Raw genomic sequence first — 64,006 nt, 5'->3', positions numbered from 1 at the left:
CTGCCAACAAACCCGACGAGTTTGATCCCTGTCTCTTATACACATCTAGATGTGTATAAGAGACAGGTTCTACAACAGGCTTTAAATAATAGCTCATTTTCATGTGTCACACTTTACAATTTTTAACCTATTAGATATGCATAATTTTTTTATCTTTCTATTGTGTTACATAGCCTCAGTATTAGGCCTTTAATGCCCATTGACAAAATTTTTCTATGTCAAATAGTTTTTGAGTTTTGGGGGTTTTTGTTAAAAAAACTAAAAGTGGTCTAAGTTACCCCAGGAGTCTTAGTTACCCCCTTTTATGGTATCATATATTTTCAGTAGGTATGAAATCTCACGGCTCTGATGTCATGTATTTTTGTTTGATTAAAAAATTTGCCGTTTTCAGTCCACAAACATGTTTCATAAAATTTTCAACTTCTGCAATCTGCAATACTTTGACGATCCTGCCAAAATATCCTGCACAACCTAATAACAAGTCAATCTAAAACGTTTCCGTAAAGATGGCGTAGTTGTGGTCACATCAGAGAAGTCAGACTGCAGTATCATGTTGTTGTTGTTAATTGCCCAGGACCACTGCTTGGCGGCGCCCCCAACAAGGCAGCGGCTCAAGGGGAGGAGGTGGGCGCGGAGGTTCCGCCCCAAGGATGTTGGCGAAGGATGGGAGCTATAAGAGGAAAGCGGCAGTTGGTCCAGGGTTAGACCAGATTGCGCCGCACTCAGGATAGAGAGGGCTATTGGCTGCACCAATGCGGGCAAGGTATGAATTGAGCTGCGATGAGTAGCCAGAGCGGAGCTAAGAAAGGGCACTTCTGGCCGCCCTGGGAAGGGATAGCTCGCTGGATGAGACAGCAGGGGGCAGGGGTCAGCAGCACCTTGTTGGGAGCTGCTGAGGCCAGGTAGGTGGAGGCAGTGGAGTAGGTGTCGGGGGGGAGGGATCCCTCCTCTAGCAGGTGAGAGACCAAAGGGAGGAATTGGGACTGGAGCATGTGCTTCATGGGATGGGGCCCTGATGTCTGGGTGACAATAGGGTAGCTGGGATGGTGTTGAAGGGCACTGGCAAGGAACTGTGAGCAGAGTAGAGAGAGGTGTTCAGCCATGGGTAAGATCTCAGCTTCGCTGTGCGGGTGGGATGCGGAGGCCATTTGAAGAGATCCCGTGGCAATGCGAAGGGCAGAGTTTTGAATGGTTTGCCATTTGGAGATTGCCAAGGGAGAGGCGTTAGGTAACCACACTGGAGCAGCATAGGTGATTAGAGACTTTATAAGAACCTTAAAAGTCACCAAGAGGGTTTCCTTCTGTTGTCCCCAGCTGGTTCTGGCAAGGGATTTGAGGATGTTGAGGCACGGGTGGGCTTTCTGGCATATTGCATTATCACGTGATCAGTTGCCACTTAAGTGAAGACAAATGTTAGTGTTGACAGTTTTTAGGATAAAATTAGAGATTAGGCTTAACACATGCAAGGGACTTAGTAAAAAGTTTGTGGCTGTTGGCTTGTTAATGGCACTTAATGGCCAAGGTATGTAGTTCTTGGCTTGAAGAAATTAAATCATGGCTCAAAGAAATGGATTCATGGCTGGCAAATCCATAAAACCATGACTCAAAATATTCAGTTGCGGCTCTCCAAGTAGATATATTCCATGCCTGACTTGTGGGAGAGTCTAAAAAAGTCTCTGCTTTGTCAGTCATCACTATATACTACAGTTACAGTACCATCAAACTGGGTAAAAAAGGACGGTTTTGAGCATTTTTTGTTAATAACTTCTTACCATGAAACATTTCAGAAACAAGTTTAGGCTCATTTTAAAGCTCTTTGCGAGGGCTATCGAATGGCATCTTCAAAAAAATTCCATATGCTATGTGTGAGGCGCTAGACGCAATGTAAAAGGCTCCTGAATTAATCTTGAAATGGGGTAAAAATGGACACTTGAAATAAAACTTAATTTCAAACATTTGAAGCAAGCAGAGTGTACTCATCTATTACTAACAGTACTCTGAAGTCCTCTTCTTTCATTGTAGATGATGTAGATGAATTTAACATGTTTTTCCTTTATTGATATGATATTACCATATTCATTAAATACAGTATTATTAATGTGATATTACTGTATCCATGGACATGCCATTGAGCATTAACAAGAACTTTGTCCACTGCAAGCTACATATCAGCAGCCATGTAGCATTTCTTCTGTATCTGTAAGCTTACAGGAGGTTTGTAATTTCGCAATTTTAATCGAGTCTAGTGATTTCACTATAACAAAAAAGATCGTGAAAAACATACCGTACCTGAAACAGAAAATAATGTTTTCGTGACAACCATCATAAGTTTTGAAGAAATAAATCATAGTTTAGGTCAATTACTTTTCATTCTATGATGCCCGGTGCACAATTCTATACCTATATAGCATTCTATGTACAATTTTGTGACAACTGATAATGCACTAATTTTTTGATAAGTGAATTTTTTTTGCTGAGCAAGGTAAATGTAATCAAAATTCTTTGTTGTTAATCAATTTTTTTTTTTGTTAACTGGAGCCTTTGCTAACTGAGGTTCTACTGTAAATGCATTTTTAAGGGTGTCCCTAATTACCCCAGGTAGGTGTCCCTTTTTACCCCATCATGCGGAAATGGCTGCCATTTCTGGCAGCCATTCTGGCAATTATGTTTTCAAGCCCACACCTGGGTGCAACTTTTATGTAAGTAAAATTTTTCAATGCGGCAAATATTTTTTTTTTGCTCCAGACCTTAGCAGAGGTACTTTTCTCCAAAATCACACTTTTTTTTCAGCGATTTTTTTAGTAAATGTTTGATTTCCTGATTAGCTTTATATATACCATAAAATGGGGTAACTTAGACCACTTTCTTTTTTATAAATGATGCCATTTTTTTACTAGCTAAATTAAACTTGAATTGAAACATGCAAAATACAGGTCTATACTCTAGCTTCACTCACCATAGATTGCTGGCTCCTGCCTCTCATAGTCTTTATGTAATCTCAAAAAAAGTGATGGTCTTTGTTACCCCAGCTCCTGGAGTAACTTAGACCGGGTGGTAAAATCAATTATATTTTTGGGTAAAATAACTCCAGGTTTTGGTGCATTGTAGTAGAACTCTTCTAGTTACACATGCAAATGACAAACTTGAGGAAAGTGTCATAGTTTGCAAATGGGGGGCGCCGCCCCATATAACTTATCATGTAATTTTTACAATATTTTATCAGAAATTTGTCTCCATGAATCTTAGCATTTCAGAGCATCATGCTCCGTGCATATTGCTGTTGTTGACAACCTTCTGTAAGTAACAAAACTTGTGTATGTAAAAGCAGCATGTCTCATCATGATGTCTCTTTTTTCCAACAGATGTAGACCACTAAACCTTATTCTCTCTTGTCAGTATACGTGCGCTCAGTGTAACCTTGTGATTTACTATCATAGTTTTGCCATTTGATTATATGTATGGGTACACTCTCGAATTTATCAGTTGGTGATATGTAAAGGCATTGACACAAAGCCTACAAATAAAAAAAGCTACACTGAAAAAAGATCCTCTTTGCTGGATAACCTGCCTATTTTCTGTTGACCTTTTTTTAATGAGATAGAGTGAATAATTTTCCTTGTGTGCCTTGCATAAATGTTTTGTATAAAATTTTTTTTGTTGCTGCAGAAACATGATGTGAAGGCCTCAGCCAAGCAGCAGCTTGCATTGATCACTCGAGGGCTAGATGAAGTCATGGGAGAAGAGCGGATGCTTGGATTGTTGGAGAAGCGACCCATAAAAATTTACTGGGGCACAGCCACAACTGGCAAGCCTCATGTGGCCTATTTTGTACCCATGACAAAAATTGCAGATTTTTTGTTAGCAGGTTGTGAGGTTGGTATGGTTACATTTTTTGTTAGCAGATTATAGTTGTGTGTTAACATGTTGATTATAGAACAACAAATTGAGCATAATTTGGTTCAAAAATGAATATCCTAAAATTTTGCCAACATTTGATGATGATTTCATTGCATGGTACATTTAAAGAGCTAACATACAGTTTGGGTATTGCAAGAAAACTCACATGTGAGTTATGCCCAGAGTTTAACTTTGCCACTGTTTGTAGGTGGTTGTGTTGCTTGCTGATCTTCATGCATATTTAGACAATATGAAAGCACCATGGGAGCTCATCCAGCATCGCACTCGCTACTACGAGGCTATTATCCGAGCTATGATGAGAGCCATTGGTGTTCCACAGGAAAAGCTACGCTTTGTTCAAGGTGGGAAAGAGATTTGATATCAATTCTTGTTTTCAGTTTGTAATTGGGTAAACCCATCTACTATCATGAGTTGTTCTATCTTATTTACATCTATATTTATTACCGTATACATAAAATTAGGTGTTCATACAATACACAACTCACCGTTAGTTGCAGATTAGCATAACTGCACATACATGTACCGTATTAATAATACCTTATCAATTTTATCTCATTTTATCTTTAATGGGGCTAGAGTAGACGAACATATAGAACAGTATGGTTACATACATGTTCAAGTATTGGACTAGCATTACCTTGTTTTCCAGGTACATCATTTGAACTGTCAGCTACCTACACAACTGACGTTTACCGCTTGTCAGCCATGGTCACGGAACACGACGCCAAAAAAGCTGGAGCTGAGGTTGTGAAGCAAGTGTCTTCCCCTATGCAATCAGGTCTCCTCTATCCCGGTCTCCAGGCTTTAGACGAGCAGTACCTGGGAGTGGATGCTCAGTTCGGCGGTGTTGACCAGCGCAAAATTTTCACATATGCTGAGAAATACTTGCCCAAATTAGGGTATGCTAAAAGGTCTCACCTCATGAATCCAATGGTTCCAGGTCTCACGGGAGGGAAGATGTCAAGCTCTGAAGCTGACTCTAAAATTGACCTGCTAGATTCAAAAGAAGCTGTCGAAAGAAAACTAATGAGCTCGGTTTGTTTACCTTCTGAACCAGATAATGGAGTTATGGCGTTCGTGAATTATGTTGTCTTCCCTATTCTTGATAATCAGAAAAAGCAGCTTGAACTCGGTGATGGGTCCAAGTTCTCATCGTTTGGTGATTTGAAACAGCAGTTTGTTTCTGGAAAGGTTTCTGGAGAAGAGCTGAAGAAAAGTGTAGTTCTATTCCTGAACAATCTTCTGGAATCCATTCGGGCTGAATTTAAACAACCTCATCTGAAAGATTTGACAGACCTTGCTTATCCAGCATCAATCGATCATCCTAAGAACGCCTCACAGTTGCCAGGAGCAACTTCCAAGACTCCAAGCTCTTCTTCTATGAGCAAAGAAACCAAACTAAAAACCGTTTCTCAACAATTATCTGAAATGCCTAGTTTGGATCTCGCTGATCTTTTGGATAAGAAATGCCACGTTCTTTGGGAACTAGATGTCACTGACCGGCCAAGTATCAGCATTCTGGGACACCTAGCAAAAATCCGAGACTTCTTGAGTGTAGGTTGGACCGTGACGATTGCCGTGCATGATATTCAGTCCCACATGGACGGAGGTACTTTACCTTGGGATATTGCTGTGCACCGAGCTAATTTATATATTGAGCTTATCAAGTCTGCGTGTCGAAGCCACGGCATTCCCACTGATGATATCACATTTGTAAGAGGCAGTGATTACCAGCTTGATGAGTCGTATGTTCTCGACCTATACAAGATGTCTGCTATGATCACGTGTCAGGACTCCAATGACGCCACAGCTGATGTGTTGAGAGACCCTTCACTACTGTCTGGTCTCATTTACCCGGATATGGTTACTCTCAATGAAAAGCACCTGAAGGCTGACGTTCATTACATGCCAATAAAATACAAACCGCTCGGCGTTTTTGCGGAGAGACACCTTCACGTCGCAGAAGATGTTAGTAAGATTCACCTTTATGGGCATTCCATGCCGTCTCTCATCTGCAGGGCACCGCTCAATCCCGAAGAGGAATTCATTGAACTTCTGGAACAAGAAGCCGTATTGAAAAAGAAGATTAAATCCGCTTTCTGTGAAGAAGGTAATGTAGAATTGAACCCACTTTTGTCACTGGTTCAGCACATCATAATGCCTATCCTGGGTGAAGGCAGTTTCACAATTTCAAGATCGCTGGAGCATGGAGGAAACTTGAATTTTTCATCCATGGATGAGCTTAAAGAAGCGTTTGCATCCAAGAGCTTGCATCCTGGTGATTTAAAATCGGCGGTGCAAGAATACGTGAAACGGATCACCGATCCAATCAAGAAACAAGCTGAGTCTCCTGCATTCAAGAAACTTCTTAATCTGGCTTACCCCCCTCCTCAAAAGAAAAATAAAGCCCCGGATGGGAAATCTGCCAACAAACCCGACGAGTTTGATCCTTCCCAATTCAACATGCTAGTGGGCAAAATAGTCGACGTGTCCCGACATTCTGATGCAGATTCTCTCTACGTGGAACAAATCGACGTTGGTGAAGAGCAGCCTAGAACAATAGTTAGCGGCCTTGTTAAATATGTCCCCATCGAGGACATGCGCGACAGAATGGTCGTGGTTCTCGCCAACTTAAAACCCCAAGCCATGAGAGGTGTGAAGAGCAGCGGCATGGTTCTGTGCGCTTCAACTAGCGATCCTGCCGCTGTTGAGCCTCTGCTACCTCCGGCAGAAAGTAAGGTCGGGGAAAGAGTCATTGTAGAAGACCACGAAGGAGACGCCTCCCCTGTTCTTAACACCAAGAAAAGTGATGCGCTCGCTAAAATGCTTGAAGGATTCAAGACCAATGCGAGTTTACAAGCCACGTGGAATGACTGTCTTTTTAGAACGTCGGCCGGACCCGTTACTGTCGCGACTCTTAGAAACGCCCCCATCAAATGAGTATTATTGACATATACAGGTATTCGTGAATCATTTAGTGCTGTTTTAATTAAGCAAATTCTTTAAAATATTTGCTAATTTTTAAACTTTGGGCAATTGTTCTTAACCCATTAATCATACATTAAAGAATTATCCGATAGAAGACATCATTACAAATTTCTTTTCATTTATTGTATTCTTTTCAAGATTTTCAGCAGTTCTTGAAATGTTATTTCAAGTGCATGTTTGGTTTGATATTTATGTGTAGTGAGGTTTGCTTTTTGTTTGAGATATGATTTTTCCCCGATTAGTTTCTATTTATTCGATGTGTTAATTCGTGGTTTTGCAAGTGGACTGTTCTTAATTTTATTTGTTAACTTATTTTCATAGTAGTAGATATTGCCATGATACTTGGCACATTCTATTGATTTAAGCGAATTCTCTCCATCAATTTCTTTGCGGCTTGTTTGTCATCTTTCATTTCTTCATGAAACTTTCCTGAGTTAATCCTAACTAGCTGCAACCCAGATCTTTTACTACTCCGGGTTCGAGGGTGTCCGTTTTTTTTATACGAAGTTGTGGTTTATGGCGTTTTGGAATAAACTTTTCTACAGCCTTGTTTTTTTATTCGATTATGATCCCAAATAAATTTTGGAACTTGCAATAAGATATCGTTTGAAGTGAGGTTCACCAGTCCTGAGTTTTCGGTGGTGGAAAAAGTCTGAACCAGCTTCAGTCTTGTATTATAATTACTACTGTTCCAAATTATTATCAGGTAGAAATTTGCAAGCAAAAACGATATCCACTCGCCTAATTATGTGAAATAATCACAGTGTTTACGTATAGCTGTGGAATTGAATCACTCGTATTCCCAGGTTTCAGCTTATTACTCTCATTTTTCATCATTAATTAATTATTCAATTATTCCCATTGCAGTCGAGTTTTTCCATGCTTACGCTTGCTTGTCATCAGGTGGGCTGAAGTATTTGCGCTGTAAGCCGAATTGATCACCTCACCACGGAGCTTGCGGTGCCTGCCTCGGGTATAGATGGGTAAAGTTGTCACGTAGGCAGGATACCTTATCCTTCCTTACCAGCTTACCGAGTCGGGCGAGTAGAAATGACATTGCCTGAATTTTTGTATCATTCAGTTTTAAAGATGACATCCGAGTGATCTGACAAATGACGGCCCCCTATTGTCAATGCATTCAGTTAGTCCATTTTTGAAGTTCTGTTCAACTCGCAGGAGCATATTGACGGGTATGTTGGCGATGGCTTGGCGTATCATATGTTATTCTTCAAAAGAGGTAGGGTCCTTTGACAGTCATTGTAAAAAATTGATTTAAGAAACCCCCATATAAAAAAAAATCACGGAGTCAAATCGAGGGATCGGACCGGCCGAAAGATCTCACCTCTCTGCAAAATGTTGTCTCAGAAGATCCATTGAATATCACGTTGTGTGGGCCGTGGCTCCATCCTGATGGAACCAGACATCCCCGACACTTCCACGTGCCCTAAATGTGTTCCTTACGTAAAAATCGATCAGGGACGCAGTCTGAAGGACGAATACGGAACCGAGTACGGAATGCTCGTTTAGTAGCGATGATGGAACGGCCACTGTTAAAGTGCGCCTCGACAGCTAACGCACACTGCTCGCTTGTCCAATGCATAGTTGCAACTGACTAGGAGGGGCACAAACCGTTATGACCTTTCATATGAAATACTCCCCGCCTTTTTCCTACAACATATGGCTGCTTGGCACGAAACAACAAACAGGAAGTGTCCGTGAATCACCCTGTATTAATCATTTCCCTTTTCTCTATTACTGGCTATGAATATATTTTCCTTTTATTTTGCTGTTCATATATCCCGTTTCAATTTTGGACTGTTCAAGTGTTCGTACATCATCTTTCCTGTGGTTGTTAGTACATATTATATCCTACATTACTTTGTATTGCTGCTCATATTGCTCTCTGTTTCTATAGCTAATGACAATTCCTTTCATGTACCACTTTTCCCTTTCTATTTCTGTTCACGTGCAGCCCCATTCTATAGCGGTTTATTAATACAATCTTCTTGCTCCAGCTTTTCATTCACCATTTACTTTTCATGGCTGTTAATTTTCCATTCATACTTTGTGTATGTTGACCTACCCTCTCTCCGTCTATCTTAAATCCTAACTCCGCTCTTTCATGAGCTTCATGACGCTCGATCTTCATGACGCAGCTCATACGTCATTATCTCCATGACGCCCCAGTGGTCTCAGTTCAGAGTACCAGGATTGGAGTAGAGAGGTACGGGTGCGATCCCAACTCACTGCACCAGTTTCTGGTCAGAATCGGCGAGGAGGCCGGGCGGTTAATTGAGCACAGCAGAGTTGGAGCCGTGAGTTGGGAGTTCGAGACGCAACAAGCTGTGAATGTTCTGCTATGTTAAGAATCGGCGACAAGCCTACGGCCTAAAAAAACGCTGAAACCGCTATTATTTTGAGCTTCATGAACGTGACACTAACACAGTAGCCTTGATTATGCGACAGCCAACTACGACACTATAGCAAAGTAAAAGTAAATTTCGACTGGTGCAACTAAAAAGGTTAGTTCTTTATGCTTACATAATTGTTATCGAATAGTAAATCATCATGTTGAAGTTTTTGGCAGAGGCAACACGTTTTGGCAGTCACATCGCCTCCAATCTAGGAAGTAGGAACCTGAATCATTAATTATGAATCGTAGCAACAGTCAAACGATGCTATCTGTAGCTTCTAAGAGGTTCAGTCTTGAATCCTCATACCATATGCAGGTGTTTGGAGCATCTCGGGACGGCCATTTAAAAAATTTTGGATCGTGTTAGCTCTGTAATCTTGGCCGCTTATCTTATCTTGCGCATATCGCCGGTGACTCAGCTACCAGCTGTTGGTTTACGTGCTAACAAAATGCAGTCAGTCTACGGAATTTGAGACAAAGTTGCTTGCGAATCGACTATGAGATGTTAATGAATCGATTCTCCGAATTAGTGGAATTAAAGATTTCCCGTTTATTAGTAGTTCACAGATTTTCAATCTAACTATTTCGCCAAGTTCACATCATGAATGCGGTTCGTTTGGAATACCTTGGAATTCAAACTCCTCTCATTGTCAAGCCCAAATATCTCTCATGTCAGCTGTTTGTTGAGGAAATCCTTACATTCTATGTCTAAAATTACTCTGAAACAAATTTTGAAGAAGAAATTAGTCAACTAGAGGCTTGCCTCTGATTTGAGCGCTGAACGATGAAGGTTGCGAGTTGAGTTGATCAAGTGAAAGAAATATGCTACTTTCGTTTCTAATTTATTTCCATAGATGTTTTCAATAATTTAGATTGCTCTGATTCAGCGGTTCAAGACCAACTATGGCATTGAATGTTCTTCAAAGGCTAATAGTCCGAAGCTTAACGTTTACGTTTATTAAACACGAAAATTAATATTCATAGGCTTATTTAGTAAATTTTTGTCGAGTGTGTTCGAATTAATTCGGCAAAGTTTACGATGTTGTAGAAAATGAACTATTTTCTACAACATCGTAACTAGATAACAACTAGAAAATGAACTATTTTCTAGTTGGTATGCAACAATTACTCGGTATGATTAGGTGGATTTCGAGAGAACGGAATTTTTTTCTGTGATTTTGCACTAGCTTCCCCATAGTTTATTTATTGTTAACCAAAAATGTAAATGAAGCATGTGAGTGGTTTACGGACGCCACTGAGATGGGTTTTGCTATTTGCTAATTATGCTCGTGCTCATTGCTCACTGCTCAGTGTTTCCTTGGAGGTGATGAAGTGTGGACGTGGCCGCGCGTCTGCCAGTGAAGTGTGTGACCTCGCACACTGATAGCGCCCGTGTCTCAATGACAATACGCGAATTGCTTCAAGGGGCCACTGAGAGAATTTTTAGACATTAGTGGAGTTCTTGTGTTACGATTAATTCTCAAGAGAGTGCATGATCTTTTATTCAAGTAATTAATTTCCATATTCGCCATTTTATAACAACGGTAAAAAGTTTGTCGATAAAGTCGATCGAATTCGCTTTTTGATAGCAATGATGCCTCATTTGATGTTAAAAAATTGATTAATGGTTTATCAGTTAGCTTTATAGCGATAAAAATCAATACAAACAATCATCACTTATTCTAAGTGATATTTGATTTACTTAACTTAGTTTCCGAATCAAGCTACAGTGCACTGGGACTAAGAACTTAATTAAAACTGTCACTAAACTCATTGTATTTTTAAGAATATGTTGTTGAGGGACGAAGCTTTGCCTTGCAGCATCTATACTATACCGTTGCAGCTCAAACTTTGTCTGTTCAATATACTCAGGCGAGACAACATGAACTGCGTCCCTGACTGTGACAGAAAACCATTCTGGTTGGAATGTTTTATTTCACGCTCGAATACATGTATTGCGTTGTTACTTAATGCTGTAGTTTTTTCTATCATTTCGCATTGTTCAGGGTTGATAATAATGATTTTGAACAATCACGGTTCTGATGTTTTAGAGGAGCATGGTTACCATGGTAACTGCTGCGTCTGTAGCTCATTTACGAATAAGATCGCAGAAAAGACTGACGCTAGTTCATGCGCGCTGTTCACTTCTCTCGAGCGCCCACAGATGTATTCGTTCCTGGGTAAGATGTACAAATGCAAAGAAACTCATAAATGCAGATTAAAAATCTGACGTCAATATTTCAGATTGGCTCACTACTTTCTTTAGGGACCTAGTTCCTGAGCCCCACACCACAGAGCTCGCCGGTCTAAATTGTGCGTTCGAGTTGTTATGAAGGCAGGACTTATTACATATATCTTCTCGGCGGTTAAAGTCTCTTGTGAGCGACATCTTGTACGAGTATCTTCACTTGTCCCTCCTTGTCAGTTCGCCTAATTGAGATGCTAACGCTGCTCCTTTCTTGCCGGTTTCAGCGGTCCGGCCATTTGAGACATTTCGTCTCGTGTGGGTAATAAACAATTTTATATCTGAGAAATTGACAATAATTGAGACCAACCACCTCGTCGATGTTCATGCTTGACTTCCAGTGCAAGAAAGCTTATTATCGCATAACCGCGACTTAATCATGTGGCCATTGATTCCCAATTTTCTTCGCGAAAGGTAACAAACATTAGAACGTGAAATTATTATTTTTCATTGTTTTCAACTTCCTGATGAGCCCTGGAAATATCTTAAAGTAAAATCATAATCATAGGTTTCTTAATTATGTTTAAAAAATATTTCAAGCCGTCAAATATCTCATCGGGTATCGGAAAACTCGAATGCGACTTCATACCCGAGCGAATCATGAACGCGATATCAGATCGGTAAATGCTACATCACCATCAACCGATCCGTGAATGCAATATAAGAACGTTGAATTTGACATTACTCCCGAGTGACTCATGATCGAGTTATTGGAACGTTCAATGCTACATCTCACCCAAGCGTTGTGTGAACCCAAGTTCAGGCAAGCTCAGGAATTCCGTTTCTGTAATGCATGACGGTCTGGGGTGCCTTGTGTTGGGCAGAGGGCATCAATGAAAGCTAAGGCATCACGCACTAGCATCACTGTCATTGTCGGCCATGCATTGGAACCATGTTATTTTTTTGGGATAATTTATTGTATATGATTTGGTTTTCAATTGATGTCCCACGATAGTCATGAGCAATATTCATGTTCAAAAACAAATACCGGTTATTCCATTTTCGTATACTAAAATATTCAATGATCATGAAGTATTCAATGAAATCTAGTAACTGCCTTCTTAATCTAGTAACTGCATTAACATTAATTAAATAGCAATTAAATTGTTGCTAATGCCAAATAACGCCAATTAATGGTGAAAATTGTGAATATGTTTAAGAACAAAAGTAAATAGAAGAAAAATGATCGATGGATGGGGAGAAAAATGATTTTCGAAGTTCCTTCTGATTTGCCAGGTTGTCGCTACAGCTGGTGACTTGTAACCCAGATCATCGTTGGGAAGCTACAGTCGCACCAGAGTTAGACGTACCTCGGTCAAGTTGAAGGACGTCGTCTGTTTTATAGTCAGAAATTAAATGACTGCAATTATAACCGCTGCCAGTTTATGGCTCCGGTTACTCCTGAGCAATCGAAGCGGCATCTGAGGCGCGCACGGCGCCATGATGAGGCGCTGCTTGGAGTCCCTGCTTGGCGCCGCGGCGTAACTGCGGAATAGAATCACAATCTGGCCTGGCGCCAGACCAACTGCACCGTCCCGTGCACGGCGTGTGACTGGCCACACTTCATCCCTGCACCGTCCCGTGCACGGCGTGTGACTGGCCACACGTCAGCGCTGCACTGTCTCGTACACTGCACGGCCACTCGAAGACGTCGTTGCTAAGTCCACATCAAGACTAGAATATATAACTTTGTAAGTAATATTTCTCTGCAGAAATATGTAAACCTAAAAGTTAGTCGCATCACGGCATGGATGCAAAATTTCCCTGTGGCTAATAGATGCAAATCACCATTGGTACTTGTCTCAATTGATCTTTACGGATAGATTCAGATTAAGTTTTTTTCTAATTGACAAGTGCGTCAACGGTACTCGTAGATCTGGGTCTTTTGTCTGCATTATGATCGAAGCTAAGCTGCTCCTATGTATGAGCAAATATTGGTTGCCTAAATCTGGTGCCTAATTTTCGTGTGTCTATCTCGTTCCAAGTCAATGTAAGCGAGGAAACTGTCATCGTTTTTAACCTTAAAGTTACTCACATTCCACTTCTACTGAATTTGTCACTCACATTCTAAAACAGCACGCTCTCATTGTGCATTGTGATCCCATAGTTAATATTTCAATCATCTCGTTTGAATATGAATCGCAGCGCTCCAAGTTTTATCTCAGACCTTTATATTTAATCACTACACCAATGCCTGGCTTCAATTGCAAGAGGCCAACTTTCATTCCATTTACTTATATTTCAATCGTAATTGTTTAATTCATATTTAGTTTTATTTAAATACAAAGATATTTATCCTATGTGATGCAGTTTTCGCTATTTTTTTAGTCAAAAGGGACTTTAATAAACATTTTTGTCCTCATCCATCAATCATTTTTGCTTTGTTTATACCTATGCCTTTTTTTTAATATTTTCACATTTTCAAGAGAATTTCTAGTAGATCTTTAACATTACTTGCGATGTAATTCTTACCCTAACTTATTATTACTCGTACACCCTGAGCCTGCTGCTGAACCTGTCTCGTATTCCATATTTTAATTCCTGAGAGGTTTTTGTATTTTTTTTTATAACCCTGTACTTTATTTTCTAGTATTACCCCCAACTCAGCCTTGCAATTAAGGGGTCAGTAAATAGCCTAAGTTAGGCGAAACAGACACCATGAACTCATACCGGCGAGCCATGGCTAAAAAAAGAAGCCGAGAAAAAGGAGAAGAAACGATCAAGATTTATGGATCTGTTGCAAGGAACAAGTCTGGCTCATGGCGGCGGGTTGTGCGCTGAGCTTTTCAGCGCTCCCCGTGGCACTGGTCGCGAAAAAACGGGCAAACATTAATGGTATTTCAAATTTTAATGATGCATTTCTTTGCCCGAAAATGCTGGCCGCTGTTTTGGTCGCATTAGAGTTAAAAGCAAGTAAGGTCGAGTGAATATGGGTTGGTAAAGCTTTACAGTTAATGCACAGATTCTTGCAAGCTGTTTCTGAAACTTAATGACGCTATTATAGGGTCAACTTTCTTAATTCGCCGATGACTTGGCTTGCGACCGAATATTACCAGAAGAAAATAGCCAAAGTGGCTACCTCGCGCATGAATAAAAAGTAAAAAATAATTTTGAACGAGGCGGTCTCTTCTGCTATGAAATTCAATATTTCAATTCTTCTTCTACGAAATTCAATCTTCTACGAAATTCAAATTTCAATAATCATTTGGCTTGCTCTGCAACCAATATTTCGATAGCTTAGCTCGCTGCAAGGATCTTATGAACGCACTTTCCAATCTCAAGTTCAATGTGTACGGCGTCTGTTGAGACCCGCAGCGCATTTTGTTCAGCGAACTCAGGATTCTTTTTCGCTAACTCAATCCTGTATACAGAATAGCTACGCAGTTTGCTGGAGCTGCTCACGACCTCCAATTGGTATTTAGTGTACAAACGAAATGTAATGAGTACTTCACGATTCCCTCTCGGTGTTCGGGTGTTGGTGTGTGAGCCTGCGCAATCGAGTAGGAGGATTCGTGAGGCTCCAAGCATCACACGCTGGAGAGCAAACTTGAGTTGGCCGTGAGTGCCATGACTTGCAGACATTGCTGGACTGACTGCATGGAAAAGTTCATGCAGATCTACGCATCGACCTCCAATTCGAGAGCTTCAATTCCGCGAAAATGTTCATTTTTTTCCTTCTATGGCAATCTTGATTCTTGGGGGGAACCATAACTTGCTTGAACGATAAATCATTGGCAGCATAAATTCCATAACTTGATGTCCTATTTGTGATAGAAGAATATTTCCCCCTCACTTGTGAGAAGGTGCGTGTAAACAACAAGTAAGAAACCATACAACTGGCGACTGATTGAGCATTTGTTGTTAAGGCAAGCTAATTGAAGAAATATTCTTCAAAGGTGATTAATAGATCAATGAAAACAGAATTATGAGCGTTAAAACGTTCGAGACAATTCTCCTTGTAAAAAATTGAAATCTAGAAATTTCTTCTTCCGGCTTTTCCTTCAAGAAATCTCAACGATATTGTGCACTTACTAGTACCTCACCGAACTTTTTTAACGCTGATGTACCAAAATATTTTCCGTTCAAAGTCCATCACCTCATCTTCCCGCCCCACCGATCAGGCCTTGCGGCTTTCGTTCCCAACAAAACAAGGACAGCGAACGACCGCATTAAGTAAACGTCGCGACGCCAGGCATCGTGCTCCAGCAAAAGAGAGGCAAGATTACCCGAGGTCCATTAAAGAAACCATGCGTTCTTTTTTACGAAGAACGCGCGTGAAACTAAGGCCACGACGCTTTGAACAGTGTGTGTTTAACCCACTATCTTCGGAGTAGTTAATTTTTCTGTTTCCCGCAATCTGCCAGGATATTTTGAAAATTAGTATTGTTGCTGTTTTCGTAAAAAACTGCTTGAAAATTCACAAGTTGTGCCAATGTTCAGATACATAAAACTATGATTTTTCTAGCTTGCAGCTTATAGGTTATATTATATATTTGGAATAAAATCTCAAAAAATGGCCTCGATGCTTGCGTCAACGACAGATAAGAATTTGTTTTATAATTTCCACACTTGCCGGAAAGTCGCTCGCGTGTCAGCAGCTGAAGACTGACTACAATGTGAACTAAATTTAATTCTACATGAAGTATCCTATTGCGTTTATGATGCTCAGTCCTAGCTCACCATAATATATAATTGTTGACCTGAGTCACGCTCTGCAAATATGTTTATATATAATATGTAGTCACGCTCTGCAAATATGTTTATATATAATATGTAAGCTCTGCAAATATGTTTAACTTTCATGCACACGCACGGGAAATTTCAAACGCGCTTGCATTCACTCAAACATGTTTGTGCTGAGTTCACTGCATGTACGTATGCCACCTGTACATCGATTCGAAGCTCACATACATGCACGCGTAAACACTTACACGCAGAACAGTTTGTTGTAGCGGGCCCACTAGTAAGTGGTATAAGAGAACAAGAGGTGGCGCAGAGTGGACAGTCATGCATGTATGCGGGAGACATACTCAGACATATGCGGACATGTGTGATATCAACAGACTTCTTGAATGCTGTCCACTATACAGGCCAAGGACGGAAATCGAAGCTTCTATTCAGCTGTTCATTCAAGCTTACAGGGTGCGAGTAACTGTACGCAATTATAGGGCTATAGTGCTTTACTTTCGTAAATGATAAAGCTTTATTTTATATATTACTGTGAAAAAACCTCTATTTATAGAGCAAAATTTAAGTAAAATGATTCAAGTTTGGTTGAATTTTCCTTTGGTTTAAATTTCAAAAGTATCCTAACCACAGCATTTGACCTTTACCAAGTTTTTTTTCACTTGCGCTATATAGTGCTACTCAAATGTCGAATTGTTTATGTTAAAGTAATTAAATGAGGTAGTGTGTTTAGTGTATCAAAAAATAAATAATAACTAATCACGTTGACTACGTATTGGTACATATGCGTACCACGAAATGTATTTCTCCAGGAGGTAGTGGTACATAATTCAGATTGCCTAAAATCGGCCAAATCCAAAAACAAAAAAGGCCAAAAAAGGCCGATAATTCAATGTATACTAGTTTATTTGTAGGTTCCGCTATAAAAATTCCATTTATTTTCTTTTTTCAGTACTTAAAATCTAATTAGGAAGTACCTCTATCACAAATTTTAGCCGGCCAACGCAATTGAGAAAAACTAAATCACGGAATTAGTCCGGAAAAAATGACCGTCTAGCAACTCTGCTTAAAAAAAGTACAAAAAAATGAAATAATAGTACAAGATGAAGCAATCGCAGTCAACGTGTTAAGTAACACTGGAATAGCACTAAAAACTCTCATCTATATAAAATAGTGAATATCATAACCGAACTTTCTCACAAAAATCATATATGTGTGGAACAAATTTCATTATATTATCATAAGCGATACCGACCTCTCTCTCACAATTTAACTCTCAATAAACTTGTTCAATATGTCCAGTAAGCACCGGCTATTGCCTGTTCACCGGCCGTTACTTGAATTATTTGAAACAACAATAAAAAAAGGGCTCGGAATTTGCTTATCGAGATGCTGCTGCGTAGATCTCTGGCAGAGCGACGCCCGATCTGGAGCCCTGGGCGCTCCGAACTCAACCGAGGGCGAGTCTAGCGTTCTTTAAGTCCATTCAATTATTCAGCCTAAAGAACGTGATCCTATGGATCTTAAATCATTTATTCATCTCGGAACGTGGTCCTATGGATCTTAAATCATTAATTCATCTCGTTTAAATGAGGTCATAATTCACTCAGTTGAAGTCAGCGGTAAAGGTGCCAGATTTTTTTCTTCTCTCCCATATGTCGTAAATTAATCCGGTCTGACGTTAAGGGGGCCAAAAAATTTTTTTTTTTTGGTTCTTTGGTGGAAGGATTTATTTTTATGGTACTTTCCGTGTAAGGATATATTTTTTATGGTTCTTTTCGTGTAAGGATTTATTCTGCTGAAAGCGTTCTTTCTCAATGATATAATATTCTCACTGCTCTATGTGCTGCATTAATGATCGAATTCCAATCAATGAAAATTTGATTATTGTATACTATTCTTTTATTGGGATACAATTATTTTTCGTATAAGCTTACCGAAATCCGTTGAAACATGCGATGGCCTGCCACGTGTATTCGCCCGTTGATTGTTAATTTTGAAGGCAGGGAGGACAAACAGGATCTAATTGCGCACATGGCCTTATTGGGCGCGAGCTCTGTTGACCGGAGCTGCTACCAGCGGCCTGGGTCGTGCGTTAACATAACTTTTTTCTTGCCGTACTTTCTCTTGTTTATTTCGTTGAGAGACGCACTGTCTGTGACGACGCTACTCAGTGGTATTCATGCTAGAGTTCATAGGGTCCTTGACTCCTGAAATAATGAATAAATTCTCGGTTAATGATTGACTGAAAAAAAAAACAGAGAGATTCGGTTTTGTTAGTCTGCGGGTTCAATCGATGGAATTCTTGCCTGCGTCAGGTCGAGCCAGCGCTGCTGTAGCAACGACTATAATATTCATTGACTAATCTGGCCCTGACTGGCCTACTTATTTTGCACGTGAGATGCTGACAATAATTAATATTTCGTCAGAAAATTTTTGCCAGAGCAAGTAAAGAGTTTACAGCTCGCTACTTGTACATTTTGATGAGCCTAAGCCCGCGATTCGTAATTGCTTGCGATCCTTTCATCAGGTTAAATATCTATTTTTGCCTTTAAATTGCTATTTGGTTACAGTAAAGTTGTAGACGGAAAGAGAAATGTCTCGAATATATATGTATACACAAGTCTTAGCTCTTCAGACTTGAGGTGGTGAGATATCAAATTACGATACAACATTACGGTACCATCAACTGTTGTGCTGTGTTGGATAAAAATAAAGCGGACAAGCCCAGATTATTGCAACGCTCTTTGATTTGCATAAGCGCTCTTTGTTCGCTCCGCAGGTTGTCACGACCGCTAGAGCGTCAATGATATTTGATTCGCCGCTTTGATTGAGTCTCTGCGCTGACATTTTCATTATAGGAAACTATATTTCTTCTGAGAAAATTATCATGAGTAAGTATTATTTAAATGGCATTCAAATTCCATTATTCAACTTGCACAGTGCACACATCTATTGACCAGTATAAATAGTTTTAGTTGTATTGTGTCATTATGGTTCACACGCAATCGTCGGTAAAATGCAATATTGCGATTTGTTTTTGTAACCAACGACGTCTAAGCTGATTAAATCAGGAACCATATAAAGTTTTCGTCTATTTTTTTGAGCATCCTCTTACTCCTAACATCCTTAATGAGATGAATCTCATATCTCTGGCATTAAATGGAACGCATCGATGAAGGCTCCAATGCAAAGATTATCATAATTAATGGCTCTGGATGCTGCCATTCAGTCGTAATTCTGCCTTATTTGTACTCTGGATTCTTGTAGCGCCTTGCATGAGACTCGTGCGTGCAGCCTCCACAACTCCTGGTACTGTCGTTTACGTTTTTTTCGTGCCTCGGCGTTCCGAACATAACTTCTACCAGGACTTCATGATTGGATTTCAAGTATTTAGCATTTGAATTGTAATCGAGCTAAAGATATAGATACGGTAGTTAGCTTAATTTGGTTGCTCGTGGAGAATGATCCATTAAGTGCCGTAGCCACTCATCCAGTTTGGTCCTGATGCAACTATATATGCTTATCTGTATCGAAAAATGAAACGCCATTTTCTGGGCAGCAGAAACGTGTGATGATTCTATTAGGGTAATAAATAGTAGACTTTAACATTAGAAACCAATCATCCTTCTAAAATGATTTCAACCTCACAAATTTTAGGTATTTTACTTCTCAACCTCCAAATTTTTCCCAGCCATTTACTTGATTGCATAATTTTTTGTATTTTCTTCATCGTTAAAGAAGCCTCGGTAGTTGACTCGCCTGCCCAGGCGTCGCCTGACGCCACGGTGCCGCACGAATGTCGTGCGATGCTCACTATCTGACGCCGCGGTGCCGCACGAACGTCGTGCGATGCTCACTTGTCTGTCCTCTTGCACGCTTTGCAAGAATTTTCGGCACCATAGAAGCAGTCAATGCACGACTGCCAGTTGATGATAGTCATAATTAACATTTATTGATCTGCCATGCTCGTGGTCTTAATAGGGTATTTTACTAACGTAATACGTTAGGTGCGACCGATTAGTGCATGTTTTATGTTACAGACTAAAATATCTAAAGTTAGTTCATCGCATTATTCTATGTATACTAAGGACAAAAAAAAAAATAAAAAGTGTCGATGACAAATTAACGCCGTCTAATTTTTGCCGACAGGTTTTATGTGTTAAGTGGTTCAAAAATAGTATCTGTTTCTAATATACTATAGTGACTCTGTAGGTATTTCTTACCGTTTTTCTTTACATTGAAAAATACTAATAGAACTAGCATGGATTGTTCAATGTAACTTTCTTGCCGCCTAACTGTTGGCAGCTGCAATTTCGAAGTGAAGTTAACTGCTTATAAGTGCCTCAAAGGTTGCAACCCAAGCGAAGCTATGACGAATGTGTATATTCAACATTGACGAAAAGCAAACAATAACTTTCATAAATGCTCTGTGCTTCTCATCCGTTATATCTACGCAATCAAAGAACATTTTAATATTTCATCGAAGTCTGCATAAAGTTTATAATTCCTCCGAAATTGAAAAGCGTAGCTTTTTCATGATCTCCTTGAGTTGAACGATAACGGCACAAAATGAAGAACGGTCACATTTCTAACGGTCTTCACAGGCGTCAGGTACGTGATATTTCAGCAAACATTATCAACTACTCGAATAATATTATTTAAATTGTGATTGACCTAAACTATGATTTATTTCTCCAAAACATATGATGGTTGTCACTAAAACATTATTTTCTGTTTCAGGTATGTTTTTCACGATCTTTTTTGTTATAGTGAAATCACTTGACTCAAGGCTTCGTACTTTGCTTCCGTATGTGTATTTTATTGTCAATAATGTCATTAAATTATCTACTATATAGATATAATGTTATTTTTTAAACAATGAATTGATTCCAAGGTTTGGTTCCCATGGAATTCGATTCATGGCATGGGTAGCGTGTTCAATTCTTCTCCTATATCTCAATTGTGATGATAGCCATATATCCTTCAATATGATTTGCAGTAATTGTATCAACGCTTTCAAAATATGGACTTTTGCTTTGCAATCGCACAATTTATCATCTCAAAATTTTTTACGTTACGCCGTCTGACACTTTCAAATAGTATGATATATTCAAGGATGTGAATCTTTAAATTGTATGAACTTTCAAACATTTATAGGAAAAAAAAATTAATCACTCAACTTGATGAAGAAACCCAGTATCCAGGTATTTTCTTACAACCCAATTTGTCTTCAATGTTTTGAAATGGATAGATCGTCGTTTTTATTTTCTAAAGCTGAGAATATAGCAATAATAAGGGAGGAAAATTTTGTTCAATCTGAAATTTTACAGTTTTAACATGAACCATGCAAAAAAAATTACATGACTTACTGTTTAGTAGTGTTTTGTTTAAAAAATATGTTTTTAAAAGTTATTTTTTCAAATACAATACTGAACGTGTTATGACGTCAAAGATGAAGCATTAGCTATTTGGCGTTTGTATTTAATTATGTACTAATAAACTATCTGTATATGCTACGTGTTGTTTTTGTAAAAGCAAGCTTCAAGAACCTATTTGTCAGAGTGTAAGAGCTTACAGTTTCAAAAGCGTCGTAAGAAGATTAAGAAGCTTATTACTGGAGCTGTCGAAGCCGATACAGTGCTGCGTGAGGATTAGGTTGAGACTCGGCTTAGCGCATCTCGGAAGCTCTCTAAAGTATGCAAAAAGTGCAAGCTTGTCTCGGTCTAAACTTGTGTTGTCAATCAGTTGCAGTGGTCGCTGGCACGTCAAGCGATCAGTTGTTCAAAAAGGTCTTCTCCAGTTATTGACAGTGATGAGCTTAGCTCGCGACACAGACAAGCGAACATCAATCGTAAAACACGAACACTGTAAATATCGTCACGGTCACGATCAGGTCCAGGCGCTTCTCGCCAAAGACGGGACATTAGTTACCGAACGCTCTCAGAAGGAAGATCTAGGAGACGAGGGCAGTATAACTGAGGACAAATCACCATTGCTTCTTGAAAAAAGGCCTATTTATCTTGAAGAGCTGACTACTCGTTATTCTTTTTGTATTAAAGAAGATAATTTATCGCAGGTGGAAAATTGTTTTTCACATAATAACGTACTTCTTGCTTCCGACCTCTCTTACATGAACACCTCCGGCACGGAAGAAAGCTCAATAAGTCAAGCATCGTCGTTTCAATCTCTTTACAGTGCCGTCGATGAAAGTGCATTGCGATTCAAAACTAGAAGTGAAGCCTCGCTGCTATCAGAACAGAATCGGTTTTACAGCATCGAGTCGTTTCATTCTAGAGTATCCGAAAAAGAAGCGAAACTAACTTTGTTTGACCGAACTGGTAGCCACAGAGAAAGCTGCCCTCATATATGAGTTAGGGACAAAATACGCCTCGATTACTGGTTTGACAGTCCGAAAATGAGTACAAATTCAAAGAGCACTCCTGAAAAACTAGATGCAAGTCAGTCTTCAAGGAGGAAGAAGAGTTTGATATCATCGTTTCGGAAGGGAAAGAAAGGAAACCGCAAGTCCAAAAACGGGAACAATGAAAACCCTAGGAGTGAAGATGCCGCCCCCAGCGAAGAATCTCACGAAATGAAATCTGACGAAGAATCTGGAAGTGCCTGGTCTAGCGGGCCAAGCATATCGTCTGAAGCAAAACTTGAAGATGCCACTGGAAGCATCAGCCCAGATGCTGAAGAAGAAGAGCCCGTAAGTATGCTAAGCGGTTTGAACACTATCGTCAATGCTCATTCAGGGGCTAAACGTAAAGTATCTAAATTGAATTCAGTCAAGAATATGATTTCAGGTCCCAAAGAAAAATTTATTCTTAAGCCTAATAAGTCCCCGAAACTTGGATTTTTGTCCAAAAATGACAAAAGCGCTTCAACGTCACGTCGATTAAAGAAAAATGTTTCGGATAGTTGGAGTTGCTCTGAACAATCGTCTCAAGAGTTCGAAATTGACATGGAGGAAGAAGATACGTCATATTCGAGTAATAAACATTCGGGTTCGGATGTAGACCAAAACTCAATTGAAGGAGGCGAAACATCTCTTAGTGCACTTTCACCTCCAGCTGCAGATTCCTACTTCTCCGCAAGCACACCACCGAGCTCGCCCATCTACACACCTCCCGTGTCGCCAATTCCACATCCAAGCCTGGTAGCATCCAGATTGAAGGAATTCGATGCTTATTCACAAACCTCAACCTCGCGTTCAACTACCGATTCTGAACAGTCGGGAATCATGAAAAAGCTAGACGTATCCGCAACTTACATCTCTGCTGACGCCTCTAATTTGTCTGTAAGCTCCAAGCGAGAAAACGTCAAGCTCAGTGTTAGAGAATCTTTCATCCCAACTCTGAAAATTTCGTCTAATCTTCCGTGTTCACCACATAGTGAGCCAAAGTTGAATGTGATTAATGCAACTGCTGACGACAAAATCGTAAAACCTTCCAAGATATCTATGCCTTCCAGCTCGTCAGTTTTACCGAAGAGGAGCCTCACAGCCGACGAGGTAAATGCAATTGCCTCTCGATACTGTTCAGAAAATTTCAAAAGTCCCGTTTCGAAGTCTCCTGTAAATACATCTCCGCCACGACAACCTCGAAAACTGACACTAGAAACATTTGCGCCGTTCATATCGTCTGACTTAGAAGGGCTGCCTGCATACTTTTCCCTGAATTCATCTAACTCGTATAGAAACTCGTCCCCAGAACTAAATAAACCCTCTTCCAAAACTAGTTTACTTAGGAAAATTCCTTCTCCGGAACCACTGAAAACTATATCCAACCCAAAAATAAGCGAAAATGCGACCAATTATTTCTCTGCATTTGGAAAATCCGAAAAAGATCCGAAAGACTCCAAATCCTCAGTTTTTTCCGTTGCAAAACCAAGTAAACTCCCCGTTGTTCAGATCTTAACACGAGGTACACAACCAACGCTTGCTCGGCAATACGAGAGCATGTCATCGTCTCAGACCTCTTCAATGTCAGTTATCGATAACCAACTCAATGAAATAAGCTCGGAGACTCTGAACTACGACGCCGTGGATCCAGATTATTCAATGCCTCAGCATGAATACGTGCGGCAAATCGACTATCAGCCACTTCGAGGCACAGATTCTGTCTCACAAAAGAAGGATATCAAAGCCCCTTCCTCGTTGGGAATTGCTTTCGAGGATATCGATATCAGTCTTAATTCTGCCGACAGCATAAGCAGTTCATCGGTGGGCGGCTTGGTAGATTTGAGAGTATTTTTGGCTAGTAGATTTTTCTCTGGATATGTCGGAAATCTTTCACAGTATGAAAGCAAAAATAAGAGCTCACTCCTTTTCTTAGCTAAGTTGTTCAATAATTTCTTATTTCATTGGTAATCTTTAACAATAGCTCTCCGTAGACCACTAGTGAGTTTATTTTGTTTGATCGCAGGCACTACATAGTTTTATTCCTAGCGTATTGATAGGATTATGAAAATGTTTGCGAGTATTCAGACGTACTCTTACTTACTTACCTATTTTAAAGTAAAGTACGAAAACACTCCACTCTAAAATCTCCCCTGGCATAAATTATTTACATATCAAAGTCTTGTTTTACATCTAAGATGAAGAGACAATTTGTATTGTGGATTTTATTCTTATTTTTCCTTATTTTCACAAGTGACTTCATGAAAACATCTCACTTCCTCTTTAAAATTATCAATGACCGGTCTGGTATCATAGCTGAGCGCCTTAGTGTTACGGAAGCCGTAGAAGCGTAACGCACGCGCGGCTTCCTCTTCACGTGGCCGGTTCACACCTACGAACAACTCAGCAGTCAGCACATGTTTTAGCAATTATTTCAAAGTTAAAATAAATATTCGACACTCGTTGGAATAGTGGTGTCATTAGTTACCTTATAATAATACTCATTGTTTTATGTATTTTTTTTTCGCTTAACATTTCGCTCTTATAGTTGGATAATGTTGTCTGTACGCATGATGTTCACTGTTCAGTGTTAGTGACTGAATGAATTCAAAAGAATCTCCATACATTGGTGTACTTTACATGCATTAATTTGCAGTTGCCAAGAGTTTTTTAGAGAAATATTTAATATTTAGAAGGATTTATAACTCGACTAATCCAAAAGTTTATTTTACACTTTAAACCGACGAAAAACAATTATTTATTAATATCTTTAAAGTGTAACAGGCAGCAGCATAAATTACCTCCATATATAATAAATTCTTACTCGAATGAACTGTATACCTGACGCTGCACATTCTTCAGGCGGGCAGCAGTGGTGACAAAAACGAGCATCTCTTCAAGATTCTGGTGATCGGTGAGCTGGGTACAGGCAAAACCTCGATAATCAAGCGCTACGTTCATCAGTTCTTCAGTCAACATTATCGGGCAACCATCGGGGTGGACTTTGCTCTTAAGGTCGTCAGCTGGGACGCGAACACGGTCATCAGGCTACAGCTCTGGGACATTGCTGGTGAGTCTCGTGGATGGCTAATATGACGCAAGATCGCTTCAAGATATCATAGGCTATTCGCACATGTGATATATCAACAGAGGTTGTAAGCACTTATAATTTATATTGATTTTCTTTCGCTGCGTTATCAAAAATGAGAGCTATTTACGTTATGAATGGAATTTACTCCAAAAAATAGCCACTGTCTGATGCTTTTTATTCATGCCACGCATCCACAATCCTTACTTATACCGCTGCCACACACTGCAACACATACTCAAAAAACACGAAAATGTTGAGATAGTTTCTAAAATAATATTTAAAATAAAATTATTTATTCATTATTATTATTTATTGACTAAAATTTTGTCCAACGTAAAGCTTCAAGAAAAGCATGTAAAAGTCTTCGCTTGATTAAAGACGTGTTGAGCTCCGCATTAGCTTTGTTTTGTTTTCATTGAACAATTACTAAAAATATTACTCAACAGAAAGAATAAAGTTCTTTAATGGGACGACTTAATCTTTAAATATCAACTTTATAACTTTGAATGTCAAACTTATAATTATGGCAATATAGCTGCTTGATTTGAGTACGAGTTCCCACCTTACTATGCACATCTCACACTTTAATTTACATTAATTTACATAATTTTTATAAAACGTTAGTTCAAGTCATGAACGAGTAGCATGGCAATATAAATAATGTATATTATAATTGCAGGTCAAGAGCGTTTCGGCAACATGACGCGTGTGTATTACAAAGAGGCCGTTGGTGCATTCATCGTCTTTGACGTGACGCGTGCGCAGACTTTTGACTGCGTCAGCAAATGGAAGAACGACCTCGATACTAAAGTCACCCTCCCCAACGGCTCTCCTATTCCGACAGTCTTACTGGCAAACAAGGTGAGACATTTTCTTGTGCATTGCTCATGTATCAACAAACATTTTTGTAGTGAATATTTGGTTAAAAAATGTATTTGCGTTCTTTATGCGAAAGAAACTGTAGTAATTTTACCTATTGGAGATTTTATTTCAGTAACCCTGTGAAACACTACAGGGTTTAATAAGTTACCGTGTTGGTTTTATTTTCAAGTATCAAAGACAAAATTTTTACGATATGAGATGATGCACTTTATATATTTAAGAACAATATTGTATCTAAAAATTTACTAATATTTTCAAATATATGGGGAATTTATACCAGTTTTAATACACAAATTAAAAAAGTCAGAACCAAGTTTGAAAACAATAATAGAAGCACCAAAATATTGTAGGCTGTTTTCGTTACAGGCCACGAACAATTGAACACTGATCAAACAGACGTTAGCTAATAAGCCGGACCTTCCTAAAGGTCGGAGAAGCTAGTACATTTGAGGAGCGCGAGACAGATAAGCAATTATGAAAACATAACTCAGATAACTCAGTACTCACAGCAGTGAGTGACACTGAGCACATTTTCTCGTCGACGAAAACTTGAGGTCACGGACGGACGGACAGACGGACGGACAGACAGACAGACGGACATGGCGAGCACAATAGTGCATTTTTTCCATAAATGAGAAAATGCGCTAAAAAGTAACAATAATCGGAGTTTGAAAGAAGTTAACACAGTTGTAAAATAACATTTAAATAAATTAATACTACACTTACTATAATGTTCTCAGTTAATCGCCGGCAGAAACAAATTAACAATGAAAAAAAATCAGATTTTAAAAAAGTTTGATAGATATATAATGCTAGCTAAGAAAATTTATTTATCAGCTATATTTTATAACTCAATTAAATTGCCTGCAAAGTACAAAGTCGTTAACCTATCGAAGCTCAAAATAGGAACTTCGTCGTAAAATCTATCTTTAACCTAATGTACAATTTGTTATGTCTTCTCTACAACAGCAAACAAGTATACTATGTAGTTTTCTGGTCATGTCTGAATGAGGCTACAGTGCAAACGATTCATATTGGCTACAGTGTAAATCATGTGGCTACGGTGCAAGTCATGTGGCTACAGTGCAAGTCATGTGGCTACAGTGCAAGTCATGTGGCTACAGTGCAAGTTATGTGGCTACAGTGCAAATGAATCATATTGATGCTTGATGAACCGTGCAGTGCGACCAGCCTAAGGAAGGCATCGTGAACAGCCCAGCACGGATGGACGAGTACTGCAGAGACAGCGGCTACGCCGGCTGGTTCGAGACCTCGGCCAAAGAGAACATCAACATCGACGAGGCAGCCAAATTCCTAGTGAATCAGGTGAGAAAATATTATTTGAAATTTATTGTTGATAGATTTGATAGATTTCAGTTTGGTGTAGCTTGGTGAAAAAAATGGACCGGAATCTTGAAATACAATTTATCAAGCGGCACACGAATAGATTATTTTCTATTGCCTTGCACTTTGATGCCTATTAGCTTTTTTTCCCCAGATCTTATCCATGGAACAGAACGGTCAGTTGGCAAGTGATTCCTATGATCCTGATAGATTCTCCATCGATTCTCCGGGTCAAGGGAGATCTTCTCCTCCTGAATCCAACTGCAAATGTTGATCTTCCTGCAGCTTAGAATGTCGCTATTTTTCAGGATGCAAATGACATATGTACGAAAGAATGTCATTGGACTTATGAGATAAATTGTTAGCTTTTTGGGACATTCATTGATTTAGTTCAGTTGGAAATTATTCCAGATTCCAGGCTGGGAATCGTGATTTTTATTAGTAGGCTCTTCAAGTCTTCACAGTATAAACGCCGAGAATTTTACCTTGATAAGGTGATTAAAACTACACCGTCCAAAATCCCAAGTGCTTCTGCTGTGTTTTCAGATAGGTTAGCCAAGCGTCGATAGTCGTATCACACACGAAATATCTATATTGTCGGCAGCATAAGTGTTCAACCGCAAGTATTACAGAATTCGCAGGCGAATAGTTCTTCAAAGTCTGTTAACGTTTCATTGCTATAAGCATTCATGCCACGTCCGCCCAATTATCATTCATTTCATTGACCGTGCACCCGAATTTTTTATATTAGTTTGGACGATTTTGTATAAGTATATAGATATGCCACTAAAACAGATGTACTTAAGTTTTTGGTGCGACTGGTGTTGAATGTTTTGATAATTGTGCGTTTTTTGCCTCAAACATGGGACAGTTTAACCAGGCCATTCGTGTAAAGTTGCAACATAGTTCGGCATGACGGATGCCGATACTCAGACTTAGTGTTGTGTGTTCTTCAAACACGCAGTCAGAAAAGCAGTCAATAATCGAAAGTAGTCTGAAATCACGAGCAAATTTGGACATAATAATCCTGTATACAATAACTTGGTGAGAAACGTGCAAGCACTCATTATTCTCAGTCTGGCGAAATCCTATAGATGCACTGCTAGACATAATCTGTCATATGAATTATTTGAATTAAAAAAGTGAAAATTCAAAATCAAATGAAATTCAACTTGAGCGCATGGCTGATCGTACGACGATCATGGCTGATCGTCCATTTCACAATGTCGAACACTCATGAATTCAAAACTGCGTGACGAACATTTTTATTTATGAGCTCGAACTCGAATTATTTTTGGTGCGATTGCAGTCGGGCAATAAAAGCTTGCGATTTTCGGATCCAAATTCATATTTTTTAGTTATAATAGATGAGTTTTAGACATGGATCACGATTAACTCTGAACGCTAATTTCTATAATTTTAGAGTTCGGAAATAAAATGATGTGGCAGTTGTATATATGAACCGGACTAATTCAATGATCAAATGTTCAACACCAATTAGATTGCCTTAGTAAAATCGTTGGAATCGTGCCTTTTCATTATAGTGCAGTAGTATTATAATAAGCTTAGCTCGAAATTTGTCACATGAAGTAGTTTTTCAACATTGAACTAATATATTTGTCGTTGGACGATTAATGCTGAGACCAGTTTTTCTATTCAAAACCAAGTAACATTTAATTCCATCATTTGTTGTTTGATACATATAATTTATTTTTATTATTTTACATCGAATGAATTTCTTTGCTGGTATTTACAATAATTGTTAGTAGCCTTTCTATGAACATTCCCCATAGTACTGCAACTCGCGTTTCCATGGAATTAGATAAAATATTAGATTTGAAATAGTCTAGTAGCGATATCTAACTATCGTCAGTCGTGAAAAGATCTTGTCAAATGACAAGATTTTAGATCTTCTATGAACAAGTCACGAAAAGTTCGAGATTCGGCGACAGGCCACATCAGGCCTACTCTTTAGCGCCGACATCACTATGCTATTGATAACATCTGGCATTCATAAGCCACAAATTTTCACTTGTTTTTAGAGCACATTGAGGATGTGTACACATGAAAATGCATGCTTCTTTGGCTTAAATCCGTCTTGAAACATCAAAATTCATGATAAAAATACCCCGTTTGGGTGTTACTGCAATCAATGCATGCTCAATTTCAACCAATTTTTCATTGAAATGGACGTCCATCGTAGGTAACTCAACCGAAATTATTTTGACAGCTGGTGCTCGACTCTGAAATATTCTATTTGGGTAGTTACTCTGAATAATATGATCGGAACACGGGAGGCAATACCGGTACTTACCTTAAATTGTTGATTGCTCTTATAAGAAATTATTTTATGATGCAAGGAGAATCGTCATGCCTGTGAACCACAATATTTTATCTAATATAATTCGTGCATCTGAATGGAAAATTGCTTTAAGCTGTAGAGCATCTCAATATTTTTCATGTCAAATCGATTGTTACTCTTATTCGTAAGAAATATTGTGACGAGTAGAGAAATGTATAAATTTTTGACGACGGAACAACTTGAATTCCGGAATATTTACTGGCATACGGAAGAATTTTGATTTTTTCATATGAATAGTATACACGTTTTGCGGGAATTGGAGTCTGAAAAATTTTCACCTTCACAAATGTTTTTGCCCCGAATTCATATCAAATTTTTGGCCTTTTTGGTAAATCATGCAATCATGGAGCATATAATTAATTTTTATATTGAAAAACGTATAATGAAAACCTATTGACTTAATTGGTATCGTTACTTTTTTTCCTACTGGAATAATATTATAGCCTCGAATGTAAAACTTTACCTGCAAATTTTTATGTCAGTTTTTCTTAACATCCGTTCAACGGAAGCCTCTCACAAAAAAATCACTAACTAAAATTTTCACGATATGTTAGTTGACATACTACGCGATTTTCTTTGCTCACTGTAGTTGCCAAGTCCAATCCTAAATTTACTGCTATCTGCAATCAGAGAAATTATCGATACTTATGTCCGAAAAACGTTACACTCTTTGCCCTTGTTTGGTCTTCCTGACTCAGTTTAGCCTGGAAAGAGGGCGTATCAGTGCTACATGCAGAGAGCGATGCTCTATGTGGATAGTACATATGCCCTTATATCTATCCGGTTGAGTGTGTCAATCATTTGACAAGATGCTTACATCAACATGTTTATAACGCTGCTAACCATTTGACGAGATGCTAACTTCAGATTGTCACGGAAGCTATTATCTACAACTTCTTCAATAAGCCTTTAATTTAGAAATTTCAAATGAGCTTATAATTCTGACTTTACGAAGATCCTTCATCACAGCAACATATTTGCCGAGATACGGATAATCAAGTGAGAATTTTGTTTTTGAATGGTAGTGAGGTAAAGTTGCTTACTCATGAAGTAAATGATTACTAAAATAGCGCTTCAATACTATAGCGCTCCATGCATAATAAAACCTACAAATATTACTAATTATTCAGATATTATCTCCTGTACTTAGTTATGCGTACGTTTAGGAATAGTCAGACGTCAGGCCGCAGTCGACTTGAACGTCGCCAAGCGAGCATTTCGAGCCCCAGCATCACAGCAGCAAGCGTCATGCCCATCACGAGGCACAGAAATGCAGTGAAAACCTGACACCGGCACAGATAAAGCAATAAATATTTTCAGTCTGTAATACACGTAGTAAATAATCAGAGTAAATAAGCGACATTTAGAAGCTAAATAAGTAAATAAGCAAGATTTAGAAGCTATTTAAATAATTTTCGTTCGAGGTTGTTGCCGAATGGGCCAACCCAGACACAGTTCAATTAAGATATGATATCAAATAATGATGATGTCTTTTAGTGTACGTAACTATATACATCGATAAATTTCGAAAATTGTTCATATCAGAGTGGTGGAAATACCAGCTTGATTGAATAGAACCATGACTGGATATGACTGTGTTGTATGTTATGCATACAAATCGTACATATAGAATTATAATAATTAAATTTACTGATACGAATACTAGAATATTGATAAAAATAATAACCAATAACTTCTAGGTGCACTTGCCTGCTTGTAGCCAACTGACATGTCGAACGTGTCGGGGCACGTGTACGATGGATAATATTTCAGGATAATTTTCTCCAGAATCCCTGACTCTTTCACTTGATTGATGCTGTAAAACGAATTACAAAGTTAGAATTAAATCAAAAAGAGTAAAAAACTCTCAAACGTTAAAAGAAAAATTTTTAGTATAAGAGACGTAAAATTTCGCTAGAAATTTAAAACATACAGAAAGGATACTTATTATGACTAGAATGCGAGTTGTTTTTTGCAGTACGGAATAAAAAATTCATGGTAGAAGAGAAATCAGTGCCATATTTTTACTGTTTAGACATGATAACTGAAATATGATAGGAAAGATAATAGTCATCTTTCTATTAAAACGGCCGAAACGTGCGAGTCCGTTTAAGTTACCTGCGAAATGTGAGTTAACCAAGAGTGTGAAAAACAATAATTATTAATGTTTCTCGGCAATTCTCTTCAGTATTTCTAAAAAAAACAGTCATAACACGTACGCATGAGTGCACTTTTCGCCCAAATTATGAAACGACTTAAATAACTTCTCACAAGTAGCTGAAGAGTGGTACGAAGTGAGATCCTTTCCTGAAAGCGAAAGCCCCGTCGTTGAACATAAGGTCGAGCTTCGAGTTTGCCAGAAGACAACCACCATCGTAACTTGACCGTTGAACCTCATAAGTTGCAAGCACAGCAAAGTATGGGTCACGTAGAGCACTCAACTTGAGGGCCGTAAAGTTCCGACTTTGAGTATCTTTATGAGGCTCCACCAGCTGCTCGTACAGCTTCACGTACGATGGAGACTGGCAGTAAGAGACAACATTATAATACTTTCAAAATTCAGAAATGTGGATGCTATACGAGTTTAGCTCCAACATCCAAGTAGTTTGGTTCCAACATAGCAATCGATTCCGACCTAATTTCAATTGAAGGTTCGACATAAACTTATAGTTTCCACATTTGAGTTTAGTGAATAAAATATTTCTCCACAAGTGGTGAATTATGGTGGTTTTTGGCTTTCAGTTACTAAAAATTTACTGTTCACGCAGATAATCTAGAATTCTATAATTAGTGTTTCTGGAATCAGTCATTCACTAATTAGATCCATTTCTCTGCTTAGATTGTAAATTTTTCATACACTCATGCGCGCCTCTGCTGCGGAAATATTTCTCTCGTAATTGCGTTTTATTTCTCTAGTAAAGGCAGCATTGGCACTGGTGTTGGTTTACTTACAAGGAGCAATTCTTCAGTCACTGATCCTATTTGTATTCCAAGTCTGTAGTCTTTTAGTGCCGCCAGTGTGGAGAACGAGTCGAATGGCAGGGAGTTGTCTGTGACCGTCAGGAAGGATATCAGTGTTGCTGAGTAGGCCGTAAGCAGCAGCAGTCCTACGGTGTAGATCAGCAAAAAGATCGCGCGCAGTGGCATCTGGCGGGGTGAATCTGGAAACCCTGCATGGTAACCCCGAATTCATTACGAAGGAATCCACAGGTGAGGGCAAGAAATTATTAAATGACCATACATTTTGAATGAATTCATAATCTTCGAATTAAAATTCTATATAAAGTTTTGAAAGGTAAAAAGCCTTGAGTATGCATGGTGCCGCCACATATCAGCATGTAAAGTTGTGCAGAAGATGATCAATTCAACAGAACAATTCAATCTCAACGAAAAAAAGCACCAAAATTGATCAGGATTCCTTGACTTACTAAGTAATTATTTGGGAAATATTAAAACGATAGGAGAATATTTTTGCTCCAGTTAGTCACCTGATTACAACTCAATTAATTAATAGACCATAGTGGCAAATGATATACGTTATTGAATACTAATAATGAAAGTTGCAGTACTTTTTACGTTTCTTGATGTGTATTTTTTGGTCGTTTGCAGTTGAATAAATTTTCGAAAGTTCTTTTTTGTTTGCATTTTGGCGTTATTGTTATCTTCATTATAAGACTTCATATGATTAGGGCAGGCAATCATATGATGAGGGGTTGGAGGTAACAAAAGATAGAAAATGAGACATCGTGCCTGACAAAGAATTCCTCAATGAAATCTTTGCTAATGTTTTGTCATTTTAAAGTATATATGCTTGCGAGTGAATTAGTACATATAGTACATATATGTAGTACATATATGTACTAGTAGTACATATATGACGTATATTATTAGAATATCATCTTATATGCTGCCGAGTGAATCATTGCTGAGAGTACATATATGATGTATATAGCAGTATATTATTTGAACATCATGCACCTTGCTGCACAAAGGCGCTCCAGACTACAAGCCAAGCGACGTTCCTCCACTCGATGAGGTTTCGAATTTCTTTAATATTTTTCTCATTTGAAGTACTGAATTTCAGTTCACTAATTGTATCAGTTTTTCCATTTTGTGTGAATGTTTGGTCAACTTTAGCCAGGAGCTTATGCCGAAAATTGGAATTCCGTGAAGAATGACTTAGAACTCGAGGACGTGTCAAATGTTGTCGGTTGGCATCAGAAAAGTGTTGGTTAATTCTGCTCCTGTCGAAATTTTTTGGATTTTTCGGCGAGTCCTTCGTACATATACTATCATCTCGATTTTTAATGATGTTTTTCAAGTTATACGAGCACAAGTGTGAAGCCAAAGCAAAGACCCCGGACAAGACGAAGAATGACACGAAGACCACGTGCCACATGGTGGCGCTGTAGGGCCGAGTATACGCCTGCCACCGCAACGTCGAGCTACTCGGGATCTGCGCGAAGATTCTGTATCTGAGAGGACAAATGATAGAGGTTCATTTTTGTAATTCTCATAGCTCTTAATGTAGCAATGGATTCCCTTGTGGATTTGGAATTTGATTTCAATCATGGTGTATCAATCATGGTGTATTAGTTTACCGCATCAATTATGCAGGAATGATTGACTTAAATGAAAAAAAAAAATGCTCCCGGGGAATCAAAGACGGCAGAATTCCTTACTGGAAACAAAGAATTGTGAAATAGCTCTATTGAAATTAATGGTGTTGGAATGCCTTGCCGGAAATTAAGAATGGTGGCCGAGAAGGAAATAGCCTCCCATCTGGACATGGTCTTGGTGAGGAAAGCGACAGCGATGTCGGCTCGGCGGCTGACCAGGTCGCGGACGAGACCCGTCCAGCTTCCGTTGTCCAGCAGCACTCCAAATTCATCGTCAGCTGGACTGACGACTGAGTATCTGGGCAGACACGCAATAAAATGACATCACCACGGTGGGAGTGAATTTAATTATTATCTTTTGAACAATTGGACTTCATATACCGGATTTTTCTTGTTATCCTTCTGTGATCTGGTACTTTAAACTTCGGGCAAAGGAAATAAAAAATTATTTTCAGTTCAATCTCATGCAGTATTTTCTGAAAGAACCAGAATACATACTAAAATTAAAGTAAAGGAGAGTTTACTAAACATACAGACAAAAAAACAGAATATAATACGTACATGCATACTATCTTTGGATTCAAACTTACATTTTTTCCCATTACAGAGTAGATTTTTTTTCATATCGAATGAATATTATTTTTCTTTTTCGCCAATTAGGTACTTGCTAAATTTTTCGGTAAAATTAATTTTACAAAATCATATTATTTCAGAATATTTTTGATTCGATCATTTCAAGATTATAGTAGACTGAGTGGTTCTATTACTCAAGGAATTCAGAACTAATATATTTATAGTTAACTCACGTGAAATTCATTTTTGTTTTGGCGATCTCGAAAATTTCTCCAAAGACTCCAGACATGACAAAGCGGTCAAGCGATGAGTCGTACGATGAATAATGAGCTTGCGTATTCTGTGGAAAAAATTTAACTCAAAATTGAATGCGTGGAACCAACTTAAGTTTCCTAAAGTCATATGAAGATTAAATTACTTGCAGCATTCTGAAGTAAGAATTACCTGAAAAGTTTATTTTACATGACTTTACGACTAATAATCAAATTTTAATTTATGCATTTAATAGTTCAAAATGTATTTTATTCCTTAGAAATAGATGTTCGAATTTGCATCGATGTTTAAACGAAACAAAAAATACGACTCAGTGCCATTTCCATAGAACGAAATTTCTATTGGAATAACTTGCCAGATTAAAACCCGACTGCAACGGATTGTTAATAAGCAATAAAAAATAGTATTAAATATTTTAACACAGAAGTTTAGCGGGGATTTGCAACATACCGACTGAATGCTCAAAAATGTTTAAATGAGCTTCCTGCAAAGCCACTTAGTTGTTGAACTGGACTAACGTTTATGGAGGTGACGACGAAGTGTATACCCGACATGTCCATCCTGTAGTCATACTTTCTTTCTCTGCTAAACGTTAATGCGTAGGAGACGTCTCTGTACTCCACTTTTTTATCAAAAGGAAGGCCTTCTCGCTCCAGTTCTACGTTATTTCTTTCGTTACATATGTCACTGGGTTCGTTCTGCCCGAATGGTTGTTCGAATGTCCGGCCGTTGTTTCCGTGTTGCTTTCCCAGCGGCTTGGTTTCAAACCAGCCAATCAAGTGTGACTTCTGAGGCAACCCTTTAGCGGTGCTCCAGATGGCGTTGAGAGTAAATCCACGGTCTGCTCTCTCAGGACGGATGACCTCGATGGAAGAATTAAATTTTATATTATCAAGATTAAGTGAGACATAGAACCTGTATTCATGGATATTGTGCCATTCAATAAGAGTGAATGACAAATCAAACAAAATGGTTTGCAGAATAACAAGCAATTTAACACAAGCAAAACAAGAAAATTAATTTTGGAATAGCTTCATTAAAATGAAAACTGAACTAATGTTCTCATTCCATGATCAATATGAGCGAACTCCACGATGAATAAAGTAAAATTATGATCAAAGGTTTAAATTTCAAACGGTTCCATTTAGAATAATATTGTAGAACGCCTTAATTTGATTAGTTTGCGAATTGTCATCGTATTGTGGAACAGTATTGTTGATACTAATAGATAAAATAAAGATGATTAATACAGCAAATGGCTCACCATCGAGTCGAGAGGAATGAAATAATCCTGCGACAAGACATCGTTGTCGTCGAGGTCGACCAGCAGCCAATGACCGGCGAGCCTCGACACCAAGAAGTCGTCGTCATGCCCATACCCTCTCCGAACGAGGGCCTTCAGTTCAATAGAAGTGTTTATTACTTTATTCCTTGACGTTCCCATAAAAAGTGTGGTTTAGATAGACAATTTAATCATGAATAATTTCTCAATAATACAAAAAGTTCGTAAATAAAGACATCAGCGATATAATAATAATATCAAAATCAAGGTTCAACCTATTTGGCCACTAGAAATTGCCTGAGACGGACTTGGGTGGTCTGCTCGATGTCACGGCTATTATTTGTACATTTCGATATTATTCCTCGATTAGCATATAAATTATAGACAATAAAATCTCTTAGAGGCGTGTACCTGATCACCGACATCATTCTCCATAATATCGGACTTGACATTACAGTGAATATCTTTATCCCAAGCTCCGCTGGAATAATTTTAAATCTGACTAGATTTCTTGTAAATTCCTGATATTTTTTTTTTTTTTTCGGTTTTTGGGTTTTGGAAGATCATGAATTTCTTGACTGTTTACTCGTGATTTACTTGCGTAAGGTATTTCTCTTGCAGTCGCCCATTGCAAAGCATCACATGCATGCCAGTCCCGACCACAGCAGCATCCTTCAGTCCAAAGGCATGCTCAGCGGGATCTCCTCCGGTCGGTGCGCAGAGTTTTATATTCACGGGAACGCTTTGGTCGTAATTTTTGTACCACCTCAGTAGAATATCATCATCTGAAAACATTATGCTAGAATTGCTTCATTTGACCCTCAAATTTATGTTAACGGGCTCAATTTAATCTGTCGCCTTTATACACGGAGAAGCATCCTAATATATCATTTATTTATTTGTAAATATAATTAAGTGAATTTATACTTGATGAGTGTTTCCAGTTACTTTATAATAATCAATCAGCTTCAATTCTCTGCAGAATCTAAATTACAGCAAAAAATTCGATTTCAATGCAGTTTAAATTTTCCTTGAACGGACAATATAAATAAAAATGTTGATAAAATATCGAAATTGATTAGTCATTTATTTACGCAGGATTAATAAATCCAACTGATATCAGGAAGTATTGTTGCAAAAAATTGAAATTGAATTTAAGCTACCATGATTACCCTCAAGATCCCAGTAGACGGTGATGTAGTCGAGGTTTCTAGAAGCCACGTAATGTTCACTCAACTTCAATATCACATTAAGATCTTCACGCCTGATTTGCCCAGCGGTGCCTTGTTCAGAATATAATGTCCTTGGAGACCGTGTCATGAGATCTTCATTGTTTGTTGTGTATTTCACATATGATATGGAATTTAAACACGCGTTTGTTTGATTGTTTCCACTTACTTGCACTGTAATTACGTCCGAGAAAAGAGTTAATATCGAGTATATTAATTTTGAATTGTAGGAGCGATTCATTGCGTTGAACTGATCATCCGGTAGGTCAAGCCTTTACTAGAACAACATCGGCCTGTCAGGCCTGTACGGAAACAACATAGTCGATAGTCGTTGAATACAAGGATAGCATTTTTAACCGATTATGGTACTCTTTCACTTAACTCGCATACTACAACTCACTTGAAACTCTATTTAAAAAAATTATGTTTAGAATCTTCACACTGTTGAAAGAAATTTTATTCAAGGCAATAAAATTCCAGAATAAACCATGGCGCGAGATTCAACTTTGGCACATTTAACAACTATACAGCGATGAGATGTTATGGAATCATTACATCGTTCGATGAGTCTCAAGTTTTGCACTTTCCCGTGAATTTTCTCTGTTCCAGTGGCCGTAAACGAGGAAATATTAGAGTAAAAAATCCTCAACATGTAACAGATTGAGACCCTTTTTCCCAAAAAAGGTAAATATACGCTGTAATGTGAAATTTTTCTGAACTTCGATGACGAAACCAGAGGCTTATTATAGCGTCGTCTTGACGTGAAGATTTACTCGACAATGCAATGCAAACCTTAAGAGTCGAGACGGAAAAATTTTCCTTTGATTTTCTCCGGTTCCCTTTTCCGCTAAATTTTTTGCTTCTGAGGTTGAAATACGGAACGCTGTATTTAATATTTCCTGCCCTTATCTAGTAAAGAGGATTGATAATGAATGAATTTTGATCAACAGAAGCTTAATTTTTTGGAAATCACTCAGATTTTTTATGAATTTCAAGTTCCATACAGTTTTCAAAATCGGAAAACTGTATGGAATGAAAAACTCGAATTGTGCATTCAATGTAGCTGATTTATAATTATAAAATGCTTTCGAAGTCTATTATAGAAAGGATATGTAAGGCAACATTCAATGGAAAAATATGAGTTATTTAAAGGTCTTGAATAAAGTTGGAGTCCTTCCCTCGCTGACTGCCAAAACTGACTGTCGTAGAGACGGAGACTCGAGTCCGTGGATACGATGAATGATGACACAGTGGCAGTAAAGAAACATCGTTGAGCAGCTCCCTATTTATCATGGACTGAGGGAAGCTTGCAATTTGCTGCAGCTATGAGTTTTCTTTGATAACCAATATTTTTATATGATTTAAGGTCTTTAAAGATCTTAAATCACCGTGCGTACAATGCAAAACTGCCAATTTCACATAAATAAGTTTCAGCGCTAAATCCTAGATCTGGGCACAAGTTTCTTTTCAAAATTACTGGAGAAACGACATATAGACTTGCCGGAGGTATTTTGATACAGAATTTATGAAGATTAAGTTAAAATTGACTGTTACTACGGACAATCCAATTAAATTTTTGTCAGCTGTTATTTTTTTGTGAGTTCCGTATGCATCAAACTACAGAAGATTTTTCATCAATATACAGCTGACCTAGTATCACTTCAGGAAGCGATTTCATATTAATGATGATTTGTCATATCGTCTTTACGGAATCTTAACGAAACATTCAACTCCATCCGAACAGAAAAATCTTAACTTTGCACATGTCATGGCACGAATTCAGCTGTCGTAAATGTTAGAATTTATCGAGAATGGAAGCAAAATGTGTATATTTCTAGTAATTGATTTGATGAACTTCCACTTAGAGTGAGTTTCGTATTCATAAAATGAAGGTAATGAACAGTGCATATATCATAAAGCAACGTTCTCCTATCATATCGCACAAGGTAAAAATCGTACGAAAAAGAAATGGTTTGGCAGCCTTAAAATTGTCCTCATACGAAGTATTGTCCATTTTGTTCTAAGTATTATAAGACGATATGGATTCAGCCTAGCCTCTTTAGCTGTCTACTTAATATTGCTTAGGGTCCGGCATAACCAATAATGCTCGAGTTAGAATTGGGCTTTTTTTGTGAACCATAAATGCGATGTTCACATCATCAGTCTTGTGGTGAGATGGATAACATTTAGGAGCGGATCGTACACTTTACCATTGCTGAAATTATGACAGGCTGTTCCTGCAAGGGTGAGGATATATGACTAACCCGAATCTTATATAAGTGATGATAGGGCAAAAGGTCCTTATAAATGCAACTATATTCTCTCTGTGATGGCCGACGACCGGCCGTCATGAATTCTCTTTTAGTCCCTGAAAACGATATCGAACTTGGCCCGTATAAGACAGCCAAATGACCGCTGATGAGTCGCAGGTTATTACGACAAATTGAGACAGACTGAGACGTGTAGCCGCAGAGGAGCTGCTAACGGCCCTACAATCAAGCTCTTCGTCATCGTTATTGTCACTATGCACAGAAAGCTAACTGTCTCCATCACAAAGATCCTTTGTTAGAGCCTGTCATGTCTGAACGTTGTATCGAACGCGCAATTGAAAGGAGCATAGAAGATGGCATACGATCATATTCATTCCGCTTCCCAGTTAGTTGAGTTTCGTTATTTTAGAATTGTGGAGATGATCGATCTAGCGACATTATGCCATCGTTAAACGAAACTTGAGGGTAAAGCAGATGATTAATTGTATTTACTCTCTTTATGAGAAGGTAATATTTCTGCAATCTTGGTTAATGCTCACCGACATATTTCAATGTAAAATTCAAACACGACTCCTTTTTTTATTGATAATCCGAAGACATGAAACCTCAATTAACCTCATATAGTAAAACTTTAATTTTATGATTTGAGTGTTATATATTTTGTGTGAATCACGACCATAACATAAAAAATTCTATAAATCCTATATCATTTTTGATTATAGGTGTGGCGCTTGTGGCGAGTTAATTCGGCAATTTAATTTAAAATTGTAATGGAAAATGAAATTAATGAAAATTCTGAACATTCAAACCTGGCTTAAATTTCATTGGAATCAAGTTTTCATTTTAAAGTTGAAGATTAATATGCAAGAGATTACACTGTAGGCAAGCAATATGTTCCTCTTCATTTGACTTTCATACAATGAATGACTCAATACTTGTAACCCTAAGCGTAAGATTTGATAGTTCATTCCAGCATCAAATGATCATGAACTAATTACGTCGAAAAAATAATGAAGAAATTAATCAAAGAATTAATATTGTTCTCTCTTTATTAATAGTACCGGCCATTACAGTCGCGCATGAGATACAATTGTAAACCTATTATAATTAATAGTTATGGCACTTATCGTCTAACAAGCGCAGATAATTTATTTGTTATTTATTTCTTTTTATTTCTTGATAACGGGGGGGTTTGAAGCTGATTACAATGTTCAAAACCGTTTACCATGATTATCACCGGGACCAATGATTCTGATAATCATGATCAACGTCGTCCCCCATAATTAATCATCACGAGGACGATTGGCGCAGATATTTATAATCTAACCAAAAAAAGTCATGAATATGATGACAAATAAAACCTATAGGGTGAAGTTCATCATCGATGCAATTAAACCGCTGCTGCCAACGATGCCGCAATTTGTTCCGCTATTCAGTTTATGGCTCTCAGTTATTAATTGTAAACGTCAAACAGGTAAGTTTGCGAATTATTCATACCGTTTTCCTAGAATGATTGATGAATTATAATATGTATGAAAGTTGATGCCTATATTGATTTATGTAGAATTTTTAATTTAAATTTTATCCAAAGTTGAATGTTTCAAGATGATGTAGAGATGACTTACCTGTAAAACTATTGTCGAAATTAATGCTCGTCATAAATTTGGATCTCAATTAGTTTAATAGAAATCACATAAAGGTTCTCCTTGCAGTAACAGAGATAGTGAACAGTAATGAAATTTCTATTATTAAGTCAAGCACGCAGAGTAATACGTGCATACGTACCGCAAAAATATTAATTGCGTTGTTTGTCCTCATAAACATTACAGGCTTTGCATTTGCAATTCTTTCACACGTTTATATTCGGATAACAGCAAACCAACATAGTATATAACGCAATTTCCTCTTCATTTGTTGAGCTTGATAGAAAATCCCTGTGTGAAAATAATACATTTTACTTATCCTTTATTTTTTCACTCTACCGATGAGGGCCCATGCATCGTAGAAAAATCCCGTTATTTTAAACGACATCAAGAGTTAATGAGCGATACACAAATTTATTTTTTCACATATTACCCGGAAGAAACTAACCTTTTTTTTTTCTTGATACGATAACTATCCACATATTGACCCGTCAATATTAGCCTGACATTAACAAATTGTTTGAAACTTGTAGACTCAATAGAAAACAAAACCCGGTGTCAGAGGCTGTTGTTAGCCTGTCGGTTTGAAACAAATAAGCGGCATATTACTTCAGTTTGGGTTTATTCGTGCCTGAACAGTTACTCCAACGGTCCAACCAATCATTACCCGCTGAAGTCAGTTCAACTATCCTACCGAAAAGATTGCTCACTGCCAGAAGAAAATGACATTAATTATATAACGGTCGAATCAAATTCCAGATATCTCGCAGACAACTGTAATGTAATCAATCATAGCTTGCTTATCGGTGACCGTAAAACAGATCATTTTTATCGTTTTTCATGTCATGAATTTGCTATTCCAATAACGACGCTAATAGTAAATGAACACCTGAGAAATTTAGTAATGGAACAACAGTATGATATAATTCAAGTTTAACTAAAAATTTCGGCATAAATTTGATAAGAAACGTACAACTCAGAGCAATCATCATTCAATTATGCTAATTTGCATTAACCTTAATTCTTGCAAAGCCGCAGAAAAATAAGACGCATCAATTTTATTGCAGTTAATTATTTTCATGTTCTATCTTCCGACGAATAAGTAGGAATCTCGAATTAATTGGCCCGGCAGATTAATATGTAATTACTGAATTCGCGGGAATATTCCCTGCCATAACAAATTTAGATAATGGGAAGTAGGCAGGCGATGTGTTGGAAAAGCGGATGCAATTATGTAAGACTAAGAATTAAATATTGAACGTCACCTCGTATTAAATATTTCCTAATTCAATTTATAATTTAAATGCTTCTTGCAGCTATTCATTACTCATACACGCAATACGTTACATTTTAACGTATTGCCTGGACAATAAGATTTAATGTAATTTGATTATATCTTGTAGAGGAGGGAAGTGCAACTTTTATGCCTTTTATATTGATCATTTTTTAATCAAACGGCTTTAGACTTCCGTGCGATGTTGCGGAATAGTAGCTCTTTAGGATCACTCGATCTGCGCCACCATACGAGACAGGTGTGTACTGTGCACGGGATAATTTGATATTTTTAAATAGGACCATTATTGTGTACTTCATTGTGACCTAGAATATATTAGTGTGATGTCAACCCGTATAGCTGTAGGTGTGAAAAGTTCTTCTTAGTTATTATGATTTAGTTTTAGACATGATCCATTGTGTACGTTTAGTGTCTGGATTAGTTTTGTTTCACACAGAGAGACAAGTCTTGATCCGAAGTCGTGACCCAAATCTTCCACTTACACTCACTCTGTTTATCTTATCGTCGTTGTTGAATGAAAGTTTCGCACTTGATTGTCCTTATTCTTCTGTCGGTTTCTATATATGTTGATTTGCAAGAAGTGTAACGAACCGTGTTTGGGTTATTGCGGATTGAACAAAGTCTCGTGTTGCGCCCAGTTGGCACTGGTCCCGTAACAACCTTCTTCAAAGTTAGCACACGGTCAAATTCTTTTAGGGTAATCATATATCACGATCGATCTATTATAACTTGTATCTTGCTGATAACGATGGGGTGCATGCCTGAGGCCAGCTATGCTAAAATTCACACCTAGTTCATATTCCTTTCCGTAGGTAAGAACGCTAGAGGGCATTACAGCCAATGAAGTCAATTGCTAATAAAACCATAGCGCCGGATGTCCAAAGCCAAAACTTTAAAGCTCGCTAAAGGTAAGCATGGCCATACTGCAGCTGGCCAAACCTCTTCCGGCCTAACTTACACTAGTTGGAAACTCGCAACATTTCTCCACCCTAAACGAAGCTGAGCGGACCTAACCTAACCTAATTGGCTGCAGATGTTAGAAAGGCGGTCCAAGTGACAGGTCCAGTGAAAGGCAGGATGTTAGAAAGGCTCCGGTTCATGCCCTGGGATTTTATATGGCTTGCCTAAAATTCGTAAGTCTGATTTTGCCACAAAGTTTCAATTCCGACCAATTTTTGCCGCATGTAATACTCCTAGTTTTAAGCTGGCTAAATTTCTAGTTCCTGTCTTAAACTGTCTTACAACTAACCAGTATACAGTAGACAATTCTTATACTTTTGTTGACCGCTTGAAAGATTTTACTGATGTTCATCCGAATCGACACTTCAGCGAACTCGCCTGCGAGCTCGCATGCAAAACCTAACTTAATTTTCAACTGTGGCACGCATAACTCCGTCGATAATGGACGGATTTTCTTCAAATTTGAAATATAAGTAGATAATATCAGTACGCTGCGGAGGCTATTTTTTTCAAATTTTTTCATCAATAATCCGGCCGTAAATTCGTCCGAGACGTCTCCATGGCGAGATAGCGCAAAACTGAGCTAACTACTCAGATAAGTCGGCACCGTGTGGACGCTCTAAAAATTGTAACGATTTTATTCCGACTTAGAACTGTGCAGACAAATCGTTGTGAAAACTGAGCGTGTAAACCGGACTTAAGACTGAACATATGCTCCTGCACGGCTTCATCTCGTCTGTTTTTGAAGGTGTTCATACTCGGAGCGTCAACGATGCTATCAGGGAGGCTGTTCCACATGTCGGTGACTGGAAGCGAGAGAAATGTTGCCGCATGGATGTGTTCCAACGCAGTTTTTTTAGTTTATAGCCGTGGCCCCTGGTGTTGGTTCTTGTTTCAAATACTAGTAATCCTTCTGGGACCTTGTATTAGCCATGAGTATACTTGTATGCTTCAATGAGGTCCCCACGCAGACGTCGATAACTGAGGCTTGGAAGCTTCATAATCTTTAATCTTTCCTCATATGACTTGCCTTTCAAGCCTGGAACTAACTATTACGACTTCGTATAACGTACTTTATTTGTTATTCAGAAGAAAAAAAAATTTGGGGGTAAACTTCGTGGAATCAACTGGTGGCGCTGATTTTATTATAATTAAATAGCCACGGAACTAGTTGCTGTTTTGTAAAACTGCAGCCTTAAAATGAAGCCTTGTCCCAGTAAGGATATGACAATTCACTTCTAGGTCGACTTTTGTTTTTGTCTCTGATTAGTAATCAGAATGATGATGCTCTACAAAAAATATAAGCAATACTAGAACTACAAGGGGAGCGCAACCGTGCACCACAAATTTTTTACACCAATAAGCCCTGAATCGAACGCCTTGGATCTTTCCAGACATCCACCAATCAGCCGTGAATGGAATCTGCTATCCGTAACCGATCATTGACATCCTTCTGCTTTGAATATTTGAGCTTCACACCCCCCAGACTGGAGGGGGCCATTCATCATCAGGGGACACGGCACCAGCAGAAAGACCATTTAGATTTATTTTACGATTCTGATGCTTAGATTTGCCTGTCACAGCTCCGTTCCCCGGAGTGGAGCTCTCCATTTCTGCCTCCTTTTCCTATTGCTCCCTCTTCTCTTCCTCTCCTCTTTGTGACCAGTGCGAGCTTATTAAAAAAAACAGGGAAACACAGTCAATCCTACTCTTCTACGACTACTCAAAGCCTACCTAAATTTCCGACTCACCAACGGACTAAATTTCAGAAAAAAATAGTACCAAAATTATTGAGACTGCTTAGTTTTGACAGATTGCTCCCTTGCCGTCGACCGTCGTCCTGAGCTTGCCGGTTGAACGCTGTCAGACCTCACAGACCGTCTTATCACTTCCACGGTTAAATCGAGACTCCTGAATGCCGAGAACAAGCCTTCCACGATCGCCATCAGAGTGCGCACGCCGCACGTGAAGCATGGCATTACATTTGCTGCAGTGAGCTAGAATAGAATAGAAATGTCGGCATTGAAGAAATAGGCCCATGGCCTGTTGCCGATTCTTGAACTATTCGTGACTTGATTCACAAGAGATCCGGCCTGTGGAACCCGATCTTTCCATAACTGACGATTGATTGAGATAGCTGCTGTACTTATCGCCTGGTCCGTAATTTGCTAGGCATTTTAAAGGCCGGTCCACACGCTCAGTTTTCACAACGATTTGTCTTCGCAGTTTTAAGTCGGAATGAAATCGATGCAATTTTTAGAGCGTCCACACGGTGCCGACTCATGGTTGAACTATATAAGGTTGACCCACGAGAACTATCAACCTTATAACTATATAAGGTTGACCTTCTATTCTTCTATTCTAAGTTCCGCCTTTCAGTTCAGCTTTCTTGTTGCGTCACTGAGATCGAGAAACGTAAACAAACCCGTCATTCCCATGACGGATTGGTTGACTGGTTTGAACGAATTTCGCTGATTGGTTAATGCCCGTGACGTCACTGATATCAGTGACGTCACATGCGAAAAAAATCTCCATCCGCGAAAATGAGCTTCTCATGGGTCAACCTTATACAAGTTTAACCATGGTGCCGACTTATCTGAGTAGTTTGCTCATTTTTGCACAATCTCGCCATGGAGACGTCTCGGACAAATTTGCGGCCGGTCTCCCCAAATTCGGTGAGCATGAAATATCTCCCAAAGTAATGAACGTAGCTCGATAAAACTTGGTACACGTATTCATTAGGACTTAACGGTAATGTTTAGCTCGTTAATATGTTTAGAATTTCACCCTCATTCGTGAGTTATATGACGATACGTGCCGAAATTTGCAGTGAGCATGACATATCTTCTTAACTACTGTACAGATTTGAACGAAACTTTGAATATAGAAACCTAACCTCTCAACGGCGATGTTTAGCTCGTGACAATTTTTTAGATTAGATAAAGCCGTATAACTCGCAAACGATGGCAAAATCGAACAAAATTGTCACGTGCTAAACATCACCGTTAGGTCCTAATAAATACGTGTACTAAGTTTTATCGAGCTAATTCATTACTTTGGGAGATATTCCATGCTCACCGAATTTGTGGAGACCGGCCGCAAGTCCGGCCGTAAATTCGTCCGAGACGTCTCCATGGCGAGATAGCGCAAAACTGAGCTAACTACTCAGATAAGTCGGCACCGTGTGGACGCTCTAAAAATTGTAACGATTTTATTCCGACTTAGAACTGTGCAGACAAATCGTTGTGAAAACTGAGCGTGTAAACCGGACTTAAGACTGAACATATGCTCCTGCACGGCTTCATCTCGTCTGTTTTTGAAGGTGTTCATACTCGGAGCGTCAACGATGCTATCAGGGAGGCTGTTCCACATGTCGGTGACTGGAAGAGAGAAGAAATGTTGTCGCATGGATGTGTTCCAACGCTGTTTTTTTAGTTTATAGCCGTGGCCCCTGGTGTTGGTTCTTGTTTCAAATTCTAGTAATCCTTCTGGGACCTTGTATAAGCCATGAGTATATTTGTATATCTGTCTCTTATACACATCTAGATGTGTATAAGAGACAGGTCTGGTGGCTTTCGGCTGCCTATATGATTTTCCAGAAGTGTTGAAGGCTACGTTCCGGAGGGCAGGAGTCATGATAGTCCATTACATCCAGGGCAGTGGTGGTCTTCGGCAGGCTTCCCACTACAAGCATGTGCAGAAATTAGGAAGAGGAAGATAAACTCTTTCCGTGGCTTACTCATCTAGTGAAGGGAAAGAAGTATTACACTGTCACTGTTATAAAGGAAGGGAAAAATGCCAAAGTAATCAAACGCAAGAAAACAAAAGTGTCAGAATGTTTCAAACAGAGGGAAAAAATAACGTTTTCAATTTGGCTAATTATTCGTCAAGTCAGATAAACGAATGGTAAAAATGATAAAAAAAAGTACATTTCTTTTTCTAGCTAACGTTTCTAACGAATAGTTGCACAAAATTAAAGGGAGGGAGGGTATATCCTAAAATTGTCGGATTTGGCTTTTCCGGTTTTTAGTCTCATCTTAAAGCTGACATTCTGCCCTGTCCAACGGTACCATTGCCATCTCTGTACGTTGATTTATGCTTTCACGACAGATCATGAAAGGGGGGCGGGTGGGGGAGTTCTTTAACAAATTAGATAGGAGCTAATTCGCTGCCCAGCACTATAAATACAGTGTTTACTTGAGGTGCAGCTCATTAACCCGCCTGGCGTTGTATGAGGAGGTGCGCATGTAATCGCTTCCACCATCCTTGAGTGGAATCAAGCTCCAGAAACGTTTAGTTTCGTATCCTTGCTACATTGAGTGCATATTGCGAGGCGGGCGGGACTTTGTCGCGCTCTCCTGAACATTCACAGTTATTGGCCCGTATCCTAAATAGGGCACTAGCATCACTAAGCGACACTAAACATTGTAGAGCTACTTCGAAGTGCTTAGTGTCTGTGACGTATTTAGCATACCAACAGGATACTTCGTAGTGCGTAGTGCTACTTCGTAGTGCTAGTGCCCTATTTAGGATACGGGCCATTGTCACGGAAAACCTATCTCCTAGAGTTTTGAAGCTACAGCAATGAGACATAAACCATTCGACTTGTTAAGACCATACCTATTGAGTGACGAAGCCCCTTTTTTGATTTGTGCATAGTTTGGATTCAAAATGGGGGGGGGGGGGGGGGGGAAAATTTGAGGAAAATGAGAAGAAAACGGAAAAATGCGTGTAAAAAAACTAAGGTTAAAATAAAAAATCGGGCTTCGTTGTTCGATTGATATGGTCTTTACGCATCGAATGATATGCGTCTCAATATTGTAGCTTGAAACCCCCTAGGAGGAGATAGATTTCTACAGTACCCCCTTTTTTGTCCGTTTTCTATGAATTTTACGTTTTCTATTAATTTTTCCGAAAAAGTCTCACGAACAAAATTTTCTTGTATATTGGTTTTACATATCTGTGTGAAGTTTCAGAAAGATCCGTCAGTAAATGTGGAAGTTTTTCAAATGTGGAAGCATACCCCCCCCCGGCCCTTAAGGTATTAGTCTGTTTTCGATAAAATACAATTCTTGGTATATTTCCGGTATTTTGAGACAGGCAATATGATATTCTCGCAGAGAAATAGTTGGCATCATTGGCGTCATGTTAGATTCCGGTTTGATCTGCGGTGGAAAATATTCACATGAGCAATCAAGGTATGCACATGAGCAATCTGTAATGAAGTTTTCAGGTATCGGACAAATTTACGACCGATATCGCGGCCGGTCTTATGGCCAATCTCCAAATTCAGTGACCAAGGAATATCTCCCTATCTCCCAAACTAATGAACGGAGCTTGATGAAACTTGGTACATGTATTCATCAGGATCAAACAGTGATGTTTAGCTTGAGAAATTTTCCTCCATTTCACCTCCATTCTTGAATAATGCGGCGATTCAGGTTGAAATATGTAGCGACCAAGAAATTTCTTTTAAACTACTGAACGAAAGGTTGAAATAAATTCTTATCAAATTTGATTAATATTCTATTAAATTTTTGTGACATATTTCAGTAGCAATATTTTTTCATCCACCAGTTACCGGTGTACATATACGGCCTCATGTTACTGAAAAGGCAGCATCGAACAGTGCTTGACATTGAACTGTAACTGTAGCTCAATTTAGCGAACCGGGTTCTCATTGTTGCACGGCGCGAGGATGAAATTTTTACGGAAATACTCCTGCGACTAAACAAAATTCATTTGTTTAGTGGTCTCAATGCAAGGAAGTATGAACATAAATTCTTCAATGCATACTTAACACGCTAGGTGCGGTGGGTCGTACCACCGGTATGAAATACGCCCTGAATACGGCATAGCCACACTTGACGTGATTAATATGTAACCTTGTGATGAGTTTAGGACTTCGTAGTCCACGGTCACTCTGATGCGCCGCCTTCGTCGTCCTCCGTCTCAGAGTCGTTGCTTATAGGCAGGTCACCCCGCCCTCGGGTCCCGGATGTATCGTTGGACGTGTTCCGTCTATTTGCCCTCCTTTGGGCCAGCTGATGCAAGATGCTGTTGCTTAACAGCATCTTAACAAGATACTGTGTTGCAAGATGCTGTTGCTGACGTAGCTAGTCAGTATTAACATGTATATTTACCTACTGTCACTCGCAGGAGGTATTTGAATATACTGTTTTGCAATCTAAAAAAATTATAAGTAAAAGGGATATTAGGTAAATGTTTGAATTGATTCTTTTGATCTCTTAGTGCATTTGTCACGGCGACTAAAAATAATCATTTGTCTAAGCAAATTTCAATCCCACTTCTTGCCGCTCGCAAAGATTAGTTACAATGCTTCGGATTTATAAGTGGGTAAAAAGAGGGTTATTTTAGGGCTTTGGCGAGTATTGATTGTTGCCTTTCTTTGCATTAATTACTCTAAATATGTAGGTTGCGCTTACAAGAATGTGTGAAAAATTCATATTCGAAAGTTTATTGTACGATGCAGTCAATCAAAACCTGCCAGGCGTTAGAATACAAGCATTTCTTGAAGAGGGCAATCAATATATTTCAGTAAAGAGTGAATTGTAAATCTAAAGTCTAATTTAAGCTTCATATGAGGCATCAAGCGAATGCAAATATTAGGCGCGAGTTCAAATAACACGTACATGCTAGAGTTGCTCTAGAAAAGGGTAAGACCAAACAAATTAAGAGCCTGCTGACCTACATTCCTACATTTGTACCTAACTCATTATTCGCAGATACAGTTGAATCGCCTGAGTACGAAATTTTGATGGCAACATTACAAAGTACATTCTTCACGTTGATAAAAATTTTGATACTATGAAATTACAGAAGTGTAATTCATGCTTGAGAATTGATGTCAAAATTTCCTGATTAAATATTTACATTATTATACATAGTGAACAATGGCGAAAGTGAAAAGATGAATTTTAGGTAATTATGTTGAAAGTAGATATTGATGATCGTGACTTTGTAGAGTTAATCACAATACTTATGCAGTTCACAAGAAATAATGAAACGAAGCATGAATAATTGAAGTCGCTGCACAGGCAATGAAATTGAATATTAATTCGGCCACTTCGTCCTTACACATTATCGGTTTTCCTTTACTGCCATGAAACTATGTATACTTTATTTCTAATTCGGATAACACGAGTCAGTATTAACATAGAGTATATTATTTTAATCGTCGCATAATATTTGTAATTATTTGGGAACTGTTGGAAGTTAGGATGAATATTTAAATGTAATTCGTATATCACGCAAGGACATTGATTTGCCAATAATAATAATTACGAAACTCTCTTCCACATGATTGATATCACGTACACCTAATTTGTCCATTTAGTTGGCTATAGGAAGCAAAATAGTTCAATTTTTGAAAGTGTTTAAGGCACATCTAATCAAAAATTTCTTAAGAAAAGTTAAATAATTGTGAGTGATGCGATGACTTAACGTAATTTCAAAATTACGTGTATCTTCAATGCGTAAATTTTTTCGTTATGAACAATCATTCTTCATTGTTCTTCGAACGTTTGAATTTTGTTGAAGAGATATAACGAATACAATATTTATAAGTGCGATTCTTTTATTCGTCATGTACCAAAAAGGAAGGAAGAAAGTGTAAAAAATATCCCGCACAATCACGTTTCTTTATAACACACAGAAACATTATTGGAAACTTGAATTTTTCCATTACAGTGTGAAATTCCATTAATGTCAATTATTTTTTTCAAATTCATGCAGATTTTCCTGGCCTGGAAGCAGCACCCCATTATACCGCCCCCTGGCGGCTTATACATATACCAAAACTTTACACGCACGGGAGGACGAGATGTGGTGGAGGAGAGGCAGCAATGAAACACATCTGTTTTGTATACACAGTTTTACGAACCTGCTGAAAAAATTATCAGAGACTTTTGTGTTGTGATTTGTTTCTGTGAAAAATGTTCATGCGTTATAACACGTTATATTTATTTTAAATCATGGATGTATTTTTAATCTGCGCTTTCGAAATTGTTATAATAATTAAAAATTTTCTCATTGCTCGTAACAAGTATGCATATTAGCCCTTGATTTGATTTTATTTTCCATATTTATTTATTTTCATCGTGTGAGCTCGTCAGTAGATACAGCCCCCAGCCATGATGTATTTTATTAAGTTATATTAATGGGCCGACATGTTTATTGTATAGAAATAATTTGAATGATCTTCTAATAACTCGCTTCAAAATTTTCATTTTGCAGGATAAATTCTAATATGTGCAATCAAACAATATTAATGGCGTGAACCGCTTACCCTGGCATCGAGGCCCTAATTCACTGATTCCCGTCCCTAAATAGCCGCGTGCCAGGGAGCAATTTACATATGTAATTCCAAAACGGATATTCATCCTAATTTTTGTTGGCAATATTTGTTTGCCTAATTGAATTTTGTTAAACTGATTAAAATTCATTTATCCCTTCAGTGGTTGCGAGCAATAATTTACAAGATTGGTCCCCTTTTTGTTCGGTTTCGTTTCTGTTGATCTTCTTATGCATAAATTGCATATGAAGAAGTGCGACCACTGTGAGGTCAATTTAAATGAGGAAAGTAAGGAAATATTTAGGCTAATCGTTTTAAAATTTCGAGCGCGTTTATCCTCCCACTTTTTTTTACCTGTTTTTCGGCAATTCTTGGATATTTTTTTCCAGGTTTTGGGAAGAGTATCAAGGAAATGTGCCTCCAATTTGTCGGGAAAGCCTTCATAGTTCCACATTCCGGTGGAAGCAGCAGCTCCTTGAATATTTGATCCAACGAACTCGCATTTTTGTCTAAACTTCTATAAGTTTGATGCATCTATGGGAGAAATTTAATAAAAATAGCTTATTTTCCAACAATCTCACTTGAAATTGAAAGAAAATCTGAAATCTCATTTGAAAAGTTCTAGAATTTCACTGCTTTGTTTAAATTTACAGCTTTGTGTTCTATGAAAAATTAGTGAATGCAATGTCTGAAAGATTTGAAGATGGCCGCTAAGATCAAACTAGCAATACATTTAAAAATATGAGCACACTGTCAGTGATTTGAACACATTCAGTTATTACCAAATTTTTTCACTGATTATTCCTAAGCATATATTGATGATTTCAATATTCATGAATGACTTCCAATAAAGCTAAAAGATTTTACACGCATGACAATACAAGCATTAGATAGCATAAGTGTTATCTTATATTTTCTTATACATAGTATCTTATACTATCTTATAGTATAAGTGCTATATAGTAGTGGCCAAGAAATTTCTTTTAAACTACTGAACAGATTTAAAAGAAACTTTGAATGTACATTCCTAATCTCCCAACGGTGATGTTTAGCGCGTGACAATTTTTTCGATTTGCCTTTGTAAATTTACGAGTTTTATTTTCATTTTATCTTCATTCGTGAGTTATACGGCCATTCGGGCCAAAATTTGCAGTGATAAAGAAATTTATTCTAAACTACTGAACAGATTTGAATGAAACTTTGAACATATACAAACCTAACTTCCAAATGGTGATGTTTAGCTCGTGACACATTTACAATGCACTTCTCGAGGAATTTTTAGAAATTCAGGTACATTTTTAAGCTTGATATGTTTTAAGGGGAGCGTCTCCCGAAAAATCGAAAATTTTCACTTTTTGGGTTTTTACACTCATTTTAAAGCTTAGAAAATTACGCTTCTAACGAGACTAAACTTGTCTCTCTACGTCGTCTGGTTCTCGTACACCAGCCAACAGAAGCAAGCCGGTACCGCAAGCTCAGTGCATCGACAGCGGTCGTGAGAGAAGTAGTGTGTTCATCAGTGCGCCTCTAAAACCCGACGTCGTGACCGCTATAGCTGCCTGTGGATCTTTCCTAAGATGCCTAAAGTGAAGAAAAGTCGTTCATTGAACTTGCCCTATGTGGCGAAGGCAAGTGGAATAGTGAGAAAATAAATAAATTTCAATACATTTTGTTATTTAATATATTATATTTTTTTCTTTCCTTTTTTCGAAGTACAATTTCTTCCCATAGTTTTCAAGCTACAGCAATGAAACTTATACCATTGGATGCGCAAGAAAAAGATCTAGAGAATGATGTATGCGTTTTTGTAATATAGATTTATTTAGAATGCAGTTTTTTTAATTTTCATAAAAATTTTCAGTTTTTCAGCTCTCCTGAAAAACAACATTTTTCTGACTTGCAAACCTATCTCCTCCTAGAGTTTTGAAGCTACGTCAATGAGACATATACCGTTCGATTTGCAAATGAAAGATCTACAAAATGATGTATTGGTTTTTCTAAGTTCGTTATAGTTCGGATTTTATGTTGCAAAAAGGGGGGGAAAGTGGAGGTAAAATCGAAAATTTCAAACAATTTCGGACAAAATGCTCCCACACTCACAAAAATGAGAAATTCAAAAAACCAATACATCATTTTGTATATGTGGTCTTTACGCATTGAATGATATGTGTCTCGATGTTGTAGCTTGAAAATCCTAGGAGGAGATAGGTTTTCTAAAGTACCCCTTTTTTTCGTTTTCTAAGAATTTCACGTTTTCTTTCAATTTTTTTCGAAAAAAATCACATGAACAAAAATGTCTTAGAATTCTGTTTTACATATGTGTACCAAATTTCAGATTGATCCCTCTGTAAATTACTGAGATAAATTTTTAGGGAGACGCTCCCCTTAAAGATCCGCCGATAACGCGAAGTGATGTCAAGTCCCTTGTCAGGCGAAAGTCTAATTGTTTTCATGTGCTCATACCTTAATTACTTAATTACGTATAATTAAAATTTGGATTAGGTGGATTGTGTGACATTGCATGATTTGATACATTCAAATTAACGAGAAATTTAAAATGAGGTTCGACACGTCATTTCGGAATAAATAGGTTGCATTTAATATTTTTATTAAGATTTCTAACACAGGAAAATTAAAAACCATTGTAAATGGATGTGCAACGAAACCTATCAGTTTCGTTCACATAATTTCATTGATCACCAGGAACACTGGTGATCCTATTGATTTCGATAACACTGCCTATTTTGATAGTATAAAATAAAACATATATTGTTTGAATATTACTTATTAATTTATCTACTCAAATAGATGATATAGACACTAGTAACTTTAAACGTTTTATGACTATAAAAATTTCATTTTCCATTCATTTACTCCCATAGTTTTTTCAATTGACATGCAATGATCATTCAGGTTTTTATATTTTTAGCGCATTTTCTCATTTATGGAAAAAAGCACTATTGTGCTCGCCATGTCCGTCTGTCTGTCCGTTTGTCCGTCCGTGACAACGTTTTCGTCGACGAGAAAATGCGCTCTCTGTCACTCCCTGCAGTGAGTACTGAGTTATATGTTCTCAATTTTCGTTCTAGTTTTTCAGGCTGTTCATGAAATTTTCCGGTATTTTTTTTACTTCATAATTTTAATTCTTCTGTGTAATTTTTTATTTTAATTTTTAAATTAGATTAGTCTTATTTTTATTTTTCATGCTTTTTTCTCATACGTATTAAGATTGCTTGGTTGCTTGAATCACAAATTTAAGGAGAATTCAGAGGCAGAGGAAACAGATAAAAAGTTCACCATTTCTTATAGGAGAAAACGTTTCGAATTCCAGCTCCATCGTCAGTTTAAAATCAGTGAAACGTGGTAAAAGAAACCGTGAGAATTATAAATGTTCATTTTACCACGTTTTACTGCATGGTTTTGAAGTGACGATGGAGATGGATTCCAAAACATTTTCTCCTTTAGGAAATGGTGAGTTTTTTAGCTAATTTTTTCTCATACAACCATGTTTTGGAAATCTTGTTTCCAAAATATGGAGGACAGGGCATCCTTACGCACTTTCCCAAATTTGGAGAGACCATTCAAAATAAACAACATAAAAATTACGAAACCATCCTCATGTAAGCATCTTCCTTCACAATGGTTCCCTCATTCCTAACTAAAGAAGTTCAAATCATTGTTCACCGCCGGAACAACAAATTTACTCCACTAAATATTTACAACCGCAATAATTCTGACAACATAAACTTAAGAAGTACCACTGCATCATAGAAAAGTCTGTCCTCGATATAATGTATATCAGTAAACACATCTGCAACAGTAACGGAACCCTACATTACGGACGGTGCTGCCACAGCAATTTAACGCATCTACCGTACAAAAAACCAACAACATTAGACGAAAATAGACGGCTCGAAATTATCATTACAACACTCAACAAGGATTTTATTTTTATTAGAATAGGAACAATATACATCCTACCATGCTTATACATTTACGCTACATCAACCACATTGATTTTCACACACTCCTGAATAGGCGCATCCCATATACAAGTTAAACATTGCGTACGACATTGAGAAAGAATAACTAAAAATACAAACCGATTTCATTATTAGAAGTAAATTGGAAGGACACAGAGAACTATTTGCATAAATTGTCTGTGGAGATCATAAGTCTGCATTAGTTCATCAAGAATTTGAACGCTGAGAAAATGACATGTCAGTTCATCAAATCCTAAGCAAAAACGTCTCGGCGAAAGGCTGCACAATCAGTTTAAAAATTTAAATGCAGTCAATAGATAGGCGCAAAATTTTCATAAGAGAGATTAAAACTTAGGTAACAAAAAACTGATTAAGGAGAAGTTCGAAGGGGAGTCGGAATAAAATTTTGGTTTTTCTTATCTATTCAGAAGATGTATTTTCTCCTAAAATTCTTCTCAACAATTTTTGTCATAAAAATCAAAATTTAATTCCGACTCCCCTTCTACTTCTCCTTAGTAAATAAATAAATGAACTGTAAAAAAATTCTCAATCTCTAATCCGGGTAAATTTACATTCATCTTAAATGAGACATTCAATAATTAATCCTGTTATTAACATCATCTAAGACATCATAAATGTCAGCGATTTTCTTAGTTAAATTCAGTTTTTCACTTAGTTATATACTTATTGCACGCCGGGTTAAGCTGTTATTATGTTCATATATAGTAGATAAAATTTACTTCAATTTAACAAACGCGAGTTGATATTAATTAATAAGTGTTAATGAATTAATAGTTATAATAATGATTTTAAATTAACTATAATATGAGTGTTAGAGACTGAAATGAAACAAATCACTTTAATTTTTTCTTAAAATTTTTAATGTTAGCGGGAAAAAATTGAAAAAAAAAATTCTCAATCCACTTGAAAAATTATATAAATTTCACCCATAAAAATTTTATATATTATTATGGGGTTAGTGTTTAATTGTTTATTGGAAGCCATCCTGGATGACATGCGTACCATCGCATGTCACGTGGTAAAATGTCATTTCATGTGTGAAATTTCACTACTTTTGCCATTATTGTTCTGTCACAAATGATGTCACAAATGAAATTATTGCGTATGATCTTTAATTCCCGCAGTTGAAACCACGTGAGAGTTTAATATTTTTCTATTTCCTAATAACCGAGACCGGATGTATGAATTAACATATTTATTTACTTTTTTTCTTCGTATTAAACCATATTCAACTTTCAATCAGAAATGAAGCTGCAATTGTCATACTACATTCTCTCCCTTGCGCTGATACATTTTTTTGCCGCTTCACTTAGAGGAAGGAGAAAAATGTTCGGCACTATGATCAACAATAATAATTTATCGTATATAATGAATAATGGGGAGAACCTTGCAATACAACGGGAATTAATAAAAGAGAAGAATGAAATTATTGGATTGGCATTCAGGGACGACCATCACCTCAACGAGAGTAATATAAAGTCTAGCATTGCAAATGATTTTTCGAAGGGCAAAATTCACCGGGCAATACGCCATGCAGACGAGCTGAGCGTCTCGCCAGACCACTGGCGTAAACTGATCGGTGAGATTTTAAGCAGTAATAAGCAACATGTGAAAAATAACTACAAGTTAAATATGTAGCTAAATCTCGATGAAAGAAGAAATAATATTTAATTACAACAAGTTAGTAGTAATTAAGCGATAAGTAATCATGTATAAATTCTTAGATTGGTCTTTTATTTCTTTCCAATTTACCACAGAGGAAATAATTTAACAGTACAAAAAATACGTATCACTCGGAGTAATTTGCTTCAACTTGACTTTCATACCATGTCTCCGGCAAAAAAGCAGCGTAAAATTAAAACTGACAATTTAAACTATCGGGATTTTTATCAAAGTTCATGCAGGAAGAGATCGATGTAGTAGCTTTACTTTATTAATGGGAAGTTAATTTCAGACGACCGCTCTCTGAGTCCTCTGAACCCGACAACTGAGGCACGTTTACGGGGTGAGTGGCGTGAGTAAGCCAGAAAATACTTCTCAGTCTTTCAAGATTTTAGATCAGTTGCTGAGTGTGATACACATGATATTTAAATAATGATGAATATACTTAAATTTACAATTATACTTTGAATAATAACAAATATAAATATATTAACAATTACAATTAATTTGACATCTAGTTAATTAATTCAATCAATTAATGTCAATCAATTGACATCTAGTAACTTTTCAGCTCGTTGTTTAGTTATTAAATGCCCTCAGCTGGGGTTAGACTGGCCTTACAAGTTTATCATTGGCCCAAAGTTGAAAATACTGTAGATCCTATGAACTAAACTAATACGTGATCACCAATCAAGCCTGTGATTGTTGATATTATTAATTTTTTTTAACTTTGGGCCAATGTTACACATGAAAGGCCAATTTTACTCCAGCTGAAGACACGTTTTCAAACGCCCTATACTGAAATAAAATATTGGACGACCCACTGCCTTAATTTGGTACTGCTTTATTATCAAATGCAGCGATCGTATGCCGCTGCACAGATTTATAGTTGAAAAAATAATTTATGAGTTAAATGACCCATACTGAATATATTTTAATTCATAGCCTTATTGACATGAGAAAGTTAAGCTGCCACAGGATCATGCAGTAAAGATATATATTTCGTCCCTAACCCCTGTTTTCGGATGATTAATCTCGTTCCGAGGCCTTTTGATAGGAATAACATAGATGACGGTTGATATATCCTTACGTAAATGCTTATATTGTCAACATAATTCATATCATAGGCAAGCTATCACGGGAAGAAAAGATATTTTGAACATTGAATTTTCTTGGGCATTTTGGGATCAATCGGAGGTGAATAAACAAAGGCTCATTGCCTAGTTTGTCAGCCAACAGCATCAACTGCTATTTAGCAATGTGGAACAAAAGACTTGTAGATTCAGAGGGACTTAAAATTTTGTGGATCACGTAGTTACTGTAGATCACACAAATATGCTTTACCTTCACAATAAACTTTCACTACTTAGATCTAGTTTACTAATCTCCATAAAGTCAGATTGTTTAAGTAATTAATTATATCATTGCTCTGCTTAAATCACAAGTTCACCAAGAATTAAAAAAAACAAAGAAAATGTCTTGAAATTTAACCATATTCTCAACGGAGACGTTCCGGAGATCAGCTTCATCATCATTTCAAAAAGTATATAGAATTTAAGTACAATCGCGACTGAAAACCGAAAGATACTCAAAAGATATTAAAAACTAAGTAAGGAAAAACGCTCCCAGCGCGTATAAGCCTACCGATCGATGTAAATTAAACTAAATTGTAATCAATATTAGCAATTTCAAATTGATTATTCACTGTACTATTTTACAGAGCGAAGAAAGGGTGCTTTTGAAGTCCAATTGGTGGCCTCAAATGAGAATCTCAAGGTTCTTGTGGACGATAGAGTGGTAGGCTGATTTGCAATTTCGTAGCTATGTTAGTTTTGTAAAACTCCTGTGAGTGTGAGATTATAAATTTTTGAATCCATGTTCTCATTGATTTAAAAATGTGTTAATATTATTAGCACTTTTTATTCAATACATTATTTGACTTCCATAGTTTGCCCTGTGATAAGCAGATTCTGTCATGTGTTGATTTCATTATCATTCAAAATTCTGGTCTTAGTTAGTATTTTTTCTATAAAGTTCTCTTTACCTATTAAACGTTTTCTGGTTTCTTAAAATTTTTACCAACTTGGAAATAAAAATATGGCATGCTCTGCAGTTTTCGGTGACTATTCAAAGCTACGTTGGTTATGAGCTTTTTCAATCACGAAATATTAGGTCATACATTTAAGAACGAATTTTCTAATATTAACAGAAAGCACGATCTACGCCTAATTTTTCGAGATAGTTTTTATTGAACAAGTAACTTTGAAATGAATGTCAGGTCTACAGCGCGCAAGGCCACATTACGGATGGTGTGCACGCGCTGGTGATGTCAGGAGACGGTGAAGTGATGCTTCGCCGCAACTTCCGCACGGGGCAGCCCGCGGAGACTGAATTGCTGGGACAGACTCTGGTCAACCTGCAGCCTGGGGCTCTGGTTGTCTTGGTTATGATGGTGAGTGCTTTATTTAACCCTGGACACTAGAGTGCTGGGTCCAAACTTAACCAACCGGCAGCCCGGAGCTCCGAGCAGTCCGGGCATGACGATGAGTGCGCCGACTTGCCCTCCTAGACTAAACTGCTGTGCGTGACCCAACATGAAGCCTTGAAGTTTAATGATTGTTACTGTGTTGGTCAACCAGGGAAGATTAAAAGGCTAAGCTTTATACAAAGAACAAAGAGCATCCAATAGCTTTGGTTTTCTCAACTCGCATCTGGCATGCCCAATAGTCATTATAATAATATGTGCTATTATCGCTCATCTCGAAGTATGACATTGTTCACGATCACGTATGATCACGATCATTGTTCACGATCATGTATGATCACAGATAACACGGATGCCATCCATTATACCTTATCTAATCTTTGAGCACTGATTCGTTCAGTTCAGCGCCGGGGACTTCCTAAGGAGTACAGAGCGCAAGCTGCTCCAGTACCTGGGGATGAAAGGGGACACTGTGGGAGGAGCTCTCAAATTAGGTAAATTTCTTTTGTTGTTGTTTGTATTGCATCAATTATTGGAAGCGTGAATCATTGCATTCGTCTTTATATTGCTCCCCAAGATTACTTGCACATTCACCTGTCTCATCGCTTGCTTCATCTATGTCGTGATATATCCTGCGCAACTCATCTCATCCATTTTCCTACAGGCGCTGACTGGGCTCAAGGGATAGGCTCGTCTCCATATCTTATCGACCCCGCACAGCTAAAACAAAGAGCAGCAGCCGGACAAACGAGAAACAAGACTATGCCCTACGACGTGCTTGTACTCACTCCTGAAGGAGAAATGAGAAAAGAGCTACGAGGTCAGCAACACAATCTCATGCCGTATAATGGGTACATTGATACCGATGACCCATCTATACTGATTTGTGTTGTTCCCGATAGCTGGCCGCCACAAAATGCAGAGGTAACTATACTTCTCTGTAATTTCTTAGGTTGATTAACGCCTAAGAATGATTTCTCTGAGAATTATATACTTTACAGTTTACATGGTTATAAATTGCATTATTTATTCGTATTTGCGAGAAATTCATCAGATGGTGTCATAAGAATTACGATTTCATAACGCCTACACATTTTTTCATATAAAGTTAAAAAGTCTCAGAGTTCATCGTCATGATTTGCTACAGGATGAGTTTTCGGGATGAAATCGCATTAATGATATGGTTATTGTGTCTTTATTGGAAATAAATTTTTTGTATTAAGCTGCTAACTTATGTACAGGAGGAGTTTGTAGCGCGCGTATATCTTGAAGCAGCAGTGATCTTCAAAGGCGACAAGAATTTGCAGTCTAACATGGACGTTTCCTTGCTCATACCAAGAGGTAGAAGTAAGTATCACAGCAGCTCAAACATCTAAAGTCTTCTTATGAAGGTATCAGAAATAGAAATCTAGATTTTGCAAACCTATCATGGCAATGATTTTTGGCGCCACATATGATACATAAACTCTTGTGTAGGAGCAGAATGTGAATGGCATTACGACGCCAGACGACAGAAGCAGGCGGAATTTTGTCGCCGCTACGAAGGGTACGGGACTTTGTGCCGCTGCAGAGACCCTCTGGATCCTCTCCGACTGAGAAATTCATCGGTGCTCCTTTTTGAAAATAATTCTGGCCAATTATATGTCTATACTACGTTTAATCTGCATAAAATATTGGATTTTGTTCTCAGGATATTCAGTATCAATTGAAATCTTGCATTGAGTACTCATAACAACCTTGCCCTAGTTCATGCGCATTATACAGGGTGGAGCGCGGTAATTTGCTTATTTGCACTGTATGCTGTGGCGGCACTGACGGTCGAAGACAGAGGAGAGTGGTCGTGGCTTACAGTGGATGGCGGGAAATTTGTATTCGTCTGGCTCTCAGTTGCCATCATGCAGTGGACATGTTAGGAGAGGTCATTTGGTGTAGAAGCGTATTTTTTCAAATGCCCGCCCGATCATTGCAGTGAAGTGTACTTTTCGTTCACGATTCGCTGTTCCTTCAAGCGGACGTGTTCCTGGACGGCAATCAATTGTAAATTGGGTGAATGCATTCAGAACAGCAGGGAATGTGTAATGTCAACGAAGGGGACCTGAGAGAAGGATTACAACACCACGAAACATCGAGAGAGTTAGAGCAGCAGTACTGCAATCTCCGAAACGCTCTGCTCTGAAGCAATCATTTGCTCTTGGCATTTGTCTATGTCTTAGCATTTGTCTATTTGTCTATGATACAGGATTATTTTCAGCCAGCTCTTGAGGTAATGGAATTAGAGGATACATGGTTCCAACAGGATGGTGCCACTGCACACACAGCAAGAGTGACCATGAATTGTTTGAGGCAAATGTTTCCTGGACGGCTTATCTCTTTGAGGGTTGATGTGACCTGGCCAGCACGCTCACCAGTTTTAGCCCCATGCGCTTTTTTCTTAGGGGTTACCTGAAGTCTAAGGTGTATATCAACCGCCCCAACACCTTGGAAGACATAAGGAACAATATTGAAACTGAAATTGGCAGAATACCAGTGGGCATGCTTGTCAGAGTTCATGAAAACTTCAGAAAACGTATGCAGCAGTGTGTGGAATGCGAAGGTTGACATTTGCAAGATACACTATTTAAAACCATGTAATTTATAAATTCCATTACCGTTCAGTATAATTTAAATATCATATAAATTTTTCAGGTGATCATAATTTTTTTATTTCATTCCCAAATCAGCAAATTACCGCGCGCCACCCTGTATGTTACTATTGTCCTAAGCTGACTTAAACTGAACAAAGTCCTCACCTATTGCTAAAAACTACTTCTACACATTCAGGACCACATCCAAATGTCGGAAGTAATCCCCATCGCCATGCTAACCGCCACCAAGTGTCACTTTTTCTACCGGTATGTGAACTTTTTTATCAGCATGATAATTTGTCTGTCTTTCCATAGGAACTGTTGTAACTAGAAGTTGTTAATTATGAGTTATAACATATTTATAATGCTCTGTTTTCAGGCAACTCATAAGTCTCCTTTTGGCAAAGGGTGCAGCCCAAACAGATATTTTGGTTCTCACCGA

General features: G+C 38.0%; 4 protein-coding genes across 5 annotated transcripts in view; 3 read left to right on the top strand and 1 right to left on the bottom strand.

The window, feature by feature from the left end:
* Positions 1-3,666: 3,666 nt before the first annotated feature.
* Positions 3,667-7,452, top strand: LOC108679049 (tyrosine--tRNA ligase, cytoplasmic; the record flags this gene model as incomplete). Its single annotated transcript, XM_018167560.1, is given in 3 exon segments — positions 3,667-3,873; positions 4,106-4,259; positions 4,568-7,452. Coding segments are annotated over 3 exon segments (2,652 nt in total), but the record flags the coding sequence as incomplete, so codon positions are not given.
* A 12,955-nt stretch (positions 7,453-20,407) lies between these two features.
* On the top strand, positions 20,408-29,884 carry LOC108679047 (ras-related protein Rab-32). 2 transcript variants are annotated; one of them, XM_018167557.2, is made up of 5 exons: positions 20,408-20,864; positions 25,516-25,723; positions 26,424-26,605; positions 27,809-27,952; positions 28,125-29,884. In XM_018167557.2, the coding sequence occupies exons 1-5, from the start codon at positions 20,823-20,825 to the stop codon at positions 28,242-28,244; spliced, it is 696 nt and encodes a 231-aa protein (XP_018023046.1). In that variant the 5' UTR covers positions 20,408-20,822; the 3' UTR covers positions 28,245-29,884. The 2 variants fall into 2 exon arrangements, with proteins under 2 accessions (XP_018023046.1, XP_018023045.1); XM_018167556.2 differs by lacking the exon at positions 20,408-20,864 and adding an exon at positions 22,011-22,962.
* Positions 29,885-31,504: 1,620 nt separating this feature from the next.
* LOC108679038 (glutamate receptor ionotropic, kainate glr-3) lies at positions 31,505-36,554 on the bottom strand. Its single transcript, XM_047879604.1, has 9 exons — positions 36,316-36,554; positions 35,758-35,864; positions 35,073-35,249; positions 34,690-34,807; positions 34,311-34,476; positions 33,285-33,502; positions 32,604-32,854; positions 32,043-32,148; positions 31,505-31,615 (listed from the first exon to the last, which is right to left on the bottom strand). The coding sequence occupies exons 1-9, from the start codon at positions 36,355-36,357 to the stop codon at positions 31,505-31,507; spliced, it is 1,296 nt and encodes a 431-aa protein (XP_047735560.1). The 5' UTR covers positions 36,358-36,554.
* Positions 36,555-63,772: 27,218 nt separating this feature from the next.
* LOC108679037 (protein O-linked-mannose beta-1,2-N-acetylglucosaminyltransferase 1-like) overlaps positions 63,773-64,006 on the top strand; it is a 5,298-nt gene continuing 5,064 nt past the window's right edge. Inside the window, exons 1-2 of the mRNA XM_018167545.1 lie at positions 63,773-63,831; positions 63,944-64,006. The exon at positions 63,944-64,006 is cut by the window's right edge and continues 42 nt beyond it. Of these exons, the coding sequence (XP_018023034.1) occupies positions 63,773-63,831; positions 63,944-64,006 (122 nt within the window). The remainder of the gene's footprint in view (positions 63,832-63,943) is intronic.

The sequence above is a fragment of the Hyalella azteca genome, unplaced genomic scaffold (assembly GCF_000764305.2).
Source record: "Hyalella azteca isolate HAZT.00-mixed unplaced genomic scaffold, Hazt_2.0.2 contig3397, whole genome shotgun sequence".
Classification (NCBI taxonomy): Eukaryota; Metazoa; Arthropoda; class Malacostraca; order Amphipoda; family Hyalellidae; genus Hyalella; species Hyalella azteca.
Note: the sequence above shows the minus strand (reverse complement) of the source record. Positions and strands in the feature narration are given on the sequence as shown.

What these genes read in the sequence shown, in the direction of transcription:
- LOC108679047 (XM_018167556.2), top strand. Translation starts at nt 22,669, where the DNA reads ATGAGTACAAATTCAAAGAGCACTCCTGAAAAACTAGATGCAAGTCAG. An exon ending in ATGCTGAAGAAGAAGAGCCC is followed by an intron (nt 22,963 to 25,515) that starts GTAAGTATGCTA and finishes CACATTCTTCAG; the next exon opens with GCGGGCAGCAGTGGTGACAA. An exon ending in CAGTCTTACTGGCAAACAAG is followed by an intron (nt 26,606 to 27,808) that starts GTGAGACATTTT and finishes TGAACCGTGCAG; the next exon opens with TGCGACCAGCCTAAGGAAGG.
- LOC108679038 (XM_047879604.1), bottom strand. Translation starts at nt 36,357, where the DNA reads ATGGACATGTCGGGTATACACTTCGTCGTCACCTCCATAAAC. An exon ending in GAGCGCCTTTGTGCAGCAAG is followed by an intron (nt 33,503 to 34,310) that starts GTGCATGATGTT and finishes GTTACCATGCAG; the next exon opens with GGTTTCCAGATTCACCCCGC. An exon ending in TGTCAGTTGGCTACAAGCAG is followed by an intron (nt 31,616 to 32,042) that starts GCAAGTGCACCT and finishes TGCCGGTGTCAG; the next exon opens with GTTTTCACTGCATTTCTGTG.